The sequence below is a fragment of the Prinia subflava genome, chromosome 4 (assembly GCF_021018805.1).
Source record: "Prinia subflava isolate CZ2003 ecotype Zambia chromosome 4, Cam_Psub_1.2, whole genome shotgun sequence".
In the NCBI taxonomy this organism is placed as follows: domain Eukaryota; kingdom Metazoa; phylum Chordata; class Aves; order Passeriformes; family Cisticolidae; genus Prinia; species Prinia subflava.
In genome coordinates this window covers 66,706,026-66,775,519 of record NC_086250.1, presented here as the reverse complement: position 1 = coordinate 66,775,519, position 69,494 = coordinate 66,706,026, and the positions used below count along the sequence as shown (strand labels likewise).

At 42.5% G+C, this 69,494-nt stretch overlaps 4 protein-coding genes across 10 annotated transcripts; 3 read left to right on the top strand and 1 right to left on the bottom strand.

Moving 5' to 3' along the window:
- The first annotated feature begins 25,211 nt into the window (after positions 1–25,211).
- On the top strand, positions 25,212–35,775 carry HSPA14 (heat shock protein family A (Hsp70) member 14). Its single transcript, XM_063397006.1, has 14 exons — positions 25,212–25,352; positions 25,448–25,528; positions 25,629–25,711; positions 26,693–26,741; positions 27,367–27,460; positions 27,584–27,674; positions 28,817–28,921; positions 29,495–29,656; positions 30,048–30,203; positions 31,408–31,510; positions 32,310–32,522; positions 32,901–33,074; positions 33,939–34,006; positions 35,260–35,775. Exons 1-14 carry the CDS (start codon positions 25,296–25,298, stop codon positions 35,336–35,338), a joined length of 1,515 nt encoding a protein of 504 aa, XP_063253076.1. The 5' UTR covers positions 25,212–25,295; the 3' UTR covers positions 35,339–35,775.
- Positions 35,776–36,157: 382 nt separating this feature from the next.
- SUV39H2 (SUV39H2 histone lysine methyltransferase) lies at positions 36,158–49,057 on the top strand. 5 transcript variants are annotated; one of them, XM_063397009.1, is made up of 7 exons: positions 36,158–36,826; positions 37,864–38,009; positions 38,974–39,645; positions 41,463–41,609; positions 43,139–43,268; positions 44,641–44,756; positions 48,109–49,057. In XM_063397009.1, exons 1-6 carry the CDS (start codon positions 36,631–36,633, stop codon positions 44,748–44,750), a joined length of 1,401 nt encoding a protein of 466 aa, XP_063253079.1. In that variant the 5' UTR covers positions 36,158–36,630; the 3' UTR covers positions 44,751–44,756; positions 48,109–49,057. The 5 variants fall into 5 exon arrangements, 3 of the variants coding, with proteins under 3 accessions (XP_063253079.1, XP_063253078.1, XP_063253077.1); XR_010080318.1 differs by having other exon boundaries at positions 36,160–36,826; positions 44,641–47,169; XR_010080317.1 differs by having other exon boundaries at positions 36,160–36,826; positions 44,641–47,169; positions 48,028–49,057.
- A 133-nt stretch (positions 49,058–49,190) lies between these two features.
- Positions 49,191–60,699, bottom strand: DCLRE1C (DNA cross-link repair 1C). The gene is made up of 14 exons (XM_063397004.1): positions 60,544–60,699; positions 60,328–60,379; positions 58,938–59,022; positions 57,850–57,909; positions 57,126–57,181; positions 56,946–57,047; positions 56,624–56,696; positions 56,319–56,459; positions 55,689–55,790; positions 54,943–55,079; positions 54,725–54,779; positions 53,033–53,121; positions 52,139–52,239; positions 49,191–51,667 (listed from the first exon to the last, which is right to left on the bottom strand). The coding sequence occupies exons 1-14, from the start codon at positions 60,650–60,652 to the stop codon at positions 50,709–50,711; spliced, it is 2,121 nt and encodes a 706-aa protein (XP_063253074.1). The 5' UTR covers positions 60,653–60,699; the 3' UTR covers positions 49,191–50,708.
- A 211-nt stretch (positions 60,700–60,910) lies between these two features.
- On the top strand, positions 60,911–68,358 carry MEIG1 (meiosis/spermiogenesis associated 1). 3 transcript variants are annotated; one of them, XM_063397010.1, is made up of 4 exons: positions 60,911–61,080; positions 62,492–62,624; positions 64,456–64,618; positions 66,648–68,356. In XM_063397010.1, exons 2-4 carry the CDS (start codon positions 62,521–62,523, stop codon positions 66,774–66,776), a joined length of 396 nt encoding a protein of 131 aa, XP_063253080.1. In that variant the 5' UTR covers positions 60,911–61,080; positions 62,492–62,520; the 3' UTR covers positions 66,777–68,356. The 3 variants fall into 3 exon arrangements, with proteins under 3 accessions (XP_063253080.1, XP_063253082.1, XP_063253081.1); XM_063397012.1 differs by lacking the exon at positions 60,911–61,080 and having other exon boundaries at positions 62,490–62,624; positions 64,445–64,618; positions 66,648–68,358; XM_063397011.1 differs by lacking the exon at positions 60,911–61,080 and having other exon boundaries at positions 66,648–68,358.
- Positions 68,359–69,494: the final 1,136 nt, after the last annotated feature.

Genomic DNA, 69,494 nt, shown 5'->3' with positions numbered 1-69,494 from the left:
AAATGCAGTGTTCCCCCAGGTCAGGGGGGGAAAATGATGCCTGTTCATTTCAAGGGATTTTGGATGAGATCCAAAATAAGTGAAGATCAACAAAAGATGGGAAGGCAAGTGATCGAAACATACTGTAAAAGTGCCTGGTATTATTACAAACATCCCCTAAGGCTTCTGATAACAATGCAGGAAAGCTACAGCTGTCATACTGTATTATTTTAGTAAGAACAGCCATTAGTCCCTTCCTGACTGCATGCCAATCAATACAAGGTAAATGCTCCCACGGATTTTTTTTCCCTACCCTTTTTACACTCTGTAAAAGCCAGCCAGTTCTCTTACCTTGCTGCACAAGGACTTCTAGAGCACTCACCTTTGGCACGTGGATGATGGACGGCCTGGGGATGTGGGTGCAGAGGGCAATAACTTCCTGGCTCAGCTCTTTAGCAGCAAACACTGATGGCTCGGTGGCGGCAGGCGCTGCCTGAGCAGCGGGGTGACTGCTGGAGCTGCTGCTTGCACGGCTCTGTTTGTCAGAGCGTCTGCTGGCTTTGAACATCTCCTCGCTGTCCCTGTCTCCCCCGTGCTCGGTGCTGCTGGCTGCTGCTGTGGATGGCTGCAGGCACACTGCTGAGGCTGCCTCGGTGCTCTCTTCCTCCATGGACACAGGAGCTGTGCTGGGCTGCTCGAACGGAGAGTTTTCGTGCGTGTTTCCGAAGCAGGTGAGCAGGGCTGAGCAAGGGAAAGGATGCATCTTGGATGACAGGTTATCGGATCCACTTAGCCTGCTTTCCACATCTGCATAATCAACAGGCTGCACTCACATCCACAAGAGTGCCCAAAATGAAAGGCCTGGCATGGTGGCATTCCAGCCTTCCCAGGAGAGAGCACCCCCTTTCCTGCTGTCAGGAGCATTCAGAACTGGGGTCCTTCACCTCCTGCTCTGTCCTCCACCAAAGGCAGCCTGCTATCTCCTCACTGCCGCCCACTCCTGCTGTCTACAAGGCAAGGAGGTGCAGGCACAATGAAAATGTTTGCAACCCTTGCCTGCTCTTGCTGGGAGCTGTCAGCAGCTGAACAAAGCCCTCACAATAGCCCCATAGCCCCGCTGGGGTACGGTTACAGCAGCGGGCGCTCCAGCACCCGCCGGCCCTCAATCAATAGTGCCACGGCCTCAAATTACCTGGCAAAGGAGGCAAAAAGATAATGTAGCCCGGGCTCTGCGGCCATAACAGCATCAACACTGTATCAGTGTCATCATAACAATAGAAAAACTGGCTCTGGTTACGCTGCTCGGGTGTTTATTAGCGATAAACCCCCAAATCTTTCACCTGTCACTGACTTGGATCAAAAATGTGCATCCAAGCTCTGGCTGGGCTGCTTGTCTTTAAGATGGGGAAATGAGCTTTGGTCAGGAAGGGGAAGATGGGGTCCTGTGTGGGCACCCCGAGTCCAGCACACCCTTCTACAGCACAGGCAGGATCCATCCCCACTGCTCCTCCTCCAGCCATGAAGCGTCGCATCTCCCAGCTCCTCTCAAAGTCACCCACTGCTCCTCCTGGCCCTCTCCATTCCCCAGAGAAAACCAGAGAAGAATCCTACTAAAATTCAACTGCTGTTGGGTGGTTGTAAAGGGAGACATTTCCTTTTTCAATGTGCAGTGGCTCGAGGCTGGCTATTAAAATAAAAATATGAGAGAAGTGAGGGAAGAAGGGAGTTTGTGGTTAGAGCATCTGCTTCCAGAAAATCCCAGTTCCTTCTGTTTTGTGCTGCCACAGGCTTCCTGTGTGATAGTGGAGATGTTATTTGATCTCTATCTCCATCTGTAAAAAGGAGGAGAGTAATCACTTCTTTTTTTCCACCCACTATACATATCCTGTCTCTTTGTAAAAGGTTATAAACTCTTGAGGGCAGCAGCTTGTTCTTATTTGCCTTTAAGCTGCTGGTACAAAAGGTCTCTGAATACAAACATGGCATTTACCTGCTAATATCTTCTAAAGAGAAATTTGGGGTTCAGTCTTTCCCAACAAGGTCATAGTCTTCCATTTATTTTTCTAGCCTGGTTTGCTGTTAGATGTTTCCAGATGTTTGTCAGACCCTCCCTGTAATTGTTTCTTTCATATTCCTGTAAGGTGTAACACTGAGCAAAAATGTGATATATTACAAGAAACTCATGTTTCCAGTAGTGGTAGCTCATCAGGAACAGAAGTGCAGAATGTTGAGGGTTAAATTCCTGATGTGTAAATTTTTCATGCAAGTCCCTCATCCCCAATAACCTTAAAGTTCTCCTTGCACCCTTTTCTAACTGAGTCTGGCACATCTGCACATCTCAGTGGCTGGTTTTGGGCTTTAGAAAGGTCCAAAGTGGCCTCCAGCTTGCACAGCAAGACATTTTGGCCTGCAGGGGCTCTTGCTGTCCTGTATCATTCCCCCATTTGTGAATGCTGCCAGGGTGAGGTGAAGACCATACGGCTCTTGGAGTGAGAACCAGGTACCTGCTGACCCAAAAAGGCTTGGAAAAAGTTAGGAGAGGATCTAATAATGGGGAAAGCAAACTCAGAGGTGAAAAATATACTGCAAAGCTGGAAACTCTTGAAGTGAAAAGCATTCGTTTTATTATAGTCATGGAAGAGGTCGATTGTGATTCAGGTTTGGTTTGGTTCCACCTTGCTTTACTTGAGGTGAAAGGATCAGCACCAATGTCAGCATCCAGCAAGAGCCAGGAGACAAAAGGCTGGCTGTGCTGGTATGCAGCAACTTCCTCTCACTTTGCACCCACTGGGATGCACATGGATTCCTTTGGAATAGGAATTTCTTTGCCAATAGATAGTTTTGCACCCACCTGGGTGCCCTGCTCCTCTGCACAGCTCTGTGGCTGTGAGAGGTCAGATGGAGAGGCAGGACCAAAGAACTGTTTTTATGTGGGAACAGCTTTTGGTGCTCAGATAAGAACAATAATTTCAAAGTGATGCACAGCTAAGACTTCAACGATCTGACATTTCTTTAATTAAACAGTAAGCTGTCCTTGGAATTAAAAGAATTATTTCAGCAAGACAGCCAGCCAACAACCTACATTCATTTCCAGGTCTTCAGCTGGCCATGCAGCTTTTTTTTCAACTCTTTCTGAGAACCTAGTGAGTTTATAGGGACACTAGTCTACACAAAGACTAGTGCATGAGTGAGTCATGACCACTTAAACTCACCACATGGCACACATGCATGTCTGACTGAAGAGTGGTTGTTCTAAAAATCAGGTGGGTGCTTGTATTACCTCTGAGGAGGGAGGATGTTCAGTGCCTGCTTGCTGTGAGAGGCACAGAGATACTTTTCCAGCCAACAAAAAGAGCTAAATGCTCCATTGTACCTGTAAGAGAAGTGATCAGGACAAGAGTAATTAACCCGTGAGTGTTGTCCTGAGTTCAGACAATATGAGAAATCTCACAAGCTGAGAATGTCCAAAATGAACTTGCTGGTGACATCTAAGAAGTGGCAGCCATGAGCCCCAGCAGTCAGACATGAACTCCATCTCCTCACATCTTGGGGCTATTGAGTTTTGGTTAAAGCCCATCACTCTTGCTAACACTGAAGTCATGATTCAAGGTTTATTCCATTCAAGGAGATCTCCTTGCACCAATCAATCAAGTGTCCTAACCATTTTTTATGTGTGACGAGATATTATTAGGACAAGAAACAAGACTCACTTTATTTTTCCTGAATTTGCTCATAAATTAATGATGAGCTGAAATGTTCTGGCTGAACAGCTCGGGGAGCTGGACATGTCAAGTAAATGGAGAAGGTGAATTGCAGCCAACTCTTGACCTGTCTTCAGTATTATTCCTTCATGAGATATTTTTCCTTCACGTGGCTGATATTATACTCACTTCTCAGCAGGAGATATCAGGTCAGTTTTAGCTCAGATGCTCCAGGCTTGCAGCAGGAACTAAGCCTAGCTGTGTCTCTCACTTCACAGGAGCCAGTTTTGCACCATTTTTTTTACATCTTTTGTTTGTCTGAATTGTCCCTTCTTTCCTCATCACTCCTACAGTAGCACTGACTCTCTAAACATCTCCCCAAACCGTGTCTTTCTGGTGGGTTTGGCCACAGCTCAGCATTCCCCAGCACCTCCCCTTTCTCCTCCTGACAAAAGCCACAATCTGCATCCGCTGTCTCTGTGCTGCCTGCAGAACGAATATGTTTATTGCACAAAAGTAACATTTAGGTTAAATCAGTAGAGTTCCACAGCCTTCAGATTGGGGGATCTGAAACTGTGATCAGAGGATATAAATCCAGTCTCCTGCTGTCTCTTCTATTTCCTTTCAGACTGCCCAAATTTTAGCTGGAAATCGGCTGAGCTTTTATCTCCTCCTGCTTCATATGAAAGATACTAAGGTCTAGATTAGGCATCAGGAAAAAATTCTTTCTTGTGAGGCCCTGGCACAGGTTGCCCAGAGAAGCTGTGGATGCCCCATCCCTGGAAGTGTCCAAGGACAGGCTGAATGGGGATTAGAGGAACCTGGTCTGGTGGAAGGTGTCCCTGCCTGTGCCAGGGGGTTGGAGCTATTGCTTTTGTGATGCTTTCTATACACATACAGCATATCCATTCTATAGAAGGTGAGTAGGATGTGAAGAGAGTATAGCTAAACCATGAAATCATGAAATCAGCTGGAAGCAACTTGGCACTACTTGGATGGATCTTAATAGAAGATAGTTCAAAGAGCACTGCAGATACCAGAGGGAGCAGCTCATAAGGGAAGGTTTGGAAGAGTTCAGCTGGAGATGCAGCAGGAAACCAGTAAGGTAAGCAATGAGATAAGATGGCCTGTGTTTATCTGACACACATAGAGATGGAGGTTAAAAATAAAATTATTATGGTAGCCAAAACACTCCCTGATAATTTCAGAGTTTCTTTCATCTTCTGTTATACCTATTAGGCATCACTGAGGGTAGGTGACTGGCTGAGAGAAACTATTAGTCTTATCCAGCTATGGCAGAGTCTGTTTTTCTAGACAGGAAAAATTTAAACTTTTAAAGTTTTTTTTCAATTACTTTTCTGAAATTTATACATGTTTTGACACTTGCAACACCAAACAAACAAACAAATAACCCCCCTCTTCCCCCATATTCCATTGCTAATGTGGTTTTTGAAGGTCTTGAGCATGTCTGTCAAAATCTTGCTCCTCCTGAGAGCTACAAAAACCTCCTGTCTTGGAATGCCAAAAAACTGACAGGTTAACTGATCTGCTGGAGGCAGACTCTGAGTAAACCCCTCTGTCTTCCCAGGAAAAGCTGTAATTTTGAGGGACTGTGAAAATGCTTATTCCCTAAGGGATTCCTACTGAGTGGCTGGGGAAAAAACACAACTAAAAAGTGAACCCATGTGGTGAGATTACAGAAAACTGGAAATGAAGAGCTAAACTAAAGTCCTTTGCAACAAATTGTGCCATTCTACTGTAGAATTAATACCAGAAGCTGGATGATTCCTGAAGCTGGATGAATGCACACATGCACTCTTTATATTAATGAAAATCATTGTTTAAATTTTCCATTTTTGGCCATGCAAATATTCATACCAAGCCAAAGTCCTGGGCCTTGGAGCCAGAAGCTTTTGTAGAAATCAGTAGATTGTAGAATCAGTCTTGATTGTGCTGTTGAAATGAGTACAACAGAGATGATGATATTTGCTTTGCTATTTTCTAGCCAGGCAGGTTGCTTCCATCAGTGAAAATCTGAAAAAAATCGGAAGGCTGCTTAATAAATTAGTTCTTTCATAACAAGTACTACTAGTTTCTGAGATGGATTTAGAGCCTTGCTCCCACAGCTGGATTAATAACAACTGAAATAAAACTTCTGTCCGAGCACAAGTTGTCCTTGAGGCAGCAGTAGAATCTCTTCCTTTTGTAGCTTAGAGCATTCAAGATTAAACCGCATACTTTTGTTTTAAATGGCCTTTCATGCACCAATGTCACTTCAAGCCTCTGAGCCAGAACAGTTTCAAATAATTGACACTTTGTAAATGATCAGCTTCATTTACTTTCTGCTCTTTTCTCAATTACACATCCAACCTTCACAACTTTATACATTTATAGCAATTTTACGGTTTTCACTCTCACCCCCTGATATTAACATGGCGTGACTGCAAGCATTAAGTAAAACAAAAGAGCAATGACAAAATATTTCTTTGAGTTTCAATGATTTTACTTCACAGAAAGATTTCCTTTGAATTTACAAATGTTCATTCTACTCTCGTTGCGGCCCTTTTAAAATAACGCAGACTTGCCTGATGGCTGATTCTTAGCAATCATTCCAAAAGACAGGTAATTTTCAAGGAATTAAAAAAACAGGGTAATTATCTCGTTTGGAACTTAGAATCACAGAATGATTTGGGTTGGAAGGGGCCTTTAAATCTAGTTCAGTCCCTTGCAAGGAGCAGGGACACCTTCCACTAGACCAGGTTGTTAGTGCCAGGGCATTCCCTGTCCAGTCTGGCCTTGACTGGACCAATCCACCACCTCTCTGGGCAACCTCTTCCACTGTTTCATCATACTCATTGCAAAAACATCTTCCATGTATCTAGTCTGGATCTGTCCTCTTTTAGTTTAAAACCATTACCTCTTGGCCTACCAGAACAGGCCCTGCTAAAAAAGTCTGTCCCCATCTGGAACAGGCTGCCCAGGGAAGTGGTGGAGTCACCATCCCAGTAGGTGTTTAAAAGACACACAGATGGTTGAACTCAATGACCTCAAAGGTCTTTTCCAATCTAAATGGTGCTATGATATTTCTTATAACCCCTCTCTAAGTACTGGAAGGCAGCAATAAGTTCTTCCTAGATCCTTCTCTTCTCTAGGCTGAACAACACCAGCTATCTCAGCCTGTCCTCACATAAAGGTGCTCCAGCCCCTGGACCATCTTCACAGCCTTCCTCTGGACCCACTCCAACAGGCCCATGTCTGTCTTGTACTGGGGCTCATGCAGTACCCCTGAAGAGGAGAGGAGAAGAGGGGAAGAGGTCCCCCTTGACCTGCTGGCCACACTTCCTTGGACTGGACACATCTTGCAGACACATCTGTGGACCATGCTGGCTTGATCCACTGTCCTGAAGCCATTCTCCATATTCCAGACAGTTGCTTTGCTCACACGTGTTGGCATATGGATGGAGCAGACTGCCAGATGCCCTTTTGGAAAGGGATGGGCTGAAGGCCTCTCTCCCAGAGGGGATTTTCTCAAACAGCTCTGATTTTTCCAGTTTTTGTCCTTGGAAAGCAGGGGGTCTCAGCCCTTCCTTCGCTGGTCTGCAGCTGTGTCACTGCTCCCGGCAGCACTGGGCAGCTCCACTCCTGTGTACAGAGAAATTCCAGCCCAGCCTGGACTGGGGGAATCATTCCCTGTCTGCCCCTTCCCTGCTCTGCCTGCTGAGCAGAGCCCTTCTGCAGTTGCACACCACAGATGGCTAATTAGGATCATGGAGAGAGGAAATCTGCTCTGTGGCCTTCTGTGCTGGGAATGGGCTCCCTGCTATGCAGATGAGCTCCATGGCTGTGTAATTCAGCTGCCTGCTGCAGCTGGGCCATGGCACAGCACCCAAGGCTACAGTCCTGCCCTCGGGGACAGGGAATCTGGTTTTGGGCATGGATGGGCAAGCAGAGAAATGGGGCATGCAAACGAAGGGAGCAATGTCTGGGAGCAGAAAAGGTGGATTTTAAGGTTCTTTTCATTCCCACTGACTTCTTCTTTGAACCCTCCCCATATCCATCTAAAAGATATTGCCTGTGCCATTTAATGTCAAGGTGCTGTCATCATCTCTCACCCTTAAAATCGCTTTTTCATTCTTGACTATGCTAATTACAATGCAACAATTGCCTCCCAGAAAAAAATCACCCAATTCCTTTGACTCTGTGAGCCCTTAAGTGAGCAAGTCCCCGTGGCAAACAGAGTCACGAGGAACCATGCCAGGTACCCTGTGTCACAGATAGACCACAAAGTCTCACTCTGAAATTTCTGACATGAAGAAAAGCACTCTATTTCCTTCTTCCCTCACATTGAAATGTATTGAAAATACATCATCATTGAGGACTTCAGGCATATATTGTAATTTGTGTTCTGAGCGCTAGCTGAATAAAACCTGCTCTTCAACTCAGCACAGCAGTGATTTGTGAGTATTAAAACCAGAATCAATATTAAGGGGCAACATAGTGAGAGATTTTAAAATTATATAATTGGTTTGTAGTTGTAAATACAAACGCCCTGTAAACCTCCAGGTGCTTTATAAAAACACTTCAAGAAAACATATTATTTAGAGGAAAAGAAACCCCTCTTTCTTGTTTGTATGAACAAGTCATCTTTCTTGATAAAAACATTTTTGTAAAGAAGAAAAAAAAGGAACAAAATCTACCAAAGCAATTATCATTTCAGGAAATGGTATTTTCTGATATGATCTTTCTGGTTTGGAAGCCTATTCTTGAAAACTCTAAATAAAGCCTGCACTTACCGTGGCTTTGACCAGAGATAGGTGATTAAACCAAACAGGATCCTCAGTCATTTCACTCTGTTCAATTTAATTTTGGCCATGTCTGCACATCACTTGGCTCTGTTTACTTTGCAACATTCTTGCTTGATGCTTGGGAAAATGAACAGACATGCCTGTGGCCAAGATTCTGTGTTTAATCAAGAGACAAGATCACAGAATTGCAGAAAGGTTGAGGCTGAAAGGGACTTCTAGAGGTCATCTTGTCCAAGCCCCCTGCTCAACTAGTTCCACCTAGAGAAATTGTCTACCTAGAGCTGTGTCCAGACAGCTTTTGAATATCTCTAAGGATGGAGGCAACATCCTTGGGCAACCTGTGCCAGTGCTCAGCCACCCTCATAGCTGAAAAATGTTTCCTGGTGTTCAGAGGGAATCTGCAGTGTTTCAGTTTGTGCCCATTGCCTGTGGCGCTGTCACTGGGCACCACTGAACAGAGCCTGGCTCCATCCTCCTTGCACCCTCCCCTCAGGTTTTCACATACATTGATAAGATCCTCTGAGCCTTCTCTGCCCCGGGCTGAGCAGTCCCAGCTCTCTCAGCCTCTCCTCATAGGACAGATGATCCAGACTCTTCACTGTCTTCATGATCTTTTGCTGGACTCTCTCCAGTATGTCCATGTTGCTCTTGTATTGGAGAGCCCAGAACTAAACAAAATACTCCAGGTGAGGTCTCAAGAAAGCAGAGTAGAGGGGAAATATCACTTCCCTCCAACTTCTAGTAAAAGTGTAATGCAGCCCAGGATGCCATTTGCCTTTTTGCTGCAGGGGCACTGTGCTGGCTCATGTTCAGCTTGGTGTCCACCAAGGCCCTTTTCTGACAAGCTGCTTTCCAGCTGGATGGCCTCCAGCACATGTTGGTGCCTGGGGTTGTTCTTCCCCTGGCACAGGACTTTGCACTTCTCCTTGTTAAGTTTCATGAAGTTCCTGCTGGCCCATTTCTCCAGCTTACTGAGATTTGGATGGAAGTGTAATCCATCAGTGTATCAGACACTCTCCTTCCAGTCTAGTGTCATCCAGTTCATGACCACATAAAATCCATATCAGATAGAAGTGGGTGACTTGAACATCCTTCACCAAGTCCAGGAACCACAGCAATCAGCCAGCTCAGGTCTGACAGTAAGAGCTCTGCACTGACTGCCTGACCTGGATCTGTGTGGGCAGCTGGTGAGGGGCTGCCCTTCAGCTTCATGCTGCCTCCTGCCCACATGTGCAACAGGGGCAATTCCCAACCAACAGGCTGAAATACGTGTGTGTTAATGCAATGTGCTTGTTCCATGTTTGCTTACAGTGCCTGAGCAAAGCACAGATGGCTGGGTTTGCTACTGTCTCTGCATCAGGGCTCTGCGGGCATTTCACTGCCACACTCCTCACTGAGACATCACAGGCAACAGCCCAAAGGCATCCGTGTGGTGTCCTTAAGACTGGTTATCCAGAACTTCAGGCACTGGGAATGGTAACCCAGCTACACAAGTGTCAACAGAGGATTGCTGCTTTTGCAGACATTTGCAGAATTTCCCAAGCAGATATGACTCCTCACCACGATGCACTGAGTCCTCTCTCAGCCAAGCCTGCAAGATGAATCCATGACGGTGCTATCACTTTTTAACCTCTGTACAGCTTCCACACTTCAGGTTTCATTTGATCCAGTCTTTAGATTTCTCTTTTTTCCTTCCCAACCCCCCAATAGGCGCATACGCAGCTCGCAGGCACAGCTTTCCATCGCTTGACTTGTCGGGGTGGGTTTTGCTGGCTGCAGCTGGCTGCCTGATTAAACAGGCAGGAATTCCCATCTCAGTGCCCACAATGCATCTAGCAGCTGTCTTGCTCCCACAGACTGCTCTGATTTTGAGGAAAATGATTTTAAATAGCTGCTTCCCCCTCACACCCACCCTTTGAGTTCAATGCAATACAATCAGGTCGTGATAAACCACAGCACGGGTCTGTTTGACTCTGCCTTCAAGAGGAAATATTTGGCAAGAACAAAACTTGTGGAGTCTTTCAAGGTGCTTCAGGCTAGGAAAATCTGGCCATTTCATTCACATGCTGCAAATGTGAAATTAGCCACGAAATTTAAGGAGCAGCTTTGAAAATCTCATTGCAGCAAATGTCTTCTGAAAAGATGGGCCCAGTGTGTGATTTAGATGGAGCTGAGCCAAGAAGTTGTAGCAGTGTTTAAGGCTTGAGAAGGAGTCAGGTAAAGCTCCTGGCTCCCAGAGGCAGGTGAAACGCCAGTACCCACATTTAAATGCAGATTCCACGTTTAAAGTATGTTTCTGAGCCCTTGGGCTTGTAACAGAGAGTCTGGAGTTTACCCTGGGAGGAGTCAGTAACACACTGATGTGTCCCTATGGCCCTGGGCAGCTTCCAGCTCCAGGGAGGAGACAGGAAGGCCCTTCAGCAGGGAGAGAAGAGATCCTTCATCAGCACACAGCACTGGGACAGTGTCCCACACTGCACCCCTCTTCTGCTCTGCAGCCCCCAGAGCAGATGCAGAGGATCAGTGTACCACCCAATTTAGATGCCTCTGCAGGGCAGAGGAGCAGAACAGGGGGTACCTGGGGACACCAATCCAACACATCTCCTGTGCCCAAAGGCACCTCATCCTGCTGCTTGGTCACTCTGGAGCTGATGCTGCACAGAGAGGGCAGACACAGGCAAGGCCTATTACGAAGGCAGATTTTAGCAAATATAAAAGATGCCAAATTTGGCCTGAAAGCTGCTCAGTGCCATCCTCCAGGATATTATTTAATTTGGCATAGCTACCAATTTCATAGCTGTGTTTTGAGATCCATGGCAGGTGCCCAGCTGGCAGAAATCTCTCAGTGGCAAGACTGAGGGGAAGCACTGTCCGTGCTCCAACTGGACCCAGCCCTGTGCCCCAGCATTAACAATGCAATTAACTGCAGGGAGCTCTTGGCTCAGCTCAGCTCAGCCCCTTCCAGTGCTCCCCTCAGGAGATGGCTTCACCTATCCCCACTGGCTGTGAGCACAGTCAGGGAGGTCACATCCCAGCCCGTGTCCTTCATGGCTCACTTGCCAGCAACAGTAGTTAGTGTTTCACAGCTTCCTGCTCTGCCACGGCCCCTGTTGTGGGTGGACAAAAGGCTTTCTCTTGGCATGACATGCTGGGAGACAGAAGGCACCTCCTCTGCCAGAGTCTATGGAATGGTGGTCTCAGCAGTAGAGAAAAAAATAGCTTTTCAGGCTGCTGAGTTTGCTGCCATCAGCAAATGTCAATTCACAGACAGCTCCAGAACACTGATGGCAGCTATTTCTGCACAGTTCAGTGGATGAGGGAGCCCCACCTGGTACACAAAACATTCCCACCTCCATGTTTTGTTCACAGAGAATATTTTCCTTCCTCATTTCAAAATTTTAAAACTGCTGCTTAAACGCTGTGTGTGAGTTGAGTGCCTTTCCTGCTAAATAATTTTGCACAGGAACCCAACCAAGCCATGGGCTGGTGGGAATTGTCTGAGCTCATTTGACTCCTGGCCACTCTGAGTCTATCCTTAGGTGCACACCTGACTGCCTATTCCACAGGGAAATAAGTCATAGCTGAGCAGACAAGAGGTCTTGAACAGGACCTACATATCAATCTATATTTTTATATGTGTGTGTATATATATTCTTGACCACAAGAAAAAGTTTGCAAACTTTAGGCAACACAATTAAATCTATTTATTGAAATAGATTTGGCTTTGAATGAAATTTGCTTTGACAATGAAATTCAGATTTATGTACTTTGTACACAGTTTTACACCTCACTGCAAAAAGAGTTGGTGGTTTTGGATAGGAAATGCAGACTGTCTTATTCAGATGTACCTGGAGGGAAATAGAGGCAAGGTATGTTTGGCCACATCTCCAAAGTTAGTACTCTGCTCTTTTATGAAGTTACAGAAAATTTTAAAGTGGTGGAAGGGATGGACTTAACTTCTGTCACAGAGCATATCTGAAAGACAAATAACATTAAGAGTAAAGCAAGTCCTTAGTTCATTACTGATGGAGAAGGGGCAATTCCTCTTCCACTTCCTTTTTTAAAGCAGATGTACTCAAATAACTTAGAAAGAGATAGAGATAGAGATAGAGATAGAGATAGAGATAGAGATAGAGATAGAGATAGAGATAGAGATAGAGATAGAGATAGAGATAGAGATAGAGATAGAGATAGAGATAGAGATAGAGATAGAGATAGAGATAGAGGTAGAGGTAGAGGTAGAGATAGAGAGATAGATAGATTAGATAGATAGATAGATAGATTAGATAGATAGATAGATAGATAGATAGATAGATAGATAGATAGATAGATAGATAGATAGATAGAGATATGTACCTCTGTGTCTATTTCTGTGACAGGAGATACTGAAAATTCACTGCAAACCCACACAAGACAGGCTCTTTTCAGCGACCTCAACACATTTCACACCCTCTTTGCTGAGACACCAAGTGTGGGCAGGTGTGACATGGGACTTCCAGGAGATGCACATCCTTCCAGCCCAGCTGGGCCTCCCCAATGGCCCTAGAGATGTCTGCTCAGTCAAGAGATTCAAATCCAGGACTTCCAGACAAGACAAGGCTGCCAAGGTTCAGATGTGAATTTTTAGGCATTTATTAATTTGCAACATATTAGAATCCTGCTTTTTACTAGTTTTACTATTGCATTTAACCAGCTGCAATCAGAATCCTTTTTCCACTGGGTTTGATTGCGAAATAAAAAACTGTCCAAAGGGCTGCCAATGCATGAACTAGTTTCTTTCCTAAGTACTGCATCTTGTTATGTTCTGCTTCTCCAGCTACTAGAAAGTAGGTCTCACTTTTTCCAGGATGGGTCAAGTTACCAGAGGAAGGTTTCTTCCTGCTGTTAAGGGAGCTGCTGCCAGTCTCAGACTTTAGGACCAGCTCAGATCCTGCCCATCAGGGCTTGAGCTGTTTGCTCAGGACTCATGTCACAAGCTGTCTTGCTGCCTCCCACACCTTTCACAGTAGGAGGGTGCCTGGGCAGAGCAGCCCAGGATGAGAGGTACCACATTTCCATCTGGTGGAATTGGAAGGGATTCTGCTCATTCCCACAGGAACTTTCAAGGTAGAAACATCATGGACAAGCCTTCTGCTTTCCTTTTATGATCTGTACCATTATCTTCTGCTGATCTTCCTTCACCTACATTTTCTGTACTTAAACCCACAGGCCCTACCTGTATACATATCCATAACCCCTTTAAACCAGCAGAATGTCCTGGAGTAGTAGAATTTTCTGGTTGTGTTGCCATCTGTTGTATCAATCCCTGATTGGAAGGGATTTGAAGAGCACCAAAACAATAAGAGAGTTGAGAGCTCAAAATCTATTGAAAACCTCTGGAAAGTTCAGTTTAGTAAAGTGAGGTGGCAAAGCCCTTGGATATCTAAAGATGGTGACAAAACCCTTGAATATCTATGAATTTTGGCAAAGTAGAATGCAATGTGAAAAGAGATGTATTTAGAGTAGGTTTAAAAAGCTTGAGTTTTCATTTATAATAGCTTTAAGTGGATTTGGCTGTGTATTTGTGGCAAACTGCTTCAGAGACAACAGGCAAAGAAAAACACAAGCTTGTTCAAGAATCATTCCCAAGCAGCAAAGATCTAGGGATTGGGGAATAATCTTCTCAAGGGAACATGTATGTATATTGATGCCACACTGACTCTCCCATCCATTACAAGATTACAGATGCAAGGTGAAACACTCATTTTGTCCTTTGTGCACTGCAATCAGATTTTTGGGAAAAAAAGGCTTTTTTCCCCCTAGGATTTCGCCTTATTCTGTAATGTGCAATGGACAGGGTCATACACAGGAACCCTGCCTCCTTCCTTCACTGCTAAGATAAAAGGCCTTCCAGGACAGCCAAGATGGATTTGTGGCCAAGGAGCTGCCTGTGGAAGCTGCAGCCAGTGCCAAATGCCTCTGTATGGGATGATAAGATGATGTGATTGCTGGCTGCTGCTGCTCTGTGAGAGCTGAGAGTGCTCTGACAGTGACTTCTGCTGCTCTGTGCTGTCCTTGCCCTGCCATGGCACTCCCAGGCTGCTGCTGGCACTGCAGGCAGAGCCCTTTCCTAATCCTGACAGCATCATGACATGCTTTAAATGAACTCACCTGAAAACACGCTGAAACAAAAGCCAAAGCCATGATTCTTGCTAGACTCCAATTTTCTGGTAGAGCTGCACTGGGAAGCAGTGACACACCATGTGTTATCAGGAGAATTTATTTATCAGCAACCATGGGCAGACTGGGAATGCACCACTGGAAATCCCCTCCAGCTCCCAGCCCAAATCTTAGCAGAGCTGGTGTAACATGGCCAGAGAGATTTAAAGCTGCCTCACACCAATAAATCCTGTGCTTGTAAATAGCAAACTCTACCGGTGTCACACACACTTAAAATCAATGGTGAACCTAATCTCCGCTGCAGCTGGATATTGATTTACCTACACTGACTTAAATTCTAATATAGTAAATCAAGAGCTCCCCAGAACTGATATAAAAATGTAGGTTAAAGGTACTTGTTCTAAGAAAAATAATTTTAGCAGTATTAATTATTTTTGCCTGGGTTTCCCTCTGGGTATAATTGGACAATCAAAAGCAGGCAGGTTAGTTCCTCAAGGCATGTGAGAGTCAACAGCAACACTGAAAGGAAGAAACCTCCAGGACAGGCTGGAAAAGCAGAAGGCAGCACATGCCACTGTGTCCTGCAAAGCTCAGCTGTCCCTGTTTTCATATGGCCACATGCATGTGGGCAAGTGAATTCTGTAACTCTCCTGCCAGCCTAAAATTAAGTCACTGAAGCCACTTGCATCAGCAGTCTGAGGTTAAATTAAACCATTGGGGGACCTGGAAAGGACTGGATTCTGTGTCAGCTTGTAGTGGAAATTTCTTAAGAGTGTCTGAGGTGAGGAATATTAATAAGAAAATCAGAAGAGTGGCTGCATGCAAATGGCAATGATGCATAGTAAGAGGCAGATTGTTTCCTAGCAACACAGGCTTTAGGCTGGTTAGTTTTGGTTAGCATTTTCTGACTAACAGCTGCAATTTGTATCTGTTTTGCTGCTCACTTGCCTACCTATGCTGAAAGAGAGAAAAAACAATAAAGAACACAGGGTATGTGCCAGGCTGTGTTTGCAGGAGAGAACTCTCTGTGTGGGGAACCTGCCAGCTGTCCAAAAACTGATGAGTTGGAAGTGTCCCTTCAGATGCCCATTTCTGCCACGTGTGAACTGGCTCTGACCTGGACCTTGTGCCTCAGGCAGCTGAGCCAGGGCTCATGAGTTTCAACCCACTGCATTTTGGCATTTCCCTCCTCCCCTGTCTCTATTCCATGGTACCATGTGCTCCAGGAATACCCTATGGCTAATTCTGCTTTCAGTATCATCAGTGAGAGACCTGTGACTTCACTGGTAACAGGGCAGAGCCCTTTTATTTATTTATGGATTCTGTCTGTGGCTTTATTTACACCATATCCTCAGAGAATAGCGTAGAAAAACAGCTCCTCTGTGTGTGTGTGTGTGTTGATGTGTGTGTTATGTATAGGTCTTGGCATACTGAGACCTCTGCTCACCTATTGCAAGGTAAATAATTAATGATTGCATGTCTGTTAGGAACCTTTTCTGAAGGTGTTTGACAAATGCCTTGCACTGCTAGCATGCAACAAAAGCAACTCCTAAAAAAACCCCAACCATCCCTTTAAGACAGTGTTTGTGACCAACACAGGCTTGATACCAGTGTCAGCTCAAGGTGTGATCTGGGCTTTCCACACAGACACTTTGGAACAAGCTCTGCTTTCTGCATGCAGACCCTGCTGACTTCTCCCCAGCCTGTTATTACTTCCAGCACTCAGCCTCCCTCATCCTCCTGGAGAGCTCTGCGTGTTTTAAATCCAGTTTCCACAAGAGGAAAGAATGTGAGAGATGCTTTAGAGAGCATGTGAGTTTTCACGTTGTCCTTAACTCCTCTGTGCTGTGGAGAGGAATAAACTCATCCAGTTTATGTAAATGCTGTGGGGCAGTTGCTGTAACAGAGGGCAGCACAGTAAGGGAGACCAGTTCTTGCATCCCAAATGAAATGGGCTTGTAGTCCTGTATCCTCCACTGATCTGTCTGCTGCTCCAAGTGTCTAAAGCCAAGGACCAAGGCTTTACCAGTCCATGACGTCTCTAGAGGGGATGGCACCAGCTCCTCTGTCTCATTTCTTTCCTCAAGAGGAAGGCTTTAGATTAAGTCTCATTAGCCACCAGAAAAATCACACAGGAGGATGAGTCTGAGAAGTGCCCTGCCATGAGAAAAGCTCATGCCAACCCCTGCACTTTACTAGGAAAAATGTAGCAGATCCAAAAGTCATTAAGCCTCTGGAAATGAGGTTTCATTCAGTCCATGGGACTGGTTGTTTATGTCCTATATTCAGTTTTTGTCTGCCATGAAAAACTGTCTGGGTAAGAGGAACACAGGTTTTTGATGTACAAAGAAAGCAAGAAGAGGGAAAAGAGACTTCACTTATTTGAGTTACTTAAAACTCGGCAGTCTTTGTGCACAGCTGTTCAACTTGAATAAGAAACCTCTCTCTGAAGGAGTCAGCATTGCTCCTCCTTCAGTGCAGAGCTGGGAAAGTGCCCATCCACATCCATGAGTCATCCAGACAGGCCTCCAACAAAGGCTGCTCTGGCAAGCAGGAAAGTGTAAGCCTCAAACTTTTCCTGGCCTAAGCTGTAAGAAGATGAGAAAAGGGAGGAAGGGACTACAGAACTATTTATTTCCCTTTCTGTTTGGGTTTAGACAGGCTGAAGAACAGAAAAAGTCTGTAGGAAGTTACCCAAAGGTAGAAGTGAGACCCCAAAACTCAGCAATTTGCTTTAAAATCTCGACCTACCTTATCCAAGCTCACCAAAATATCTGCCACCCTTATACTTTTCACAGATCTTTGGCAGGAGATGCTGCAAAGCTGGGAAAGCTTGCACACTCCTAGAAACCTATGGAAGTACAAGGCACAATTATGCCAGGGGTGTTGATTGCCACTGGCTAAAATCACAGGACTCCCTCTTCCTTTGGGTAAAACACATGGCAAAGCAAAGGGCACAGCAGTGCCAGACCTGCTCATAATGGATGTTGTAAATGTGCAAATAATGGATTTTCACGGAGGTATTGAATGGTGTTGTTTCTATTTGGCAATATTTTGTTTAACTTTGCACCTATAATAAATCCTGAAGCTAAGTCTTGGATTGTGTCAGTCTGTCACATGAGCAAACATGATGAATGTACAATTAAATGAATTAATGAGTAATGTGATACAGCAAGGAAGCTCTCCTCTTCATGGTAGAATGCATCCCATAAAAGCAGCAGGAGTTTTCTACTAGCTTTTACAGCACAGAGAAGGCAAAAAGACCACCTGTGGTTCTAAATCAAGAATGAGACTCTTGCAGCTCTACCCACCTAGCAGGACCCAGAGTGGATAAGCACTACTCAGCACAGGGGCAGGAGGCTGGACCACAGAAACCTCTGCTTATCTCCTGGCCAGACTGCATCACTGTTTCTCTGCACCCCAGGAAATTCCTCTTGGTTTGACTGTAATTTCTTCCAGTAGATTTTGTCTTTTTGCTCTGTGGTTGAACGGTGCTCAGAGGAATAACCTCTGGGCATGAGAACAGGCCAGGAAAATCTCCAAAAGGCAACCTGGGAAAATCCAGAGCTGAAAATTCAGCATAGACCCATGCAATTGATTGGTGCTGCAGATGTCTCTGCTGAAGTTGGCCTAAAACCCCTGTTTGGTGGAGTGGGATTTGTCCCCTGTGAGCTGCCAAAAAGCAGTGTGTCTCCTGGGGCAGCTCTTCTGTGAAGAATTTGGGGATTCCCCACTTCCAAACAAGTGAGGAGCCCCTGCAGCACAACTGATTAACATCAGGGCATGGAGAGATTTTACAACAAACAGCCTGACTGCACAGCCCCCCTGAGGCTCAGGGGGTAGGATCGGTGGGTGTAATGAGTCCCAACTGCCTGGGTCCCAGGTCTGCCCAAACAAGAAGTGGTTTTGTCTCTATAAAAACGTGTAGTTTTCCACAGAAGTGCCAGCTGTTATTTCAGAGGCAGCTCTCTGGGTCCAGGTCATTAAAACCAGAGCATCACACAGTAAAATCAGTGGGTGTCTGAAACTCCTCGGAAGCCCTGAAGCTGTCGCTAAGGAAAAGTGCAGCTGTTGGTTCAGCAGCACAGCAGCTCCCTCCTCTGCACCCTTGGCCTTTCCCAGCTTCCTCTGGAAAGGTGGAAAGGAATTTCAGTGTATCAATTCGCCCATCAGCTGATGAGCTGCCAACAGCTCTGTTAATTCTCTCCTGCTGTAATAGGCAGTTTAGGGCCCCAGCCAATGACCAGGGAAGCTGCTGGAAAGAGTCCCACTGATTTCAATGGCTGTCCAACAACACACAGCCATATATGCTGAAAATCAAGCACAAATCCCGCAAATCTGCTTCTCACAGGCCACAGGACTGTCCTCTGTTATTCATAATTATCATTATTATTATTGTCATTACTAGATTTGAATTAATGCCCGTGAGTGCAGATGGACAGAGATTTTTACTGAGCACAACTTCTGTCATTTAACCAGGGCTTTCTCAGAACTTGAAACAAAGAAGAACGGTTCCAGATGCCATTATTTTCCTTTGATCCCCACAGCTGCTGACCAGCTATGATGTCCACAGCAAGAACTAGATTTTTCTAAGTGAATTGTAAAATCTGTCAAAAAATTTGTTACGTACAACAACAATAAAAACCTTAAGCTGAACAGCAGAGATTGCCAAAGGAATATTAACAAGTTAGCTAAAGACAGGGATCATTAACACTTAAAAAAATATGACTGCTCTGTAGTTTAAAGAAGAACTGTAATTTCATCTTTGAGCTTTATAGATAACAGTAGGATTGAGGGAAAGGAAGTAGTTCTGTCAGCTCTGCATGAATCCTATTAACACTATTTTTTTTAATAAAAGGAGCTCAAAATCTATCACCACTTTGATCTCAGTTCAGTAAAGCTAATCTTAGTGTTGGTTTTAACATGGACATTTAATTGCGTTTAATCACCTTCTGCAAAAATCAATTTAGTTGACATGATACTGACCAGAACTGGTCAGCAGAGATAAGAGCTGTGTTCTAGCTACTCCATCCTATTACACTCACCTCTAAGCAGGCAACTAATTAATGTGGTTATCCTCAGAACACCCTTGGGAGGAAGGAAAATGCTGGTCCTGTTTATTTGTTGGTTTGAGTTGGGGTTTTTTTGTTGTTGTTGTTGTTGTTGTTGTTTTCCAAATGAAGGACTCAGGAAACAGCAAAATTAAATGATTTCCACAAGATGACATGGTAAATCTCTGACAGTGCACAGAATGAACCCCTTGTTTCTAGCTCGCACTCTCATGCCTAAATCCTTTCTTTGCTTACATTAATCACTATTTAATCTGATGCTGATCATAACTTGTTGTGGTAATCCTCCCTTCTTAAACTGCTGGTTTAAACACTATTCAGTTTTCATAGAATCATGGAAGTGTTCAGGTTGGAAAAGGCCTCTAAGAACATTGAGTCCAATCTTTACCCCAGCACCACGGTGTTCACCACGACCCCAAGTGCCACAGTGAAAACTTCCAGGGATGGTGATTCCAATGCCTGACCTCCCTTTCAGCAAATCATTTGTTCCTAATATCTAATTCTAATCTAAACCTTCCCTGACACAACTTGAGGCCATTTCCTCTCATCCTTTTGTAGTGACCTTGCCCTGCAGATTATGAGCATGGCAGTGCTCAATGAACACAAGGTTTTCCTCTGAGAGCACAAAAGTGAATTTCAGGCATATTTTATCATGAAGTTTGCTTGGAAAGCTCTGAGCTTGCCTCATGGCACCCTTTGTAATTCATGTCACAACTTAGATCTGCATTATTAACCATAACATTTTTCATTTACAGAGCATCCTCCAGCAAAGGGTCTCAGCACATTTCCTATCTATTATTAAAACCTTTCAGCATTCCTGCAGAGTGAACTTGACATCATTTAAGAGATGGAAAAACTGGAACACAGAGAGGAAAAAGGACAAAAATATGCAGATTTGTGCTTTTACTGGGGGGGGAAAAAGTGATATGTATGTTTGAAAGTTCTCAGGCTTGACAAGAGTAATGAAATTGTTTAGCCAACTTTGGTCCTCACAGACATGCCCAAAGATGATACTGCCTGACACAGTCAATAGCAATTCCCCAAACAGCAATGAGAATATTACATATTTTTTGTTTTATTACCACCAAGTGTACATGCAATTATCTGTGGCATGTGCTTATATTTACTTTACAGTAATTCATACAAATTTGATTTCCCTAATAGCCAAATTTCAACAAAGCCTTGTCAAAGGTGACTGGTGCCAGTTCTCCATTCTAGCCTTGGAGTGTGTTTGCTGTGTTTAATTGGCCTTCAGTACCTCCTTTCTCCTGTCAACAATAATTCACAATTGGCTGAGTGGCAGCACAGAACAAATGTCCTGGAGTGACCTGAAAGAACTTCCTATTTTCAGGCCAACATTATTTTTGGTGGAGTCATTGGCAGATTCCCTTGGGATGCTTCAGTGTGGGTGAGCAGCTTATTCAAGGAGCACTCATTAATGCTCCAGGTACAGTTTGCTTGTTTCAGGTTGTAAAAAAAGCAAATTTTTCCTACTTTGTGACTCAAGTTTGTGATGTGGAGTGCAAAAAATGGGTGATTTATTTTGAATGCACTCTAAGATTTTTCAAGAAAAGAAAGAAAACTACCATTCTTGATTTACAATCTAAATGAGAGATGTTTAATATACTCTATGTCCTTTAAAATATAAACCAATCTTGGGATACTCTCTAATAAGCACTCTGGTGTGAGTAAAAGAAGATTAATCTGGCTTCAACTTTGCTGCCAACCTACCGAGCTGCCAAACAGAAGGAATGCTGCAGGTAAGTTGTAGCACTGCGATTTCATGCGGCAGTTCTGCCACCTACAGGCACTGAGAGTAGCTCTGCAATGGGTTTGCCTGCCAAGCTTTCTATGTATTCTTTATTTTGGTCTGCTGAGGGAAGATTCCTCAGCTGTCAGCCCCAACTTTCGACCCGTAAAAATATTTTGTTCCACTTATTAAATATTAAGACAAATATTTAACTAATCTGACCACTAACTGAGCTTGCATCTTCCCTCTCATTTATATACGGGGGTTAGAAAGAGGGGATACTGAAATCAATTTTATTAAATTACTTTTGTAATGCGTGGCAAGTGTTAGAGCAAAGCCAGAAACAGCTACAGCCTCCACTAAAGGCCAGCAACTTTGGAGGTGAAATACAGACAGAACACTATGTGTGCCCAAAATAAGCACTGCAATGAATAATGATGGTGTGTTCCTTTGGGGAATTTAGACACTGAGCTTGAAAAGCCCCTTTTTATACAAAGTGAGGGAAATGGAAGTTTTCTAACAGAGATGACAGGACCTCCAGTAAGCCTGTGTAGTCTTACACCTCTGTCTTGAGGAAGGAGATGTTTTCAAAGCTGGGGCTAAGTGCCACACAGAGGATTGCTGTCCAAGCTCTTGCAAAGCTCTCCTGAGAATTCTGTCCACTGCACTGGCTCTGTTCACATCCTCTGGCCAGAGATGATCACAGGCCACAGTCTTGGAGCTGTCATCTTGTCTCCTTGAAGCTTAACTTTCTGAGAATTAAGCCAGAACACACATAAAGTGATTAAAAGAAGTTCTCCCATCCCTCTTTCCTTACCCCAAGGGACATTTTAGAGTATATACTATTCACCAGCTGCAAAACAATCTTTGTTTGATAGAGACACTTGCTTCCACCTTAAAGGCATTAAAGGGGACCTGTGAGAAGGATGGGGACAGAGTTTTTAGCAGGGCCTGTTGCAAGGGGTGATGGTTTTAAATTGAAAGAGGGCTGATTTGTATTAGATATGAGGATATAAGGCTGGTCTGAGTTCTGGATGGCTGAGAGATGTGACACAGCCTGGAGGAGAAGGGACAGCTCTGACACTGTAAAAGGTTTGTGCTACTGCTTTTTCAGCTGGAATATAATACTAAGGGGTTTCATCAGAGTACCTGTCCAATTCTGAGCTCAGTTTGGTGCATGGTGAGTGTTTGTTGGATGTAGGTGCCTGGAGATGTGCAGGACTCCAGTCAGACTGTGGCTGGGTGTTTCTCCTCTTCCCAGGTCAGAGAAATAGCTCTTGCAGAGGTGTGCAAGATCAAATTCCAAAGCCAGGCTGCCGCTTCCACTTTTTATTTATAGGTGGGTTGTTGCCCCATCTATCAGCTCACTCAAGCTCAGTGCAGCTTCTGAACTTCCCATTAGATAGAATAATTCCTAAAAACATAGGAAGGGCACAGACGGACAAGGGCTTTTTACTCCTCAGCAAACACCACTTGCCACCACAAAATTCTGACGAGGAATTTCTTGCTTGCCACCACTCAAATTTGCTTATACCTGGCAGGAACATTAACTGCCTTGGTTAATGTGATAAATGGATTTGTAGAAGATTCTCAAACCTGACTGAAAGCCCACATAGATTTGTACATCTGTATGCAAACTCTGAGATAACGTGTGCTGACAGAAAGGCCATGGAATAGAGAAGACATTGAGAGAGAAATTAAACTGGAAACAAGTTTCAAATGATGGCCTTGCAAACACACAAGATATTTTGGAGAACTAGAGCTGTGAAAGATGCATTGTAGCAAGACCACGTGGGGTAAAAGAATAGGTGATTGGTGTTAGAAGTATTAGCAGCATTGTGTGGCAAAAGCTAATAGGCTGAAAAACATTCATGTGGTATTGTAACAAAGAAATACTTTGGCTTCGGAGAGAATGGCATTGAGTTTTACATCTCTGGTGTCTCACCCTTCTACGAGACTGATAATGGAATAAAATTTTTTAAAAATGCCTTCCAGTTGCCCCTTCTCTGTAGAGCTGGGTTTTCCCAGCAGGTCAAGATAAGCAGAACTTCTTGTCCATATGGACATGTGAATGGCATAACAACTGGAAAATAACTGTGGGTGTGCTTAGCAGTGTAGGAGTTACCAGTGTGGCCACGAGCACTTTGTAATGCACAGATTACACACTCTGGCTTGGGTTCTAAATACCAGTATATTGACATAAATGGTATTAGGATTTGGAGGAAAGTACAGGAAAAATATTTTTGGTTTCTGCATTGGGGTCTATGTTCTCCTTTACCCTCACATCTTCAATGTCTCTTCTCAGACTCCCTTCCCTTTTCTTTGCTAAAAGCATCACAGGGAGCCCCTTCCCCCCCACTTCCCCAATTACACAATACCTTTTTCCAGTCTGCACAGCTCTCTCCTTCCCACTTCGACCCTTTTTTCATTCCTCCATTTACAAGAGAAGACAGAAAGCAGCTCCAGTTTGGACATACTCCAAAGGTTTTGTTTCCAGTTGTAAAAGCTTTTCCTTTGTCACGCTGCCGTCATCTCTGGAGCACGGATGGCTGGCATCTGAGCTCCAGCCCTTGGGCACCTTCAGCCACCTCAGTTACCCAAAGGAAGATTGTCACGTTACTCAAGAACCTGGGATCTGTTCTGGGACAGAAAATTCCTTTGCAACTCCAACTAACACCTTTCACCTCTATGTGATCTTGGTCCATCCCTTTGATCTTCAACATATATAATATATATAATAATATACAATATTATATAATAATATATAATATATATAATAATATATAAAGCAGGATAAGGACAATCTTTGTTTCAGAGTAACGCAGTGAGATGGCCCAGAGGGGCATTTAGACTCCCTATGGAAATGAGATATAAATAAGGACCCAAACCTACACAAGTGCTGTCACCTGGAGAGTGTGAGGTTGCAAATGTGTGGTGGCCTGTCCTATGACAACTTTGCCGTTCCTTTTATCAGGCCACACAAAATGTGAGGAGCTGTTGGCACACAGGATGAAGTTCCGTGTGAATGATGCTGATTTCCCCAGAAATGATTACAGATAATTTTTTTTCTTCTCTGTCCTGTGGCATTGAGAACGAATTTCTCCAACAGCACTGTAGCATTAGGGACACTGAGCTTTGCTCTCAGGCTTTGTTCATGTCTTTAGATGATGGAAAACCAGCACTCCAACTCAACCTGCAGCATTAGATACAGAGATATTTCTGTAATACAGGAAGATTGGACATTAGGAGGAATTTCTTCACAGAAAAGATCATTAGACAGTGGAACAGTAGGCTGCCCAGGGAGGTGGTGGAGTCACCATCCCAGGAAATGTTTAAGGAAAGGCTGGATCTGGCAGTCAGTGCCATGGTCTGGCTCACAGGGCGGTGTACAGTTATAGGTTAGATTCGGTGATCTCAGAGGTCTTTTCCAACCTAATAGAAAAGGTTGGAAAAGATTCTGTGATTTACAAAGTCTCCCTCCATGTGCTTCACTGGCAGCAATTAAACCACGAGAGGCGCCACGGACATGAACCACAAGCACAGTTGCTATTTTCTCCAGTTCGCTCTCGATTTCCTATTTTAATTCCTCTATTTTTTAATTCCCACACTTTAACTCCTGTTTTCTCTCTGCCCGGGTTAAACAAACCCTCACGGACCCGCCTCTTCCCGCCAAAACCGCGCGCCCCGCGCGCACAGTCTGCCCCCGTTGCTATGCGCGATGACGTCACTCACTCTGCTTTTTCTCATTGGCCGCTCCTCCGGTGACGGCGCAGCGCGGCGCGGGATTGGCTGGGCGCGGCCCCGCGCGGGGCACGGCGGGGCGGGCGGGCCGATGGCGGCCATCGGGGTGCACCTGGGCGCCACCTGTGCGTGCGCCGCCGTGTACAAGGTGAGGCCGCGGGCGCCTCTGCCGCGGCGCGCTCCCCTGGGCCGGGCGGCTCCCTCAGGCTCACGGCCCTGCCTCTTCTGTCTCTCTCTTCCCAGGATGGCCGCGCCGATGTGGTCGCCAACGACGCCGGGGACAGGGTCACTCCCGCGGTCGTGGCGTTCTCAGAGAGCGAGGAGGTGAGGCCGCCCCTCCGCGGGACGTGTGGGGAGGAGGAAGGGAGCGAGGCTGTCTGCTACTCAGCTTGTCCTTTTTTGTTTTCCTTTGTTTTCCATTCAGGTTGTTGGCTTAGCCGCGAAGCAAAGCAGGATAAGAAATATTTCAAACGCTGTCGTGAAGGTAAAGCAGATCCTTGGGCGAAGGTAAGAGAAGGGGGGGTGAGAAATTTTTCCTATTTAAAGCTGGTTTAACGTCTTAGCACTAATACTGAAGGCATCTCTTTAAAAACAATTCTGTTATCATAGAGTTACTGAATGGTTTTGTGTGGAAGGGATTTTAATGATCACCTTCCAACCCCCCTGCCGTGAGCAGGGACACCTTCCCCTAGGCCAGGTTGGTACTATGAGCTTCTTTTGCCTATGTTTTCTTCCAGCAGCAAAGAGATGCTTCTGAAAATAGAAAAGTGGAGAAGAAAAGTTGTATTTTAGATCTGAACTTGGCTGTGAAAATGAGGTTGTGAAATACAGTAACAAGTTGCATATATGCTTTTCATACATACTTAAGTTTCTTAACTATGATTTCTTGTCACCTGATTGGTTTTCTGTGTGTAAAAGCCACTGTGGTTTTGTTTGCATGTAACTTTGTGTTGCTTTTATTGCAATAGTGAAACTATTGATTAGTGCCTGTTGTGATTCCTGGAGTGCTAATTTGCACTGGCAATTATAGTGACAGTAGAACTAAACATTTGGGGTTGGAGTTAACATCAGAGATGTGACAAAACTTTCTAGTGATGACCCAGCTGTGTGTTACAGCTGTTTCATTGGCAGGAGCCAACAAGATGTTGCTCATTCTCAGCACTTTTAAGATGCAGAACTTCACTGAAATCTTTTATAATGTTCATGGGGCAAGGTAAAACAATGTAGGGTTTTGGTTTTCCTTTTCTGTAAGTAGTAGGTGTTTTTTCAGTCATAAATTTTGGGAAAGGTGAATGAAAGATGCCACCAGTCAGAATTGCTGGGGTTTTTTTCTACTCTATAAATGGATCTGTAGAATGAAAACAGGAATTTTTGGTTCAAGAATAGCTTGATGTGTTGGAGATGTTAAAAGGAATATCAGCAAGATGCATTTGTGCAGTTAACCTTGAACATGTGATTTATTCTGTTATTTTGAATTTTTATGGACAGCTCTGATGACCCTCAGGCAAAGAAATACATTGCAGAAAGCAAATGCTCTGTGAGTATGATGATTTGTATAATTTAATGCTTTTCTTGTCATTGTTTGGGGCACACCATGTCCATGTTCTGAAGTGATCAGCTCTCATCATATGATGTCCCTTTGCTGCTATGTGAAATGTTTCTGGTTTTATCCCATAGATAACCATGTTCTGGGGTCTGCCAGCATAATATAGTTAGTTCCAGAAGAATTCTTTTTCTCTTGGCCATTCTCCAGAGGAATGAATCTTAATATATTTAGGTAGTAGCATTGTGGTTTTTCTTAGAGCTGGTAGAAGATACTCGAATTTCAGCACCTTGTGATTAACATCTTTAACTAGTTGATTTAATCTCGGTATTTAATTAACATAATACCATCCTTGTTACTAGAAAATTTTGCAAAACAGGAGAAAAATTATGCTGGAAAATACATTCATACATCCATCCCTGTTGTGTCTGTCATATGCTACAGGTCTTTTTGTGCTCTTTGATAAGTGTCTTGAAAGTATTTATTCTCTTGTAGTAGAAAACTAATGCAGAGAGTGTTTACACACTCCAGTGTTTTTTAAAAAGAGTATAAATTAAACATTACTTTCTGTTATTAATCAAATTACTGTCTAACAAAGTTATGTTGGTTTTCCTTACAGATGATTGAGAAGAATGGAAAACTTCAGTATGAAATAGACAACAAACTTATTAACCCAGAAGATGTGGCAAAACTAATTTTCAGTAAAATGAAAGGTATATAAGAATTAAATTCATAACATGTTTTAGCTTTTTAAGCTGTCCTCTTGTTTTTAAGATGTCATATATTTTTTTCCATTTTGCTTTTACTCACCACACTCTGCCTGTGTTTCTAAACAGAGACTGCCCAGTCTGCCTTGGGTTCTGATGTGAATGACGTTGTTGTCACTGTACCATTTGATTTTGGAGAGAATCAGAAAAATGCCCTTGGGTAAGAGCATTGAGGTTTTTATGTCATTTTTGTGCCTAAAGCAGGTGGCCTGGAAGATCAGCAGTGGGGATTCTGCTGCTGGACTTCAGCTTGTGACAGTCAGTGAAGATATTGGGAAATATACCGGGATATTTTCCAGTTTTTAAACTGGGATAATATGAAAGTGAGAGATTAAATCCTGAATTGAGAAACTTCTAATGGAATTTGCTGATGTGACCAAAGGAAATTCTGAATCCCTGAAGTGAGAGGAAATTTCCATTTCATCGAGGACAGAACCTCGTTTCAGATCAGGCTCTTCAGTGACCCCTTTGAAATGCAAATAGTTTCTCACCCTCCTCATTTATTTCCAATCCCTGTCCTTCATACTCCCCAGAGTGGTGCTGCTTGAGGTCTGCTTTGTCAGGGTGCAGGTATGGAATACATGCCAGTTTTCTACTTGGAAACTCTGTTTGGAAACACTTTTTCTCTAACAGTTCCTCAGTAGGAAAACATAAGCATGCTTAAAGCTGAGCATAAATGGCAGCATCTGTTCCTGCTTTTTGATATGTGGAAGTTTTCACATTCAGCTGTTGTGAAAGAAATAAAGAAAGTTGGTTAAATAACTAAAAGTTGGTCAGAAAACAGCGAGCTGGGGATGTGCAGTGCCTATAATGAAACCTTCCATCTGTCTGGTATAACTTCCAAGTGGAGAAAACGAGTTGTGGGGTATTCCCACAACTACTGAAGTTCCCACAACTAGTCAAGTTAGGTTACTGAAGTTTCAAGAAAACATGGAAATTAAGTGTTGCAAGTGAGGCAGAAAGAAGTAATTTTGTTACATATTGAAATAATGTATCAAGGAGTTTTACTACCACACCTGAAGATAAGTTACCAAGGTTGATTTAGGGTATTTTGCAGTTTTCATGGGCTATGTGGTCTGATGGACCAGTGTTTTCTTTGACAATGAACACACAGCAGATCCAATTATTTGTGGAACACAGTAGCAACTGACTTTCGTGGTTCTTTCCCAGTCACTCAGTTTCTTTAATACCGTGCTATAAACTAGGTCTGATTTGGTGGCACATGTAGTTCAGGTGAAATCTTAGTAGTGTGTGACTGTAGTGAGATCATTAAAGTAAAATGAAATGCTGTTCTCATTGCAGGGAAGCAGCTGCTGCTGCTGGGTTCAATGTTATGAGATTAATCCATGAACCATCTGCAGCCCTCCTCGCTTATGGAATTGGCCAAGATTCACCCACTGGAAAAAGGTAAAATCCTTTTATTAATTAATTAGTTAATATTTTACTTCAAGCTGCTGTGCTTAAATCCTGGAAATCTTAAATGAGTGAATTGCTGTGTTGCCTTCGCATAAAGCTTGTTTTGCTTTTTTTTTCTCAATCAAGATAATGAACATTTAGAAGTTGTAATTTTGTAGTGTATTAAATTCCTTTGGTTTGGTATTTATATTGTGAGAACTGTTTTTAAAGATTTATCCCAAATTTCCAACTTTCTGCTTAATAACCTGATAGGCTTGAAAAAAATTACATTCATTTTTAAACATATTTTAGCACAGCTAGTTGTAGGAGATGGGATCATTTTACATGGGCTTGAAGAACTAAAGCAGAGTTCAGTAGGTGCTTCTGGTTGTCTTTATGAATATACAGATAATTCACTTTCAAAACAGGAAAAACTGCTGTCAGTTTGAACTTTTTTGTTGTTCTTGTTTGGTGTTTCTTTACCATTCTCATATACTTGTCTGATTGAAACCTTCAATATGTGGTGGTAATTTTTTACAGTGTGTCAAAATTAATGCTACTTTTAATATTTTTTTAACGTGGCAGCAACGTGTTGGTTTATAAGCTGGGTGGGACATCACTTTCTATCACAGTCATCGAAGTAAACAGTGGAATATATCGTGTGCTTGCTACAAACACAGATGACAGCATTGGTGGGGTTTGCTTCACAGAAGCTCTAGCACAACACCTAGCTTCTGAATTTCAGAGGTAAGATTTGAATTCCAAGCATGTTGCTGTTAGGACAGGATCTTCATTGTGTGGTGCTTGCTTAAAAAATAATCTAGCAGTCTCTGAGTGAAATGGTTTGAGTAAAGATGATACTGAAGGAGCAGTCAGTTGTTTGGGGCTGAGGAGGAATACTGGGAAAAGCGTGAGTTTGGGTGAATGCTGCCTGAAGCTGGTGTTGAACTATAAGGGCTCAGCTGTGGACTCTGCTGTGTCCAGATGTGTGCAAACTTTCAGTAATGGCATTGTAGTTAGTACTAAAATGTCTACAAAAAACAGTTCAAGAGCTCTAACCTGTTTTTCCTTTCAGAAAGAGTTACCAGTCAAATTCCTAAGTCTTTGAACTGGAATAATCTTTTTTGTTTTAATACAGGTCTTGTAAACATGATATTAGAGGAAATCCTAGAGCCATGATGAAATTAATGAACAGTGCTGATATTGCAAAACACTCTTTATCAACCCTGGGAAGTGCAAACTGTTTTGTAGATTCATTGTATGATGGATTGGATTTTGATTGCAATGTGTCCAGGTAAGGCAGATCTTGAAGCTTCTGAAATCTTTCCAGGTGGTATTATGGATGTTCATTCAGTAAGCTTTGATTTCTGATGGTGTTTATTTTAGAGGAGTAAGATTGAAGGCAAATTTGGTGTTTCATATTGATGGTTCTGTTATGCTGCAATCTGTAGTGGTCTGGGCAGTCACACTGACAGTGTTGCCCTGATAGAAAATGAAGTACAAAAAGGCCCAAGGATATTCCATTTTCAGAGTCTGGTTGTTCATGAGAAGGGGGTAGATACTGTAATGAATCAAGGTGGCTGTTTCCTTCCCCTTATTGTTTTTGTTGTTGGACTTTCCTTAAAGAAAAGATAGCTTGTGGACTCTTCATCTAAATGAGAATGGTAGGAATTCTGGAAATCCCGATGTTGCTTCTCAGTGAGAGCTGGAGTAGAAAGATATTTTCTGTCTCTTTGTTCCTACTGCTGTGTCCTACCCAGTCTCTTTTCCCTTGGGATGATCTCTTACTGAGATTTTTATCTCACTTTGTTTGATTGCTGTTCCAGGCAGCAGCAGCTTTAGTAAAATGAAGCAGACTTTTCCATTCCAGAACTCCAGGAGCTGGAGCTGCTCAAATAAGGCACAGCATGTTTGAAAGTGTGAGAAGCAATACTGTAACTGGCGTCAGCTGCTTTTGGAACAGGATGCCAGTCCTGAGGATCAGTGTTGCAGACTTCCATTTGCTGTATTTGTGCAGAGTAGAACTTTGTTTCTACTTGAAAGAGACAAAAGCAAGCAAAGTTTGTTTTTTAATTATCTTAAACTACTCCCTATGTGAAAATCAGGACACAGCTTGATTTGCCTCTAAAAATTGAGTCCTTATATCCATTTTAAAGATCGTGTTGCAGTTCCAGGATTTCTCTTTATTTTTTTGGCATGAGTCAAGACAGCAGTACTGGTGTTGTCAAGACAACAATACTGTTTTTACCTCTAGAGTACTCTGAGGAAGAATGAACGTGCATTCATGTAGGTGTTGTTGATGGAACTAATAGCACAGATATTTCCACAACAACAAAATCACTTGAAGATTAATAATGGGAAGAGATGATTTTTTAAAAGTCCCTTAGTGCCAGCTAGAGAACTAAAGTATATTCTAAAAATTACTGTTCTTCCATTTCAGGTATTTGTCTCTAATGGATGACATGATCCTTTTTGAATGTTTTGTTTTTCTCTTTTAGGGCCAGGTTTGAACTTATCTGTTCTTCACTTTTTAGTAAATGTGTAGAAGCAATTAAAAAGCTCTTGCAGCAAGTTGGATTTACAGCAGACGATATTAATAAGGTAATAATAGAAATAATTTGTCTGTAGGACACTTCCACAAGAACAATGCTTATGGGGCCTGTTTTCCTTGCAGACTGAGATTATTTCATGATATATTTAAGCAATTTTTGTCTGGGATCCAGCAAAGTCTATAGATTCAGGATCTTTAGAACTTCTCTATTTGCTTTTATTTCAGGTATTTGAAGTTAAGTAGAAGGTAGAGTCACATTCAGTTGTGTGTTTTTGCTGCTGCATATTGAGTAGGTGGGGAGGATGCATTTGTGTAACTCTGCCCAAATCCAGGCTGAGGAGTACCTTCCTTGAGCTCAGTCTGTGGGGTTTGTTCTGTCTTCATTCAACTTTGGTCAGGGTTTGCTGACACTTCTGAAGAAAATAAAAGTTTTGACTTAAAGCTGAACAAATCACTGAAGTATCCACTTGGTGCCTGTTCTCCTCCTTGCTGGCTCAAAAGACACATGAGGTCCCAAACCAGAGAGTGCTTTAATCTCAAAGATGATGAGCAAGGCAGCAGACACTAGAAGTTGTCTCTTGCCTTGGTGTAAGAGAGGAAATTCATCTCAGCCCTTTTTACCTGTGCTTGGCAAGAGGTGCTGCATTCACTGCTGGCAGAATTGGCTCATCAGGTCTGCAGCTAAAGCTGCCTGGTGCTTTCAATGGCACTTGATGTTGTTTCAATTTTTATTTCCACAATTGCAGATGATAAAATATCCCAGAGTTTGCATTTCTGCACTGCAGGGTGTGACCTGTCTCTTTTATTTCACATACTTAAGATCTGAAATGATGATGATGTGTTTTCCAGGTAGTTCTTTGTGGTGGGTCTGCTCGAATCCCAAAGCTACAGCAGCTGATCAAAGATATTTTTCCAACTGTGGAATTACTGAATTCAATTCCTCCAGATGAAGTTATTCCAATTGGTGCAGCCATAGAGGCAGGAATTCTGCTAGGGAAAGAGAATACCTTGTTAGAAGAAGATGCACTCATTGAGTGTTCTGCCAAAGATATTCTTCTTAAGGTAAGGCTAAATTTAGAATATTAAAAAAAATTACTGCTGCAGTGAATATACAGCATTAGTTATGTCTGATGTTAGAGCAACCACACTGTTTTATTATTACTTCTGCAGATTTGCTATAGATCATCCATACATGGTAACTTCGGTTTATTGACAAAAAATTGACAGAAAAAAAATGATTTTAAGGGGAGATGGATTGTATCTTTGCCATGTTGTAGTAACTGGACTTCTCATTTATAGGGATGTCAGGGTTTTTTACTTTCTGTGATGGAGGGAATGAAGCTTTGATTTCTTTTCTTGTGGAGCATTGTTGTAACGCTTCCACCTCAGTGAAGCACTTGAAGAAAAACCTGAACTATCTTCTTTTTTTTCTTTTTTAAGGGAGTAGACGAGTCAGGGGCTGACAAATTCACAGTGCTGTTTCCATCAGGGACACCGCTGCCAGCTCGAAGGCAGCACACCCTGCACGCTCCTGGAAATATTTCCTCTGTGTGCCTTGAGCTGTACGAGTCCCTGGGGAAGAGTCCCATGAACGAAGAAGAGAAATTTGCACAGGTGAGAATGTGCAAAAGTGCACCCTCCTGTGCACTGCTAACAGAGCCACCTGGAAACCAGGTGAACCTGGGGGAAAAATTGAAACCAATTCCACCAGTGCCAAAACTTGTTGTTAGAAAATTACAATGACGTGCATGTCTTTGGTATTGGTCTTTTAATTATTCTGGATATGCAAAATATTGAACTAATTTGTAAAGAAACTGAAGTTTCCCTTTTGAATTTAGCCTAAATGGCTGACAGCGTTTGACACTTGGCACTACTCTAATAGATCACCCAAGATGAGAGAACTTTACCAGTCATTCCTGTAGTGTAGAGATCCTTGAAAATTTTAAAAATAAAAGAAAATGGCATAGCTAACCTGTTGATTACTTTTTGATCTTCCTAGATTGGACAGGATCTTGGTATTAAATATTGAATTTGATTTATCACAGTGGTAAGATTAAATTATTCTGTCAAGTGAGAGTTTAAAGTTGTTTGTTAGGAGTCAAGCTACAGAGAGAAAACAACTTTTTTGAAACAGTTATGATGTACTTTACTTGGAAAGCATCAGGAAAGGGGCAGGTGTGTCTGAAACTGATGAAGTATTTAAGAAGATTGTTATTTTACCTTGATTATGCCCAAATATCTTTAAAGGGGATAGGGAAGGGATGTTAACTAATAATTACAGTGCTGATTCTAAGGGACACTGGGAGTGATAGCTACTTCAGTTATCTCAGGGATAGAGCCTGAACCAAACCACAAAAACAAGAGTGCAAATTACCAAAATGCATGAATTTTCACATCTTAGCTCTTGTGTCACTTCTCTTGAACTGCTGCATAAGAACTTGAATGACCTGTTATAATCAAAGTTTTTTTTTTCAATAGATTGTACTCCAGGATTTAGATAAAAAGGACGGCCTACATGATATACTGACTGTTCTCACTATGAAAAGGTACCCAAAACATTTGTTGTTCTGCTGTTTACCCTGCTATGTCACACTTCTGATAAGCAGTCTTTGCTCCTGTTACAGAGTATTTATTGTTTTTTAGAAATTTCAGCATTTCATTGGTCACAGGGCTGTACAGTCCTAGCAGGGGTAAATCCTGTAGAAATGTGGTTTTTCTGTGGTACCTTTTGGTGCTTCATTATTTGATTCTTGAAGAAACAAAGCTTAATACAATTGTGTAGATTATTTTTAGCAACTTCTGAAGCATTGATCAGTTTAACCATGCTTGAGAGCAGTCAGGATCTCAGACTTCCTGTGGAAGTAGGTTGGGTTGTTCTGCTGAATGCCCACTCTCTTGGGAGAAACTGAAGGAGATTTTGTCTTTTTTAGTTATGAAGGACTCTAGAATTTACAATGGCACTGTTCTTTCAGAGGCAGGGTTGTTAAGCAGAGAAACAGTGCCACAGGAAATTTCTACTTGCTGTTTAGGTTTCAAAATACTTCATTTTCTTATGTCAGCTGTCATGTGTATTAATGGCTGTTAATAGACCTTACCTAAAATGCCTTGTTTGTCATACAGAGATTTATACTGAGCACTGATAAGGAAAACATTTTGGAGATTACAGATGCAACTCTGTCATGCAGAAAAACAGTATTATTTGGAAGGAGGTTTAAGTAATGTTTAGGTGAAAAAGGGAGAGGAAGTTTAGTAGAGAACATCTATTTTGTACCTACATTTTGTATGTCTAGCTGAAGTATGGCTCAATATTGTTTCTTAATTCTTGGATTTTGACAATTAGGGTTTTTCTTGTTGAAGGAGATCCTTGGAATTTAAAGAGTACTTATGCTTCAAAAATCAAGTTCTCGTGCTATGACAAGACACATTTATCAATCCATTGCTGTTACTCAATTCTCACAGTGAATATTTTGAATAGTTTTACCACATATGCTGTTTACAAACCTGTACAAAATAAATTCAATTGCAATATTTAAATGTGTTCCTAGATCTATTCCAGCATATATAGAGAAGATAGATGCTTTAAGGGCAAGAAGTGCATATAAAAACACTGACTAAATTAAACTTAATTTCATAAACCAGTTTCATCTGTGTTGAAGCATGTTTGTCCCTGGATATTTTGATACTGATCTGTCATCTTTTCATCTGTGTGAAAACTGTTGGTTATCCTCTCTGGCACATGCAGTAGCATAGTAAATGTTGTGTTGAGATAATCCTAAACATAACTCTCTCTTTTACCTAGGGATGGGTCCTTGCACGTTACCTGCACGGATCAAGATACTGGAAAGTGTGAAATCATCACTGTTGAAGTGGCATCGTAGTCCATCTTGGAAGACAATATTTTTCTAACTCAATTTTTGTTTCTTACTAGCTTTTCTGCCAAAGCAGTGACTTTCTGTGATATCTCTCATGATTCTTAGAGGACTGTAATAAACTAAAGTAAAATCCTACCAAGTTAATTTGCCAGCAAGTCTGTTAAGAGTGTGTTGCGAAACATTAGTCAAGGCATATGAACAGCAGATTGTTGAACAATCAGCTCTTGATTTAGAAAATGCAACTACACTGGAATCATGTGTGATCTTGATATTGCCCAAAACCATGAAGGCGGAGCCTATTTGTACTGGCCTTGTTTGAATTTACAGGTGAAATTTTTTTTCAGTTTTTTTTCTGTAAAATGGTTTTGTGATATTACCTGAGAAATGTAAGAGTTAAGTGTCCTTATTTATATGTTATTAAAAAATACATTTTTTTATGCAGATCCTGGCAATCTCTGTTTTGTGTGGCACTGTTTTAAATCTTTATTGTCATACATTTGTCTGGGTATAAACTGGCAGGTCTTCTCAATAACGAGATTGAGCAGGCAAGTGTGGTTATGGAATACGAGGGTCTCAGCCTAAAGTGCAGTTAAGGGACAACAGTTCAGTTCTTACAAGGTGTGTTACCTTGTAAAATACTGAAAGGCACTGAAGAGCCTCAAAAATTAGAGAGCACAGAGCAAGGGATACCTGTCTGAGTTTGAAGAAAGTTGTATTCCAGTAACTTAGGTTTGAAGTGAACTTAAAAACTTCAACAACCGCCTGAAAGGAGCCTTCCTGTCAGTGCCTGCCTGGGAGAAAGCATGACAGGATGAGAGGTTGCTGACTCAAGCTGTGAGAGGGGGGATTTGGGTTGGACAGTGGCAGGAATTGCTTCACATTGAAGGTAATGAGGCATTGGAATGGGCTGTCAAAGGGGAGTGGAGAAGTCACCGTCCCTGGAGGTGTTTAAGGAAAGCCTGGAGGCGGCCCTCAGTGCCGTGGGCTGGCTGACAGGGATGTGTTTGGCCACAGGATGGACTTGATCATCTCAGAGGCCTTTCCTAAACTAATCGACTCTGTGATTCTGTCAAAGCTACATTAATAGTGACCACCTCACCTGAGGAGTGAGGTGGGATGGCGGTATAACTTTTTTTCTTTTTAAATTTTTTTTCATTTTTTTTTTTCTCCAAAAAGTGCCGGAACCATTTCTCCGAGGTTCTTTTCAGTTCTGTAGCTGAGGGGCCCGGGAAGAAAGCTGCCTCGCGCTTCCCCCGCCTGGCCCAGGCACTGCGGAGCTCTGTACGAACAAAAGCGAAATGGTTTTAAATCCGCCCCGTTCCCGCCGGCCGGGCCCGTCCCGCCGGGGCCCCTCACGCCAGAGGCGGGAAAGGCCCGAGCGGGCGGAGCCGCGCGCGCGCCGGGCAGCCCTCCGCGCCCCGCCCCCTTCCGGCGGGGGGCGGAGCCGGCGCGGCCCGAGCGCGGCCTCCCCCAACATGGAGGGCTGGCGAGGAGGTGAGGGGGGAGCGGGCTGGGGATGGGGCCCCCCGGGGCTCTGCTGCCCGCCGGGTTCTGCCCGCCCTGCTCTGGGCCTTGGGGGACCGGGACGGACTGGTAGGAAGGACGGGTGGGGAGGCTCCCGCTGGCTCTCGGCGGTGGGAGCCGCTACCGGTCCCTGTCGCTCGCTCTGTCGGGACCGTGCCCACCGCCCCTGCCCGCAGACCCCCGGCGGGGCGGGAGGGAAGGGCTGCGGGTCCTGCCCGCTCCCCTGAGGGTCCTGCCCGCTGCCCCAGGGGAGCTGTGGGAGGAGGGCGGGAGGTGCGGGGGGTAAACCTGGAACGGGGGCGGGACGCGGGGACAGGCGCTGGATCCCGGTGCGGCCGCGGGAAAGGCACCGCCGCCCGCTCCCGAACTCTGTGAAAGGCGCCGAGCCCGGGCCGGGAGAGCCCCGCGGAGCCCCGGGGGGAGGCGGGCACGGCCCCGCAGCCGGCGGTGCCGCTCTGGACTTCATCCAGCCCCTTGATCCCGGTGTTTCCCGGGCTCTGGCGCCCTGCGGAGCGTCTCGTCCCTCTAAATCCGCCTGGCTGACAGGCATTCGCGATCCTGCTGGATGAGGGCTGTGGGTCTCTATCTCCTCGTCCAGTCACCATGGTTGCATCGCAAGTGCTCGGTTGCGCTTGACTACAGAAATTTGGCGGTCTTGTTAAAGAATGGAGGTTTCCTGCTTGCCGTAGATCAGTTATGCGATGCTGTAATTGTAGAGAAATTCCCCGATGCTTAGTGTATCTTTCACCTGTGAAACTCTCTGCCCTCCAAAATATTTGTTGTTCTTTTAAGTGTACTGTACAGAATAAAGGTGCAGGGAGTAAATCATTAACGTGTTTCACTTGACTCTGCTGTTAGAGGAGGGTTGAGTTGGAGATGCTGCAGTTGTACAAGAGACTCGTGGATTGCTGTCACAAATGGTAATGTGGGGACTCTGGGAGGAGGCATAATGATTTCAATTTAGCTGAGACATTAAATAGGATTCTTTACCAATTTTCTTATTGTAGCCTGGTATGTGCCATGTCTAGCTTCACTTGAGACCCTCCAAGAATTATGTAGGAAGGAAAATCTCACATGTAAATCCATTGGAATCACCAACAGGAGTCTAAAGAGTTATGAGGTGGAATATTTGTGTGACTACAAGGTAGAAGAGGTAAGATAAACACAGACCAATTTGATCACTTTTTCAGCTGAAATTTGGAAGCAAGCCAAAGGTAGTTTTGCTCATAATATAAAGCAGTGGGCAATGAGGACAAAGCTTTTGCTGGCATCAAATTAAATATATTTTGAACTTTGAACTGTAAACAGAAAGTGGTGTAAACTGCTACTTTCAATATGTGGAAGGAAGATCTTTTCCTGAAATTACAAGACATGTTAGAATATAAAATGTTTCACCTTTGTGTGTCTGATGCTGATGCTTTAGGGTGGTAGCTCAGTATGAATTATGATTTCTTTCCCTTTTTTGCAGACAACCATGTGCATTTCTCTCTCTGTTCTCTTAGTCTGATGAAGAATTAGGGCCATGTGCTGCAAATGGATTCCTGTGAAATTCAGTCTCAGGATTTGTCCTTGTTACAGCTATTTGTCCTTTTTAAATAAGTGCAAAATGTATGCTGCTTCATTTTAAATACAATATTACATGTATCAAATTAATTACTGTTCTGGGAGTATGGTTGATGTTACCAGTAGTGGGTTTTAGCCTTTTTTTCGCTAAATTTTGGATTTATTTTTTTTGTTCTGTATGTGATACGACTGCATTCTGCTTGTGCATACGAGTCATACAGCGAGTTAGCATAACTTACCACCTGCCTTGACAAACTAGCCTCCTCCTCCTCCAGGTATGCCGTCAGCAATCAGAGTTCATCCCAACTTTTGATTTCTTTGCCCCTAGAGATGATTTGTAAAATATGCAAAGTTGTGCTATAAGTTATTTGCAAACAAAAAAATCTGATTTTTCTCCTTTTCCCCAGTTGTAATTTTTATGGGGACATCAAGGCCTTCTGCCCTGTGTGCTGATCCTTAACTCCAGAGCTCTTGTGTTTGTCTGTGTGCTCTGTGGTGCTGGATTTCAGCAGCATGAACTCTGGCTAAATCTGTACATGTTTCTGTATTTTAAGGGCAAAGCTTACTATCTTGTGAAATGGAAAGGATGGCCGGAATCTTCAAATACTTGGGAACCTCGGAAACATCTAAACTGCCCTCTGCTTATTCAGAACTTTCTTAGAGACAGGAATGAATACTTGTCTCGGGGGAGAGAAGGCAAAGCAATGAAAGTGAGGAACCATGTTAAAACTTTGAAGCCTGCAATTGCAGATTATATTGTAAAGAAGGCTAAACAAAGAATAGCTCTGCAGAGGTGGAAAGAAGAACTCAACAGGAAAAAGAATCACAAAGCAATGATTCTGGTAGAAAACACTGTGGATCTTGAAGGCCCTCCTTTAGACTTCTACTACATCAATGAGTATAAACCTGCTCCAGGAATAAATGTGCTCAATGGAATAACAACAGGCTGCGAATGTGCTGACTGCCCTGCTGAGAAGTGCTGTCCAAAGGAGGCTGGGTTTATTTTGGCTTACAATAAACGTAAGAAACTGAAAATCCAGCCTGGCTTGCCCATCTATGAGTGCAATTCGTATTGTAGGTGTGGGCCTGACTGCCCAAATAGGATTGTACAGAAAGGGACCCCCTATTCCCTCTGCATCTTCAGGACCAACAATGGCCGTGGCTGGGGAGTAAAAACCCTCCAGAAAATCAAAACCAACAGTTTTGTGATGGAGTATGTTGGAGAGGTAGGTATGTATTTATCTCGTGTAGGTGAATTAGATAAAATCAAGGAAATGTTAGATAAAATCTTAATGAGCTTTCTCTCAGTTTTAACACTTCTTGACTTCATCACCCAGAGGGTGGTCAGACACTGGAACAGGCTCTCCAGGGAGGTGATCACAGCAACACGCCTGACAGAGTTCAAGGAGTGTTTGGATAATGCTCTCAGACACATGGTGTGATTCCTGGGGATGAGCTGGGCAGGGCCAGGACTTGGTGATCCTTTTGGGACTCTTCCAACTCAGGATATTCTGCAATTATATAATAGATCAGTCTGCTTTTCAGTAGAGAGATAAAGGGACATTCAAGTTGACAGCAAAATTATGTTGTCTAGGACATTCCTTCATTTCAGAGCAGTTGTAAAAGGTCAGAAGTAAAGAGAATATTTATCTCATATGGCTCTAAAGAATTATTTTAGATACATGCCCTAATAGTATTTCTAAAGGCAAGTCCTTAATTTCTTTCATGGCAATCATATTCTTCATTCTTTCCTGATCATCCTTTTTGTAGTTTTTGCCATTTCCAAAGCACAGTTGGTAGGAAACTCCCTGCACAGTCTTTCAGTCCCTTTTCTGTCTGAACTTCTAAGGTAATATTTCTAAGCATATTTATTACTTTTAATTAACAGCAAGAATAAGACTCATAGTATGGACTTTGAGTTACTCTTGAGATTTTGTATTGCCCTGTGTTTATGTGGTTGAGCCTCTGCTCTGTTCCGGGGCTCTTCACATCAGCAGTTCCTGGCAGCCTCTCTGTTACAGTGTGTCTACCACAAATCTGCCTTGCTATTATATTGACTCAAAGTATTTCCTTCTGTCCCTTTGTGCAAGGTTTATGGTCTTAAGTAGATTTCCTCCATGCTTCCTGCCACAAAGCTTCTAACTTCTCATGTTTATCCATTTCCTTTAAATATACAAAAGGTCAGACATTTCAAATATTGCTGTTAATGCAGAAAGGTGATTATGTAATTTTGTTGCTTAAAGGAAAGTATTTACCATTTCACCTGAAACTACTTAATATCTACAGATTACTTCTCAAATCTCATCTGTCAGATTTTAGAGGTATTTGTTGTCCAATTCCATCACATTTTTTATATCTCTTCCTGCCAAATTATGATTTCTTTGCTGAGTCTGCACAGCAGAGTGTGTTTAATGTGACAGGCTGCAGATGAAGTTGTTTAATCTGAATGAAGCTGTTTCATCTGTTGACAGTGACACACTCACCTAGTTGAATAGATTGAGCTCTGTGAAGTGATGCCTGTCTGAGCTGCCATGAATAGAATCTTTCATTGCAGTCAAAAAGAGCAGGAAGAGAGGAAATGAATATCAGGCTGTAAATGTGGCTGAGTTTTAAAGAGGGATACCTGTTGATCATCTGTGCAAAGGGAAAAGGTTGAATCTTGGTTTTATGTGAAGTAAACAAGGCTTTCTGGGTCTAATGGAAAAAGTCTGTATATAGAAACTTCAGGTAAAAACTGTTGATTGTATTGTCATAATCAAAACTATTAATAGAGGGTGCTGATATTTTTTTTCAGAGACAAGGTAGTGCTGTGCATCAGCTGTAGACAAATTGCATCCAGAGAACCCCCAGTCAATAATTAGTTGAGCTGTATGTACTCTAGTGTATTCTTCATTCACTAGATGGAATGCAATTTCAACATCAAAAACTTATTGTGGTATTTTTTACTAAGTATTTTTTCAAACTTCATTGTGATTTTTGTTTTGATTTAGTAATAGTTAATAATCTGATGCAGGTTTCTTTTTCCTTTTGGTTTTTTTTTTAGGTGATTACAAGTGAGGAAGCAGAGAGGCGAGGCCAGCTCTATGACAACCAGGGAAATACATACTTGTTTGATTTGGACTATGACTCGGATGAATTTACAGTAGATGCAGCTCGATATGGAAATGTGTCCCACTTTGTGAACCACAGTGTAAGACCTTGTTTTGTATACTAAGAATTTGGAGAATTATCCTAATTGTGCTAGAAATGTCTTCTACTGTAAACATTTCTTTATTGTATCACAGTTTTTCTGGAGTAGTTTGCTTCATGCCAGCACAGTTCAGTTAATCAGATGATGTAATAAATAGAACAGAATTCTTGGCCTTGCTTGGATTGAGACTGTCTATAAAAATCTGGTGGAGAGATGTTGCCTGAAGTGGATATCCTATAGAACTGGAGTTTTCACTGAATCAGCTGGTTCCAGACAACCAAAATAGATCTGAGTGTGATTTTTCTGAGTACCTGAAATACTTAACATGTGACAGGTCCTTAATACAATTAGCCCAGAGTCAGAGATGACAGGAATTGATGTGTTATTTTGTAGCCAGGCAGGATGGAACGTTACTCTGAATTTCATCCTGCAAACTTGGTAGAGGAAAAAGAGAAAATTCCTGTGCTTTCTTAGGTATTTACAGGGGAGAAATATAATTTTTCCTCCTAATCTAAACTTGCCAGAGAACTCAAAAATAAATTTTAACAAGCAGTTTTTGCAATGTTTTGTTCAACTGAAGTACCTAAAGCAGGAAGGCAGAGCTGCATTTGTAAGGATTCCTGAACTAAACATTATTATTTCTTACTGATCCAATGTTAGTGAGGTATGCAGTGTTCTACAAATACAGAAGATTGATGTCTTCAGGTTTGTGAGATGATGATACTGTATTTCCTGCAGGCTTGCCAGGGAGAAGGAGGGAGAAAAGTTTGATACAGACAAGTGCTCTTCACTTTCGCAAATGGGAGTGAAGTATTCTCAGTCTTCAGTGTAAAGTTAAATGTCTGTAACTTCACTTGTGATTCTTTCATGTGTGATGTATTTCACTGTTAAAGAACAAAAAAGCATGCAGGGATTAACAGTCTCAAGGACTACTGACTCCTGACACTTCATCCAGAGAAAATGAGGAAGTGGTTTCTAGCTCCAGCTTAGTGACCTTCACCTCCTCCTAGCACCCAGACCATGGCAGGGAATTCAGAAGCCAAGCAGGTTTGGTGTTTACAGTAGAAATTCCTGCATAGGATGAAGATGTTATCTCTGGCCTGGAAGCAATGCTTAAACATCAGTATAGAGTAGTGAGTTTGTGGAGTTTGAAACACTAGGTTGTTTTTAGTTTCCTTTCAACTTTAATTCTTTTTGTGGGTTTTGTTGGTACGTACTAGCATCTGAATGTAGCTCTAATTGTTTTGTCACCGTTTTTGTTGTCACCTTTGAAGGTGCCATTTTTTTAATAGGTTGTTGCATATTAGTGCAGTCTGCACATTGTGCAAAGGTTGCCTTCCTGAAAGGACTTGATTGTGAGCTAGGAATGTTCTCCTGGAACATTATTTCAATTTGTTGATAATTGCAGACTTCTGTCACTGACACAAGAACCTATCCTTTCTTTGCTGCGACCTTGGTTTACTTAAACACTTCAGTGAAATTAAATGTTCATTTTTCTAAACAGAAACTGCATTAATTTTTGCTTACAGTGTGATCCAAATCTTCAAGTCTTCAATGTGTTTATTGATAACCTCGACTTGCGTCTTCCTCGAATAGCGCTGTTCTCTACCCGAACCATCAAGGCTGGAGAAGAGCTAACCTTTGACTATCAGATGAAAGGTCTGCACATTTTGATGTGGTTCTTGTGGGAGTTTTGGGATGCTGCTGGGTTTTACTGCAGCCTGAATGATGGTAGCATTTCAGCTCAGGCAAGGCTTTTATAATACAACTCTGGCTTTCAGAACAGTCATCGCTCATGATGTGTAGTGCAGAGAGGAGCACACCCAGAAGCTTTTGCCTGTATCTCTAGTGCACTGCCTCCCTTGGTGCTCCTAACACATCAGGGGTTGTGGCTGGATTGTCTGGTGAAGCAAAAGATTTCGAAGGTTTGTCCCAGGAATGCTCAAAGGAATGGTCAGGCTGCCCTTAAATAAAGCTTTCCTTTATTCAAATCAGCATTTCAGATAAACTACTCTCTAGGCAGTCTGTTAGTGATAGTTACTAAGATACTAAGGCAGTTGTAACAGCTCAGCAGCATGAGGCACTGTAGGTTTGTCTTTGAGTTCTGATGTCTGTAGGCCTCAGTTGTGGATGTAGGTCCTATAGAAAAGGTGTTTCAGTGGGGATAGTTCATTTCTTCTCAGTAGCTGCTCCAGTGCTGTGTTTTAGATTCAGTATGAGAATAATGTTGATAACTCACTGATGTTTTGGTTGTTGCTTTGTGGTATTTTTCTAAAGTCGAGGACTTTTTTGTGTCTCATGCTTTACCAGTGAGGAGGTACCCAAAAAATGTAAAAAAAAAAGCTGTGAGGGAGCATAGACAGATGAACTGGTCAAAGAGATATTCCATGCCAGAGAATGTCATGCCCAGTGTAGGAACTGGGGAGATTTCCAGAAGGGGATGATCAGAGTTCAGGGATGGCCTCTGGGCATCAATGAGTCATAGGTAAGCAATTGTATGTGCATCACTTGTGTTTGGTTTTTTCTTTTACTTTACTATTACTACTACTAATAGTAATAATCAGCATAATCAGAATATCATCATTATTACAATATTTTACTGTTTCAGTTGTTAAACCTACAACTTTTGGTTCTCCTCTCTGCTCCATGGGGGTGGAAGTGAGCGAGTGTCTGTATGGTGTTTCATTGCCAGCTGGGCTTGAACCACGACACTGCCAAGTTGATCTTGAATCTTAAAACTCCTATTTCTCTCTGTGACACTGGCATTGAAGGCCCTTGAAGGCCAGCTGCACTCTCAGCTGATCCATGTGGATACCTGGGGGGTAAAAAGCTCAGATCTGAGTTCTGGATTCCAGTGTGTACAGGTGTTGTACAAGTAGCTGTAACAGGGGTATCAGTAGAAGCTGAGTACAGCTTCACACACAGCTCTTTGAACTGGGCTGTTAGAAGGGCTTTAGAAGCTATTTGAATGCTGGGCATGATCTTGGTCTGTCTTTTAGAACTTCCTTACTTGTGTTCATCTGTGTTGCAGGTTCAATAGATCTGACTTCAGACTCTGCTGAAGGTCTTAGCCCATCCAAAAAGAGGATCAGAACTGTCTGTAAATGTGGAGCCGTGTGTTGCAGAGGTTATCTCAACTGAGTTCGGGTATCCAAAGTCACAAATATTTTGTTCTTTTTTTAATGTGTTTTAAGAAGACTCTTCTTTCACACATATATTCAAGTATTCTTACATCTAATGTAAATAAGGATGTGCAAACAAGGTATTGTGTTTGTAATTGAAATGGCATTGGCCAAAGAAAGAGATTGTAGTGTTTCAAGCCAATACAAAACTGATAATGGGGATTAAAAATCCATTTTTCTAGAGCAGTTGTTTAGGAAGCCGTAAAATGTATGCAAAGAAAACTCTAAAATGTACCTTGATTTGAATATTCCTAGAATCAGAGAATGAGATGGACTGGAAAGGACCCTCAAGGGTCATCATGTCCAACTCTTAGCCCTGCACAGGACATCCCCAGGAGTCACATCCTGTGCCTGAGAGCATTGTCCAAACTTCTTGAACTCTGTCAGGCTCGGTGCTGGAGCCTGGTCCAGAGCCCAACCACCCTCTGGGTGAAGAAGCTTTTCCTAATATCCAATCTAAACCTCCCATGGCTCAGCTTCAGGCTGTTTCCTCAGTGTCACTGGTCACCAGAGGGAACAGATCGGTACCTGCCCTCTGCTTCCCCTTGTGAGGATGCTGAGGAGCTCAGTGAGGTCTGATCTTCTGCAGGCTGAGCAGACCAAGTGACCTCAGCTGCTCCTCATAAAGTTTCCCCTCAGACCCTTCCCCATCCTTGTGGCCTCCTCTGGATGCTCTCTAATGGTTCAGTGTCTTTTTTTACATTGTGCTGCCCAAAGCTGCCCCCAGCTCTCGAGGTGAGGCTGCCCCAGCTCAGAGCAGAGCAGGACAATCCCCTCCCTTGCCTGGCTGCTGATGCTGGGCCTGATGCACCCCAGGACAGGGCTGGGCCTCCTGCCTGCCACTGCTGGCTCATGTTCATTGTCACTGACATTTGAGTGTGAGCTTTCAGCCACAGGCCTTCAGGAGCTGATTCCAGTGGGATGAAGCAATGCTACGTGTTTTCTCTGCCTTGAGAAGTCAGGAGGCATTTGATTTGAATTCTAAATCTTAGTTGCTTGTTCTTTTGCTTTTTTTTGTTATATAAAGAAAAGCTTGAAGATCTTAGCAATAACATTTATGGCACCAGGCTGAGGGATTAAGGAGAACCAGTGCGTAAATAAAGGTTCACAGGACTGCAAATTGTAAAATGTCCATGGAACTCCATGCAAGGGCAGAAAGAAAATAAGAGAGGCCAAAGCTCAATTAAAACTTAACCTGGCCACTACATTAAAGGATAGTGAAAAATGATTTTATAAATACATTAGTAGCAAAAGGAGGGGAAGGAAAACCTGCATTCTTTATTGGACACGGTGAGGGAATATGGTTTTCAAAGATCAGGAAAAGCTGAGATACTTAACACCTTCTTTGCCTCAGTTTTCAACATTAAGACAGTTGTTCTGTCCTTAGGACAACTGGCCTCCTGAGCTGATAAACGAGGATGGGGAGTAGAATAGTGCCCCTGTAATCCAGGAGGAAGCAGATAGAGACCTGCTGAGTCACTTAGATATTCCTAAGTCCATGGGACCAGATGGGATCCATCCTAGGGTGATAAGGGAGCTGGCAGATAGCTCAGCAAGCCACTCCATCATTTACCTGGAGAAAAGGAGGCTCAGGGCTGACCTTCTCTCTCTCTACAACTCCCTGACAGAAGGGTGTAGGCAGGTGAGGGTCAGTCTCCCAGGGAACTAGTGATAAGACACGGAGACACAGTCTCAAGCTATGCTGGGGGGTGGTGGTTAGGTTGGACATAAGAAAAATTTCTTAACAGAAGGGGTGATTGGACATTGGAATGGGCTGCTCAGAGAGGAGCATCCTGAAGGTGTTTAAAAAAGCGTGGACATGGCACTCAGTGCCATGCTCTGTTTGACAAGGTGGTGATCAGTCATATGTTGATGATCTCAAAAGCCTTTTCCAGCCTAATTGATTCTGTGATTCTGTAACTGGTGTTAACAGATCCCAAGTGTAAAACTTGAACTTCTTAGCTGATGTTATGTAGGATGTTTTCAGTTGTTATGCTCTGATTTTTACTTAGGATTCTATAGGAGGACTGCAGTTCCACAGAGCATTTGTAAATATGGAATTGTTGGAAGTGACATTCACTGTTTGTTTTCATTGTAGAAATTTGGCAGTCGTGGCTGAAACAAGTTGGTGGCTACAGTTTGGAAATAGCAAAAAGGTTAAGGAGAGCAGCCCATTGTCTAACAAAGCCAATGCATTGTGGAGACATGCTCTGTTATCTGTTAGGTGCAAAAGAGCCCTGGGATTGATGTATATTCACAACTGGCTTTGGTTAGATTTTTACATACTGTGTCTTTTTTACCTAGTGACAGAATTCTAAGATACTAGGCCTGTATTTTCTGGTTGCAAAAATGTTAACTTCAGTGAAGTTAGACTAGGGGTGAGTATACCCATTTGCTGTAGACATTTGTAAGATGTTCTTGAATGTAAAGGCTGAGAAATGTGCTGTTCTTCAGCTGCTTGAGTCATCTCTTTTTTTTTCCTGTTCATCTTAAAGTTGTCTCAATCTATTCATAACATATGCTAATTTTTTCTTGGCTTCAGCACCACTGAAGAGCAGCTGAGGTGGGTGATGAGTGGAGTTACAGCCAAGGTCCATGGTCTAGGGTTGATCCACATGCTTTTTTCTCATGGATTCAAAGCTTGTAAAACTTGCATATTGCTTACCAGTCATGTAAATGTTGACAGGGTCAGGCAGGATAATGTTGCTCCATAAATGGATGCTCCATAGCTGGATGCTGGCTATGTATCATAGGTCAGCTAGTTACCTTTATAAGGTGCACAGCTGTTGGCTCAGGTGAATGAAGTCAAGTACCCAGCATGTAACTGTTTACTTAATTTGTTAGAAAATGCCTTAAATTCCATGTTCATTACTAGCACTTCAAAAAGAGCATTTCAAGGTTGTTCCTTAAGAAGCACAGTTGCATTTGTACTGAAGATCTGGCTCTTTGGTAGCAAATGACATTTTATATGCTACTAGCCAAAATCAGTTTTACACTTTTGGTGAAGAGCATGGGCCACTGGAAATGCTGTGTGAGTTTTGTAATCTGCAATACAGAAATACACATTGAAATAAATGTGTATTTCTTTATGTTCTTTAATGAATAGGAAAAAGTTTGCTTAGATTTAAAAGTATTTGATGTGATCAGGCTCCCCTGTATCCACACAGCTGATAAATGCTGAATCTTGTTTGTTTTTATTACGCCCTATCTCTAATGATTTTTTTTTTAATTTAAAGTGGAATGTGGAGCTCTAATGTCAGCAAACTCTAGATGATCTTGCGTCGTTTGGAGTCATTAGTGCTTTCTCTTGCATGTAGCTCAGACGAGCAGTGCATTCCACGTGGATGGAAGCTGCAGTCTCCAGCTGTAACGCGGTGCAGCCCGCGCTGTCCCTGCGGGAGGGAGTGGCTGCGGCAAGAGATGGATTCCTCACTCCAGCCCCGCCCCAGGCTCTTCCTCTCCCCATGCCCAGTTTGATTTAAATATTGCAAGTAGATGCATTTTAGAAGGTAACAGTCGTGGCAGTTGTACTAGAGTGCAGTGTCTGCCTTTTCCAGAGGCAGAGAATGTTATCACCAGCACTGGAATAATGCTGCTGTTTGTTAAGGATATGTGTGTTAACTTCTGCTATAAATAAAAAAAACGTTAATTTATGTTCTGGGAGGTAGCAGTATTTTGTATTTATTTGAAGGAAACCCATGGATTCAGTTTCCAACTTAAGAGCCTTGAACAGTATTTTATATTTACATATTAACAGTGTATTTGAATTGCAGTCAGTGAATTAGCTTAATGGGACACTGTCACTTTTAAAAATCCTTTTACTGTTTTTTTGAGTTTAGCAGAAAATTGCCAAACTGGAAATGGAGAAAAAACTGTTTTCAATTTCTTAGGGAAGCTACACCATCGCAGCTTCTGCCTTTGTTTTTTGCTTTGTGGTCTGTTGGCATTGTCATGGTCACCAGTCGTGTGTATGCACTTCTTGGGGGCTGGTGACCTATGACCTGTCCTCCAGCTCTTCTTTTTTGATTGGTTTGATTTTTATTTTTGGTAGCGGAACTAAAGCTGCAAGATCACCTGTAAGAAAAGCTATTGCCTATTTATTTAATCTCCAAGTTAAGTTAATCTTGGTTATTATTAATGTATGTTTTAGGAACTGTATTAGAATATGCAGTTTGTAAGCTCAGGAACATTTTCTTTTCATATTGTGTCATCTCTAGTATTGCTATCTTCCTATAGTTTTTGATAAATAAATTAAATTTAGTTTTTCTCTTGTTGTTGTCATTTTTACAAAGAATTAGCCTGTCAAAACTAGTTGTAGCAGTAGAATTTGCTTTAAGACTGCAACCTCTTCATTCCTGGCCTGTACCCAAATTTTCTAGGACTGTAAGGACTGCAGCAGAGGGACCACGAGGAAATGATGTGTTTTCAGTTTAGGTGAGAACTGGTATAAATTTACACTTGCCTGAACAGACTGGGCTCTTGTATATTTGAACATCCTGTTAAAGGCAGCCCTAAACTTACATGCATAGTTTTCAGATATGAAGTGAGCCAAGAGAAGAGGTTCTGTTTTCTGACTTTATTCACAGAGGTAGTTCCAACAGCAGTTCCACTCACTCAGGCTTGCTAAAAAAACCCCAACAAATCCCACAAACAGCAGGAAACGTAGCAGTGGAGAAACACATGAATGCTGAATATCCTTAAAATCATACATAGATTATGGCAATGCTTAGTCCCTCCTGCCTCTGTTCCCTGTGGCAGAATGCTGGTTGGTTTAACATTCACATGTCACTAAACATGGCACAACAACTGAAGGCACACTCAGAGGGCAGAGATGTTGTGCTAAAGTATATTTAATTCTTTGGGACTTAAGACCATGGATGGAAAACCTCAGGGATTTTTAGATGACTTCTGCGGTTTGGATATTTCATAGGCACTCCAGTTTAGGAAAAACCTGAATTACATTTCTATGTTAGAAGCTAAGAATTTTGGCAGTTATGATGGCACACATGCATGGAGAATATATTGTCTTGATTTAAAACAGTGAAGTCTGCAGAATGTTGCAGAGGAGGTGAAGTTTTACAGTACAAGAGCCTGTGGTATTCACAGTTACCTTCTGTGGCTGAGTTACCTGTCACAGCAGGACAGGGCTGCTAACTTTGGAACCACAGGATTTAAGTTTTTCTGAAGAACAATTCAGAACAAACCAGAACACAGAGGAAGTGATGACAAGTTGTTTGCAGTGAGCTGGAGGTAAAGCATAGACAGCAATCTGCAGTACCTAACTCAGGAGTTAAAGCTCAGTGTAAAGAGAGACTTTTTTGAAATGAGCAATTTGATTTAAAACAAATTTAAACTCCCTTCACAACCTCAGTAATTCTCTAATCTGTTCTGCAGTTATTTTTAAAAATAACTATTAATGAAGTTAAATAAAGTTTAAATTGTTATAATAATGATAAGCAATGGTGATCGTGATTAAAGCCAAATTACAGCTGCTTTGTTTGCATGGTCATTCTTAGGTGTTCCTCCCCACTGTTAAAAGTGTGCTATTTTATTAAAACCTGAGATCACATTAAAAAGGCAAACTCTTAGAGCTCATGATAAATACTAAATTTCATTTAGTGACCTACCCTTAGTTTTGTTTGGTCCATATTTTTTCTTCTTACAGTCCTGGAGAATTGAACCTTGGGAGGTAGCAGGCTTTTACTGTCCCTCCTGGGAATACTTTCTGAATACTTCCTTTTCAGTATTTCATGGAAGGAACAATAAAGGTACACAAGCTGCAAATTCCTAGTTCTGACAGTAAGATATTTCTGAATAAAGCATGACTCAGCAAAGCTGCAGACAGGAAAGAGAAAAAGAATTCAGGTATTAATGGACATGCTGGGTATTACCACAGGGTAATTGGTTATACCTGTTCTCAGGAGCCTTTTTTCTCACTGATTATGCTTTCACCTGCTGCGAGCTTCTTGTATAAATAGTGCAGTTTATCTGGCTGAGGTGCTTCAGCATCAGGGGTCAAGGGAATTTCAAAGTCAGAGGAGCTCTGGGAGTCCCTCCTCAGCTCCAGATCAGGAGTCCTGGAGCTGTCACTTATTTCCACCAGCACATCCTGAACGTGGGCAGTGCCACTTTCTGCAGCTTTCTCACAGCCTTTGCTTTTCAAGCCACAGGCACCATCGTGGGCACAGGGTCTGTTCTGACCTGGTGGCTTCCCCCTGCTGCTGTCCAGCTGAGTGTCCCTGGGGCTCTCCTGCAGCACAGGAGCCACTGCTCTGCTCCCACCATTGCAGTCCAGGGCGCTTCTCTCCTGGGAGGTGATGAGCACTGTGTCCATTTGGCTATCCCAGCCCTGGCTCCCCTGCTCTGATATGTGTGTTGACTGAGAAGAATTTTGGGAGGAGATGTGTGTTGAGTCACTTACTCCATCTGAATCGCTGAAGAGTGACTGGGACCCACCAGCATCTGCTGAGGATGGGATGTTGTCCTCATTTTCAGAGCTTTCCTCTAGTTTGTTACCTGTAAAAAATTCATCCCAGCAAGGGACACTGGCATTAGACTCCTGCTGGTCACTAGTTACTCCATTGAAATTGGCTGTGGAAGTGGCATCTGGCTCATGAGGAAGAAATTGAACTGTATTTTTTTCAGATTCTTCTTCATCATCTTCATCATCATCATCATTTGATTCCTCACAGTCCACGAAGTCTACCTTGAGGGAGGTGTAAGTTGTGGTCCCTTTGTAACTTTCTGTGCTCTCATTAATGTTTTCTTTAGAATTTCCAGACTGTCCTGTGCTGGAGGGCCTGTTCTCTCCTCTCTGCTGTTTTGGAATTTTAGGCCTTGTAAAAATTAATTCTGAATCAAAGAGATCATCTTCATCTGGCAAGAAACAAACAAAAAATCACGAAGAAAAGTTCACATCTCTGCTAAAATCTTACTGAGAGCAAAGTTTTAAATAAAAATTCATTTAGTATAAATTGAGGAGAATGCTCTTTAACCCAACTGGAGATTTTGCAGGATGATATTGACAGCGTTTGCCTTGCCTTGGTTAGCACAGTCCCTCACAGAGACAGAACAAGCTTTCCCAGGGCTTGTCTAGGACTGAGGGAAGGAACTCCATCCAAAAACTTACAGGGCTGTTGAGCATTAAGTACATTTTAAGACTGCAAACAAGTGTGTTTTTACATAATTAGTGCTCTCTCTCCCCCTCCTAATACCTAAGTTCATGTAATTTCTATTTCTGTTGCTTTGAACACACAGACAGACTGTCGTGAACACCAAAGCTTTTGGCACCTATCCTTAGTCTCCAGACTTGCATTTAAGGTGCAGTAGCAGCAGCAGAACCTTTACCTGTATCAGATAATTCTCTCTTGTGGGGTCTCTTCAGTGTTCCTAAGGGCTTGTACCTGGGTTCCATGATTCTTCTGTATGACCTGCATAATGGCTTTAATCTGAAGGGAATGAGAATCCAGTTAATATTTAGAATTCAGCAGATGCTTTCAGGAACAAAAGTAAATCCTTTAGCTTGTTTTAAGTACACTGCTCCATGCCTTTCACTGGCATGGCAGAAAATGTTAGAGCAAAAGCAGCAATATCTAGGACAAAGTCCTTGATTCATTGGCGAGCTTCAGCAGCTGAAAGGTAGAAATCTGTCCTTTCAATATATTTACCTTAAAACATGTACAGTTTTCAGAAACTATCTTGTAGTTCCTTCCTTACAGAAGAGAAGCTGACAGGGTTCAAAATCTGACTACAGTTTTATTCAGTGATTATTAAGTGGAACTCTCCTTTCTTACTAAGGAGGAAAGGAAAAAAGAACAAGAATCTTTGTGCTGCCAGCATCTACAGCAGCACAGGAGAACCGGCCTCTGATGCTGTGCAGGGGAGGAGTTCAAGAGAAACTATTTAAAAGTTTAAAAGAAACTTCTGAGAAGTAGCAATGACAAACAGAAATGGGTCACAGAACACAGCGAGATGAATCTGTATTCAACTTCCTCCCAGAGTTTACCCGCAGAAAAGTCTCTACACACAGATAGAAGCAGAATACAAACTCTGAGACTCAGCTCAACATACACGTGTGCTTCAGAAAACCCAAGTCTGTGGGAATGAATGTAGAAAAAAAGTCTGACAGACAAATAAAGCAAAAGGCATTGGCCCTCCTCAGAGGCTGGGATTCAGGAGGGGAATTGTCCTTACAGGAACAGAGTTTGGATCCCCTCCCTCCAGCAGCCACTTGTCACTTACATTTCCATAACTTTGTCCTCTGTCCCACCCACTGGCAGTACGTTGGGATACACGTTCACAGGACAGATATAGCTCAGGAAATCCTTGATCTGAATTCCAGAGAAGAAAAAGCAATTTAACAAATTACAACAACAGTTAAGAATGTCACTTAAAGGCAGCACTGATACGAGCACATCCAAAAGTACTACCAGTAATCCAGTAATCTTTATGTAAAGACAATGTAGCCCATGACTCTGTCAAAGTGGGTGTCTCTGGAACAAGGAAACAGACCTGAAAGGGTGCTGAGAACTCAGCCTCACCTAACACCTCACTGCAATTATCAATTACTACACAGACATCAGTGTCTCTGAAAGAAAAGGTTGGGCAGACCTGGAATGTGATCCAGTGCTTCCTTGTCCTTACTGCTGCTGATCTTTTCTAACATGCATTTTTCTTACTGGAGCTCAAGTCTCCAGTTATGCAAATCAGGTATTCCTTTCCTATTCCTAAAGTACCCTGTAAAAGCCCATTATGACAAAACACATGGTTTTTTCCAAGCCTTACTCTGTTGTCTCTTAGATGATCTCCAGTAAATTTCTTGAGGACTTGTGTCCAGTTTGGGGCACTGCTGCTGAGGCTTTTTCAGCGCTGAGCACTGGAAACACTTGCAGGTTGCAGATTACACTGATATTTGTACACTATCACCCTGCTATCAGACAGCAGGAGTGTCCTGGGGTGGCCCATAATGTAACTGTAATTTTGTATCTAGCAGTTATTTACTGTTATTTTTTGCCTGTTGTTGTTGCACTTGTTAGGAAACTTACTTTTTCACTTCTATCTACTCTTGTTCCTCCCTCATTGGTGGAAAGGGATTAGTTGAACCTGTAAAGGAAGACAATTCCTTCCAGAGTGTTCTCCTTTCAATTGTCTCAAACCAAGACAAGGACCCATCTGTTTTTGCATGTGGAGGTAGGAGTGTTAGTTACACTACCCCCCATATTCTGCCAGCAAATTCCACACTGGGACCTCCATCTAAAATCCCACATGGCAGAGCAAATTTAAACTTAATCACAATCTTAAAAACAGTACTGCCTGCCTGCCTGCCTCCATTTTGTAGTGCAAGACTTTGTGACAGATCACTGTTAGCACTGATCCACTTTCAGTTCCTTAGGAGAAAGTAGAGTTTTTAGAGCTGTATTGAATCATGTTAAATGAAAATGTGTGATTGTGGGGAGGATGCTGCCATGACCAATTTCCTTTTAGTCTTTTAACACAGAAAAAGGGGCAAGAGCAGCAGTCAAGATGTGAGAAAATTTGGTTTAAATGTGTGGGCTAAGAAAAGAAGGCAAATGCACCCAAATCTGAGTAACAATAGATAAACAACATATTGAAAACTAAAACTCCATGCTTTAAGCATTGCATAGTTACACAATAATCAAAAATAGAAAGGCAGTCAAACAATTGTAGAAGTGACCTATACATTGAGAACAGAGAACAGGAAATAGGCTTGTTATCCTGCCCTAACAAGTTCCTCTGCAGCTATAATAAAACAAATTTCTCTGTCTTCAGCATTCAGAACTTCCTATCTCCTTACATCTTATTACTGACAGCATTTTTCTTATTATGACAAGTCATGTCATCCACTCTAGAATAATCAAAACTCTTTTACATTTTTTTAATCAATGTATACTCAAGTACTAGAAGTATACAAACCTCGCTGTATGAAGAATGGAAAGAGAAACAAGCTCTGTACATTCTCTCCCCAGTCCTAGAAAAACAGAAGAGACACAGAAATTAGGTAACTGCTCTTAAACTGAGGTCAACAGACCAGCATAACCTGCTCTTGAAGTCCATTCTGAGATACAATTATACACCTAACAGGCAAGATACAAACCTGAAACAACAGGTTTCTGTGTGGTTCAAATGCTCACCTCACTATTACATTGGTTTTCTTTTTCCTTTCCCCAAACCACATTGTGGAGGGTTTGATGCTGATTATGTGCAGGGGAGTTCCATTGAGGCAGGTCATCCCACAGGGCAGTCTGTTCCCTCGGAAGCAGTCTTCATCCTGTCCAGTGGATATAAAATTCAGTTCAACAGTGACCTTTTTTACCCAGAAATTAAGCAGCATAGTATCTAGCCAAACCAAGTTCCTCTCTCACTTCTAATTCTCTTGAAAGACCCTGTCACACCTTGGTTCTTTAGTGCAGCTAGCAAAGCAAATCAGTCAGAGAGACCAATGCCCCAGTGTGGATCTCAGGTTCTACCTGTGTTCCTCCAAGCTGGAGCCTCCAGCCTGACAGACATCCCAGAAATGGATGGCTACATGCTAAAACCAAACAGTGCATGGCTGCAGCAGGCACCACCTGAACTGCTTTTGATACTGAAATGGGTAATACCTGATTGATCTACTCTGCTGCTTTTCTCACTTCACTTAAAACCACCATTGTTAGGCTTCAAATACAATTAAATTACTTCTAGCATAAGTGAATATATTCTCACTTAAAAAAAAAAAAAAAAACTAACAAAAACAACTTCAACCCACCAACTAAGGTTTTCACTCTCCTCTACATTAAGTCACCATTTCACCAGTCTTCATTAACCCAACAGGCCCCAAATATCAACCCCTATATCCACACTCTCACAGCAAAGGTAGGGGAGGCTTTGCAGAACCCACCCGAGGATGTCGACAGGCGTGAATCTGCGTGTGTTGGTCTGTGGTAACGTGGCACAGGATCTCTGGCATGTTCCTGAACATATCAAGTTTGTTCATGTGCACCTAGAGAAAGCCAGAATTTATTCTTTATTAGTTCAATGTGTTTGCCAGACTGCAGCTGGAGCAGCTATATACATGTGATTCTGCTCTTCCCAAATGCTGGCAGGCATTTAAATTATTACTCCCAATGATGTCCAAGCAGAGATGTGTCAGCCAAAACTTGGACATCTAGAACAAGTAGAACTTACCACCTATACTGAAGAAGGATGAATACTCATGGGAAAAATCAGAATATATATGCTAACTATTAATGTTGTATGCAAATGACTTTCATCATTCACAAAATAAAAGGGAGCGAGGTAAACACTGAGCTTGAAAACTGGGAATTAGCTTTCCTTTGGAAAGTCCAGATGTTCCAGACTGAAGTCAACTCATTAGCTCATTTTGAGCACAACTGCACTTTTTAAGGGAAGTTAATGAAACAGGCATAACTGTGACCTAGAGCAGCCCTCTGAACAGCCATTGGCAGCTCAGTGTTGGCCACAATCATTATGAGGATCTGTTCCAAAGCATCAATTAGAGAAACGTTACCTTGATTCCGAGTTCCTCGCTGAGGTTTATGAATAAATACTCATATCCATAAGCAGCTTTGCAGTTCAGCCACACAACATGATTACGAGACAGCGAGGTCCAGCCTCGCACTAACTCCAGGATCCCATTTAAACATTCCTCCTGAAAAGTGTAGAAAATGCTGTCAATCATCTTGGAAGATGCTTCCAAAGTGCTGTGATTCAGTAATGCAAAATGGCATTTCCTAGCAAGACTTTCCTAACAAAGGGGTAGTTAATTAATTAATGGTTTTAAGGGCCTTTCTTCTCACAATTTATTAGACTTACCCGGCTTGGTATGTGATAAAATTTGGGATCACAAAAAGTAGTGTCCAAATACACACTCTGGATGTCTTTTACCCTGGAGGATAGAGATGTGATATCAGAGTAAACATTGCATCACAGTGCTAAGATACACCACTTCCTCTCTCTTCAAAAGGAGGTAATTCTACCCCTTGGTTACAAAGAATACATCAAATGGAGCTTGTAACTGCAGTACTCAATTATATTTAATCCAGAATAAAAAATGAGGAAAAAAATAATGAATACTTAGACAAATTGTCCATGCCATATGATCTTCTGTTTTTTCTATATCCCAGAAATAGCTTACCTGGTCCCTGAATGCAAAAGCTCCATTCTGGCTGCTTCTCCTTTTGCAAGCCTGAAATCTCCTGTGTACAACACAGTGCCATTCTCGCCTTCAAACAGAAACCTGCAGACAGCAACACTTGGGTCAAACTCCTCATTAAATGCCAGGTGGTGACACATTGAAAGTATTGAAAGGACATACATGACTGAACCTGGACAGTGACCAGCTGGCAGGAGTGTCACCACTACATCTTCTTTCTGGAAGAGAGGAGTTAGTGTTATTTTCAGACTGTAGTAAATACTCCCAGTACTTTTGTCAGCACAGTCAGAGCAATGTATTACTCCCCACAGCCTCCTGCAGCATTTAGCATTGCTTTTAAAACCAGAGAGTCTCTTCACACTGCAACAAACACTAAAGAGCAACCACCATCCTGTCATGGCAGAAGAGATGACCAAGTATTGTATGGGGCTTATAAAGCAAGTTGGACAGGACAGTTCTACTTCCTTGGTTCCTGGTGGGCAAGTACAGAATCACAGAATAGTTTGTGTTGGAAGGGACCTTTAAAGTTCATCCAGTCCAACTCCCCTGCAATAAGCAGGGACATCTTCAACTAGACCAGACTGCTCAGAGCCTCCTCCTGACCTTGAATATTTCCAGAGATGGGGCATTCACCACCTCTCTGGGCAACCTGTTCCAGTGTTTCACCGTGGTTGTTGCAAAATGCTTCTTCCTTATATCTAGTCTGAATCAACCCTTTTTTAGTTTAAAACTATCACCCCTTTTTCTGTCACTAGAGGAGAGGAAGGGCACATGTGTTTTAAAAATAGCTTGTGCACTTCAATGCTGTGGCTGTGTTTCCTGTACTTGTGTAAAACAGCATTACTGCCCATGACTGACATATGAACCTTTTTTGCCTGTAACTTACCTCACCAGATGTTTCATCTACTAAAGAAATCTGAGTTGGAGTTTCAACTTCCAATGCAACCTGTAACAAAATGATTAACTGCATTATAGGATTTACTGAACATTCTCTTTCATGTTTATGTCATGGTATTCATTATGCAGACATCTCTAGCACTCACTGTGGCTAATGCTAAGCCTGTAAAATTAAACTCATTTTCCCATAGTAAGTCATAAATTTCCATTTCCAGTGGAATAAATTTTCCTAAAAGTTATCTAAAAATTAAGTGGAGATACCTCAACCAAGGTGTGCATGCCTAAAAAAGTTAGAGCATGTTGGACTTCTATCAGCAACAGCTCTTGTTCCTCTGGATGGATCACTTGTCTTATTTTTGGATGACTGCAAAGTCAAAAACATTCGAGTTCCACAGCAGTGGATTTTGCTAGGACAGTTCTGTGCTGCAACACTTCCCACTGCCCCCTATTACCAGAAGCAGAGCCCACAAATCACCAGGAGCACATATTTGTGTGTTTGTGCTGAGATAATTGTTTTTATTTCTGTAAAAAACCTCATGTTCAATTTCATAATGCCTGCATCTGCAAAGGGAAAGACATATCTTCAAGTCACACCTGTACATAAAACTGATCCCTTGCAGTCTGGCTCCAAACACTGGAAATAATGTAAATTTATTAATTTTTTCAATGATTTTATACTAAAACTTCTTCATTTTATAGTCTGTTTTCCAAAAAGCAAAAGGAAAATCATATAACTTTAAATTATATACACTCCAAGCAATAAGAGACTTTAAATAAAGTGAAAGAGAAATGAAGGACAGAAGCAGAGAGACATGAGCAAGGTAAGGAAATTAATACAAGTTCAAATGTACAAATGATCAATGTTAAGATGAAGGCCATGCAAAGCTGAAATTGAGAGAAAAAAAAAATTGTGGGGGAGAGAATAGCAAGCAGCAGGAAAGGCACGTTGTTGGAAGTTCTTAAGCCCTGAAACACTGTATCAACACCAATATTTAGACACTCCTGAGGAGCAGAGAGCTGCTTCTTTCTGACAATCACTGTTGGAAAGTGCTATTTTCAAAATAAACACAAACTCACAATATGATTCTCCCAAAACTTGTATTTCCAGTTAGTCAACAACAATTCCTTAGTTACTGGTGAGCAGTAAAGTTTAACTTTCAAGCTGTGAGGAGACAAAAAAACACAGATAACTTTTTTTTAAAGTAGACATGAGGAACAATCTAACAACACATCAGCACCTGGCACCCAGTACATCAAAACCCTGCACTCAGAAACCTCTCATGTGAGGAGATCTGCAGATCTGGAGGCCTGCAGGCTTCTCTTCAGCACAGCAAATCCAAACCTTCTCCTGTGTGCCCCTGCCTGCAGGGTTTTGTGCAGACACAAATGCAGTGTGTGGTACCTAGTTATGCTTCTTTTATACCCTTGCACACACTCCTGGAACAGGCGTTTGGGACAGTAAGCACACAGCAGAACACAGAATACTCCTTATGAAACTTGAGCTTATGCACAGAGACCTGATGAGCAAAGAGATTCTCTGCTTACATCAGAGGAGATGCAATATTTACTCTAATAAATCAAAGAGAGCCTAGGAACTGGTCCACAACCTCCCTGGGCCCACTGCCACATTTGATCATCCTTATGGTGAAAAAGGTGTTCCTTGCCCTTTCTTTATGCACTTCCATGAAAAGTCTGGCTTCATCTTCTCTACCCCTACCTGCAAAGAGTGCTACATGATTGTCTCCTACTCCTACTCCAGCTCTCTCAGCCTCTCCTCACATAGCACATGGTCCTGGTCCCAGACCAGTATGGTGATGCTGACCAAAACACCGATCAATTTATCATCCAGGAGAGCCTGGGCTGGACACAGCACCCCAGAAAAGTCTCACAGATACTGGCCAGAGGGGGATAACTCTCCCTCAAACTGCTTATACACTTCAGAGAGTACAGCTGGCCCCTTCACTGAACAGACACAGCACTGTCTGTGTGTACCAACACCTCCAGAGAATGAGAGAGAGCCTCATCAAGCTCATGAATGTCATGGAGTTCAACAAGGCCAAGTGTACCTGAGTCTGGGCAACCCCTGCTATCAAAACAGACGGATAGATAAAAGGGTTAACAGCAGCCCTGCAGAAGATTTTGGGGTACTGGTGGATGAGAGGCTGGACTTGAGCCAGCAGTGTGCATTAGCAGTCCAGAAAGTCAGTATTTATTTATTTATATATTTATATAAAAAATATATAAATATATATAGGCAGGGGATTCCACCCCTCTCCAGTGGTGAGGCACTGGAACAAATTGTCCAGAGAAGTTGTGGGTGCCCCATCCCTGGAAGAGTTCGCAGCCAGGCAGGACGGGATCTTGGAGTAACCTGGTCTAGTGGGAGGTGTCCCTGTCCCATTCCCAGCCTGGGACTTATGACCCCTGGCAGCTCCTCCCCTGAGGCCGCCCCGCCGCCAGCCCGTACCTGCCCTCCAGCCTCCTCTTCAGGGCGGTCGCCCGCAGCCCCTTCATGTGATCTGGGGAGAGAAGCCCGGGGTCAGCCGGGGGACACACGGGGCGGGGACGGCGCACGGGGGGTGGGGCACACGGGGGAGGGGAGGGACACACGGGGAGGGGGAGGGACACACAGGGGAGGGACACACACGGGAGGGACACACGGGGGAGCCTGGCGGGCCCTCACCCTTGTGGCAGTGCGACAGGAAGAAGGCGCGCGCGCGCAGGTTGTCGCGGTCGAAGCGGTCGATGGACACGGCCGGGTACTCGCGCGTGCGGCCCCCGAACCGGCTCATGGCGGGCGGCGCGCGCTTCCGCCCGCCCCGCCCCCAGCCAATCCCGAGGCGGCCCCGCCCCGCGCCGGCCTATCAGCGGCGGGCACGGCCTTTTAAAGGGGCCGCGGCCGGCGGTTGCCTGGTGACCGTTGGCGTCGTGAGGGGACGGCCGTGAGGGGACAGCCGTGAGGGATCGGCCGTGAGGGGACAGCCGTGAGGGGACGGCCGTGAGGGATCGGCTGTGAGGGGACGACCGTGAGGGGACGGCCGTGAGGGATCGGCCGTGAGGGATCGGCCGTGAGGGGACAGCCGTGAGGGGACAGCCGTGAGGGATCGGCCGTCAGGGGTTTGGGGTTTGGGAGGAGGCCGTGAGGGGCGCTGCCCTCGCCCCTCGGCCGCCGCTCCGCCCCGAGTGAGAAGAGTCCCCGTTTTGCGTCTCTTGAACCGAGGTGGGCCGCCTTAAGGGCTGGGTGGGCGGGTTGTGGCCGTGGCAGTGGGAGCAGGGTGAAGTTACGGTCGCAGTGCAGTTACGTGTGCAGGCCAGTTCTTCTGCCTGAGCATCTCGGAATATACTAGGAACTGTCGAGTAGAGCAGGTAGAAGTCACTGGAAAGAAGGGAACTTAGATTAGATATTAGGAAGAAGTTTTTTACAGTGCGGGCGGTGAAGCACTAAGACAGTTTTATCAGTGAGGTTGTGCTGCCCCAGCCCTGAGACAGTTCAAAGCCAGGCTGGATGGGGCTTTGACCAACCCGATCTAATGGAAGGTGTCCCTGTTCGTGATAGGGGGTTGGAATGAGATGATCTTTAAGGTCCTTTCCAAACCCTTGACATCCTATGAAATCTCTTACTGGCTCTTCTGGGACCCAAGCAGGTGCTGTGTTTGCTGACTTGGGTTAAGTGATGTAGGAGAGGTACAGCCATCTCCTCCGGGTCCCCTGGTTAAGTCTTACCAGTGCAATGTCCAGGTTGATCTCCTGGGACATCATTCATGTAGTTTCTTGAAAGCCCATCTGTTAGTGCTAGAGTTGAGTTTTTTTTTTTTTTTTTTTTTTTTTTTTTTTTTTTTTTTTTTGTCATGTCCTTATCTCTACATATTTTGTTGGTTTCCCCCTTTCCCCTTTTTCTCAAATTTCAAGGTCCCTGATCAGATAAGCTTGCTGGAATAAACATTTTTACACTCTTCACATGCCACGTGACTGGCCAGATGTGGTTCTCATCACCACCTTCCCCATTTGCTGCTCAGCTTTTAGTGCCCATAGATTGTTTTATGGCTTCCTCCCTTTCCTGTATCCCCGTGTTGCAGTGAAAATGGTCCTTGAGCAGATGCCCTAAGGGAGCAGACACTCTTCCCCACAAACCCTTACAGCTTGTGTAACTGTTCAGGAAAACACCATCAGTGAGTCCAGTTAGGATTCCACAGTAATTGTGTTGTGATTAACATTAAAAATGTGTTCCCGAGGCCAAAGCACTCACTGTTTACCCTAAATTAGGAGCAGGCAAACATTGTCATCTTAGCTAAGTCCACTTCACTGGTCAAAAATTCCCCTTAAATGTAAAGTGTTAATATTAAATGGAATATTTTCATCTTCTTTATTTGCCTTTATCTGTCTGTGGTCTTTCATCTCTCCCCTGAATTCCTGGCTGGAGCACAGCTCTCCTCTGCTATGCTACAATGAAAACAGCTCTGTGCCTGGAGCCTGGACACATAACAGACAAAGAATACACTTTTCAAATAGCAGCCCCCAAATGGGATAATTAATAATATCCCATTAGTGGCTTAGTGATTTTGTATAATGCTTTCATTATACAAAGTCATTAAGCTGGAACTTTCCATATATGATCTTTATTTTTTGGGCAGGAGCTCCTGTGGACAGGCACTGTGGATTGATGGTGACTCACAAAGTGCCAGACCTACCCACATGTCTCGAAGAAAAACATTCATTAGGCGAATCCAGCACGTCCTGTAAAGAAGTACTCAACACTAATGACATGTAAGTTATCACAAAACACTTAATTTCATTATAGCTTAGCATTTGTTAGGATCTAATGTTATTGCTAATCATATTGACTGTCTAAAGTGAATATTGACTGACAACAGTTCTCATCAAACACTGATGAACAAGCACAGAGCTTGAAAAATCCTGTGACAGCTACAAAAGGGCCCTTTGCAGCACGGGAGAAAAAAAACTTCTGTTGAGATAGGCATCTCAAAGACCACCCTGAATTTAGAATAAGGATCTGTTCTTATCCTGGTAATTTGTATTTGATACCTCATAACCAGATGGGAAAATTACTTTTTTATTTTAGTAAATGGCTGCTTTCAATTGTAAAATGCTGCAGTGCCTGGTAAAAGAATGCTTGGAGTACTGAACTGCAAGAAATGGTTTAGTGTTGCCAGAAAAATGCCCTTTTGCATGTTTTTATTGATCTCTAATAAAATATATTCAGTAAGGGATGAAAGGCCCTTTCTTTATTTCCTGATGGCTTTCATACAAACAGATGACAGGTGTGCAGACTTCTTTCTGCTAGTTCCACATTGTGATGGTGATAATTCTTGATATAATTTTCCCAAAGATTTTTATCTTGTGGTGCAAGACCTTTTTTCCAATTTCTGCTTTTCTAAAAGACTAGTGACATTTTGCATTTGATAAGACTTCAGCATTCAACTTTTCAAGTTCTCTGTTGATATAGGAACTTGCCAAGTAAAGAAATTGGGCAAGGTTTGGAGGCAGCATCCTACCCACAGGGAAGGAGACTGTATTCATCCTCTCACTGCAAAATCCAGCAGCTTTCACTCCTTGGAGATACTTTCCTAATTATGAAGCTGAAGCTTGGTGACATTTCAAAACTGGGAAAGGACTCATCTCTGATCATACCTGCTAGGCATGACAGTGATGTGTGTGTTTTGTTGCAGAAGCAACAAAAGTTCCATTTGAGTGGCAAAATAAGATAGGCTTAAGCAAAAAAATGCAATGAAATTCAGATATAAGGCAGAAGTCAAATGATTTATATTTTTTTTCATGTAGTTCTAATCCATCCCTGGTGAGTATCCACTCTCTGCAGGGTTTTTTATTGCTTTTTGTTGCCATTGCTTTTAGGTTGTTTGGTTTTGGCTTTTTTTTTCATTTATCTATTTAATTAGTTTTCAGTTGGAGTTTCAGCTTGTCCCAGTTCTGCTCTTTACAGGTTTAACAGCTGATTAACCTGTTTGCTGTGTCTGAGCAGACAGAACAAATGAGGTTTGTGTGAGGAGTCAGTGGCAGTCAGTTTGACTGGGCAAAGGTGGAAAGGGGTGAATGCTGGAGTGTGCCTTGTCTCCTTACCCAGGTTATCTCTGTCACTGGCACTGGGGCCGTGTCACTCACTGTGCATTCCTCCTTTCCCCTCCTCTCCCATCCTGAGTGTTTGCTGTTCTTCAGTAACAACCCAGGTCTTCATTCTGTGGTTCCCAGTTTGGTGTCACTTCAGGAGCAAGGAAGAAAAACCTGGACATCTGCCTGCCTGCCCCAAGGGGACAGCAACTGCAAAGATGTGAAATTAAAAAATACGGCATTTAATATTTTTTAATGCATCAATATGCACAAATTTTAGGAAGGTTGAGTCAAGATGTATATGGAAGTACAGATGAGTTGGGTTTGTTAGAGGTCAAGTGGTGCATTTAATTTGATTCCAACTGCTTGTAACATTTTCCTTTTTTTAGTCTAAGACTTTGAACTCTGTAATTCCTTTATTTTAAAATGTTGCTCTATCCATTACTCTATGTACCCAACAAAATCACTTGCGTCCCTCTTCTCTATTTAATTTTTTAAAGTCTAATTTCAGGAGTATGTCTGAAGTTTCTAAAGTCATGACTAAAGCTGACATCAAACCAAAATCTATGCATCGTGCCAGAAAATGGTCAGATGATGTGGAGAACTTATACAGATTTCAGCAAGCTGGATACAGAGACGAGGTGGAATATAAACAAGTAAAACAAGTTGATGAGGTAAGATTGAGAACTTTGTAAGAGTTCCTACTTTAAACTTTTGTCTCATGTAAAATGATTGAATAAAAATGGAGGTGCTGCTTATTTCCTTTCATTTGGGCTAGGTTCTGATACAGTGTGTTTCCTCACAAGTCTGATTTAAATTCTTGAGCTGTTGTTAACTGTGTAGAATAACTCATTCACAGAAGTGAAACAGAAACACTACCCAGCCTGTGTTTTGTTCCCCCTCTCTGATGCATTTAGAAGCATCACAGATCTCTTTGAGCAGATGTAGCTGATCTCCAAAGGAATAATTCAGTGTTGAGGGAAGAAATATTTCAAAGTGATTTCTCTGAAACTTCCCCATCAGTCTGTCAATAGACTTGATAGGAAACTCATTGACTGTCCATGGAGTCAGTGCTGTGTCATTGCTACTGCTTCAGTTTGCAGTTGGATTGTGTGGTAGCACAGTCAGGCTTTGTGCACTCTCAGAACTTGGCCTCTATCAAAATGATGTCCACAATGGGAATATTTGATGCCAGCTGTACTAAGGCAGTTGTGGCACAGGCTCTTGTCAGCACCAAGGGCTTGTGCTTCTGCTCACTGCAGTTGGTGGTGATGCTCCCCAGCACATCAAATGAGCTGTTGGGTAGTGCCAAATATCCAGTGGCTACTCAAGGTTCAAAATAGCAACTGGCAGGTTAATACAACAAACAATACATCATTTATATTACAGCTCTGTAATTTATCTTCCAAAGCAGCAAATATAGTATAAAGAACACACTTTTAAAAGATGTTGACCTCCTGTGCACATAAGAAACCACAGAAAGTTCCAAGAAAATCCCTCCCCATCCAGTTAACTCAAAACAGCAAAACACGTTGATGTGCATAATAGGATACAGTTTATTATTTAATCATGGGCTCTGATACCACTGCAAAGGCTGAGGTATAATTTTCAGTAACTGCAGCAGGAAATCACATAATTATTGTGGCAGGATCTGTGTGTGTTTAAGATTTATGGCAAGGCACAACCACTGGCAGTTAAACCCTGATGAAAGATAAAGAATAGCACTGACTCACAGTAATGTGAGTGTGCATTCTGTCCCAGCCAGCCAGGGCCTGGCAGTGATTCTCTTTCAACTTATACATTCCAAAAGGTCTTGTTTAGTCCATATTAGGTTTCTATAATGCAGTCATTACTAGAGGTGCAATTACAATGTAGGTGGAATGAATATTAAGGCTGTTATGTTTAGACAGACAATGCAAATTACACAGCTGTATGCCTGAAGTCATAAGGTAAGTGATGAAACCACTTCTGGGGCTCTCCAATTAGAGAAGCTCCAGTCAGACATCCTGTTGTCGGCTGTGCCTGGAAGAGAAATAAGATGCTTATTACCTGATTTTTAAGGTTTAGTTTAATCAGAATCAGTCATAGATGCTCAAGTTGAAAGAGTTACTAAAGCCATAAAGCTGTTGAATGTGCAAATGCTGAAGCCTTTAATTAAAACTTTACACTGTGGAACAGTGAAGAGCACCAGGGTGATGCTGGGTTTATGTGGGACTGACCCCACTGACTTTGAGACTGATAAAGTCTGCAGGTTACTTTATTTTCATGAAATTGCTAATGAAAATCACATTTCTCATGGTCAGAAGATGTGAAAGAAACCTTTAACCTTTTATGTCAGTCTTACAGAAGCAGACTTTTGCAGCCTCTCCAATTATTGAATCACTGAATACCTTCAATGTTATATTCCTAAACAAGGTGTTTGAAAAACTTGTACAATTTTAAATTAGCCTGTTAAATATCCTTAGATTTCTGTTTCTAGGGTTTTCAGATCACCTAACTTTATACTAAACTTGAAAACTGGTTTCTGTCATCTTGTTCTCAATCTGTGTTTAAAAGTCCAACATGTTAATAGAAAAATAGTATTTAGATGCAAATGAGGGTTTCCTATGGAAGTATACCCCATATTCCTTGCAGTGTTATACACAAACATCATTTAATGTGAGCATATTTGGGTGATTTTGTACCTTTTTGTTCTACTTATAGGTAGAGTGCTGGCCAGAGACTGGATTTGTTAAGAAACTTCAGAGAAGGGACAACACATTCTATTATTACAATAGGCAAAGAGAATGTGAAGACAAAGATGTCCCTAAAGTGAAAGTTTATGTGTATTAGTGTTGGTACTGTTCAGGTTGGTTTGTTTTTATAGATCGTTTCTTAAGAGCTGTCAGTAAACGAATTGTGTAATCTGGCTTACCTTAGGTATCCATGTCATGGTTAGATAGAAAGGGGAGTGCTGGAAATATAGAGAAGCCTGAATTATAGACACAGAAACTTCATTTTCTCCTTCCTATAAGCAAAAGTCTTAGTATTCTTCCTTTTCCTGGTTACAAATGCTTCGACATAAAGCTAAAAAGCTGCTAAATGGGCATCATGTATTTCAGTTACCTGTATAACATCTATGGTCAGTACAGATATCAATCTTTATTGCAAACAATATAATCTTGTTGACACTGGTTAATGTCAGCCACAGTCTCTTGTTGTAGCTAAGGGTTATGAGACTCCAAAGGGCCAAAGTGAGGCCAGAGCACTGACTAACATTGCCTTGCAGCAGAGCAAGAAAAACAAGCAAAGAATTTAAGAGAAGGATGCTGAAGAATCGAGTAACAATGGCCAGTGCGGAGCTGCAGATATAAAGACTGGTTATTGTGATAGAAAGTCACAACAGAAATGTCCTTCTGTCTATCCCCAAAGCATTTTTGTCAGGTGCCAGTATTAATTACTCAAAAAGGAAGTACTAATTGACTTAGAACCATATGCCTTCTCGTGGGGATGGATTGTGGATTCACAGGTGTTGGGAACATGGAGTATAAAACTCCAGGGAGAACATGAAATCCACTCTGGATAATCTTTAGGGGAAAGTGAGGGACACAGATGATATGTGGGATTTCTGGGCAGAAGTCATCTCATCTAACTTCAAATGTCACCTTATCAACAACCACACCTGATCCTGCTGTTTGGACAACTTTTGTTCTGAACAGAGAGAAGCTCTTGTGGGCACAATTGATTTATTTTAAGTGCAGCTATGTAACATTTTCTTTGAATGTGCTGCTGTGACATCAGCTCGGCAGCAGCTGCTGATACCTGGGCTACTCTGAGACACTCAGTGAAGATGAGGGACTGTACTTACCTTCACTCATGAGAGGATTTAATTAAAATACTTTGAGATGCCAAAACTCTTGTTAATTGACCAGTAGAACAGATTGTTGTTATGTAAACCAGCAGGTGTGTTTGTGGTGGCTACAAAAATTTGTCATTACTATTTCCTATCTCTAGTCTGTTGACCAAGAGTATCTAAACTAAGCTTTAGGCATGAATTAGCAATATGCATTTGACCACCTATCTTATGGATATTCTTCATTTATTTGAGCCTAAGATGGAGGCAAACTCAAGATGAGAAATAGAAGACTTACAGCTCCTAGTTAAAATAAGTAGTATGAGTAATAACAATATTTAAAAGACCTCATTGACAGTGATTGGTGATGATCTCATCTTATTTAGACTACTTGGAAACTTTTAGCTTAAATTTGTATGAACTCTGTTAGAGAAATGACTGAAAGATACTCTGAAGCAACTATGAAACTTATATTCTCAGAAAGTTTTAATGGCATATAAAAAGAGAGTTACTGCAATGGAGAGAAATAAAGCATTGCTACAATGAATGTCACTTCAGCCTTTCATTATGATTTCTTTTATGCTTGGGGTGCTCTGGATGTATTTTTAAGACAGGACTTGCTTGCATGCTTTGCAGTTAAGTAGTGGGAACAGAACAATTACCAGATAACCCATCTGTTTTGTCACTTTAGTTTATTGGATTTCACTTTTTAGCTTTATAGATTCCTAAAAACAAAATATTCTAGTGGACATGAAAACAACCTTTAAAGAATTTCACAAAAAATAGATGTGTTGTATAGCCAGCTCAAATTTATTGTCAGAAATTATTGCTATCAGCACACACAGAAAAAGTGAGAACATTTGGTACAGCCATTTTCTCAGTCTATAAAAAAGACATAGTTGGGCATTCAAGAACAGGAATTAAAACTGCAGGTAACTTTTTAGGATTTAATGCGGATTCTTTTCCTCAAGGAAGATTTTTAAAAGTTGAAACACAGGTAGGAGATTTCCTGGGAATCCCTCATTTTACCTGATTACTCCTCAATATTTTTGCAATATTGCTGAATGCTTCTATCTATTTTAAAACCATGAGTGTGCATTTCATGCAGCCCATGGATATTTCCCTTCCAATGAGTAGCATGGGAATTCATGTTCCACTTTATATGAGTTGACAGATCCTCCCCACTTTGAGAGAGTGAATTACCTAGATATTACTTCCTTTTTTCAGCATTGTCAATGCAAAAAACATTGAATGCCACTGTGATATTTAAAAGGTTCACAGGATGAAAAAGAAAGACAAGCCTTGTTATTAGCAAGACCAGTTTACAGAGATGACCTTTGTCAAGACTGTAGTGAATTTAGGATTCTCTCAGTTCTTTGGCGAAACACCAGGTTTCACACTGGCAGTGTTGATCTCAGTTATAATTGTCCTGTGACACCCAGTTCATGCTAAACTTAAGGTAACGTCACCACTCCTCCAGCCTGCCAGAGTTCCTCCTGACCGGGCATTGGTGTTCAGGTGTGCTGGCTGAGCATGCAGCTGATACCTGAGTACCAGCAAGGTTTCCTCTGCTGCCTGTGGGCTGCTGTCAGAAGAACTCAGTGTTTTCTCTTAGCTGAAACATCTGTAACTGAAATATCCCTACCTCAGTTTTAAGCTGTGGAGAACTGTGAGCTCACTTGTCTCTTAAGCTAATTATGAAGGAGTATCAGAAGTAA

What these genes read in the sequence shown, in the direction of transcription:
- HSPA14 (XM_063397006.1), top strand. Translation starts at nt 25,296, where the DNA reads ATGGCGGCCATCGGGGTGCACCTGGGCGCCACCTGTGCGTGCGCCGCC. An exon ending in AATCAGAAAAATGCCCTTGG is followed by an intron (nt 27,675 to 28,816) that starts GTAAGAGCATTG and finishes TTCTCATTGCAG; the next exon opens with GGAAGCAGCTGCTGCTGCTG. An exon ending in GATTCACCCACTGGAAAAAG is followed by an intron (nt 28,922 to 29,494) that starts GTAAAATCCTTT and finishes TTAACGTGGCAG; the next exon opens with CAACGTGTTGGTTTATAAGC.
- SUV39H2 (XM_063397009.1), top strand. Translation starts at nt 36,631, where the DNA reads ATGGTTTTAAATCCGCCCCGTTCCCGCCGGCCGGGCCCGTCCCGCCGG. An exon ending in GTGACTACAAGGTAGAAGAG is followed by an intron (nt 38,010 to 38,973) that starts GTAAGATAAACA and finishes CTGTATTTTAAG; the next exon opens with GGCAAAGCTTACTATCTTGT. An exon ending in CCCACTTTGTGAACCACAGT is followed by an intron (nt 41,610 to 43,138) that starts GTAAGACCTTGT and finishes TTTTGCTTACAG; the next exon opens with TGTGATCCAAATCTTCAAGT.
- DCLRE1C (XM_063397004.1), bottom strand. Translation starts at nt 60,652, where the DNA reads ATGAGCCGGTTCGGGGGCCGCACGCGCGAGTACCCGGCCGTGTCCATC. An exon ending in AAGAGGAGGCTGGAGGGCAG is followed by an intron (nt 59,023 to 60,327) that starts GTACGGGCTGGC and finishes GTCTCCTCACAG; the next exon opens with CTTGAAAGTTAAACTTTACT. An exon ending in CACTGTCCAGGTTCAGTCAT is followed by an intron (nt 57,048 to 57,125) that starts GTATGTCCTTTC and finishes TGCTGTCTGCAG; the next exon opens with GTTTCTGTTTGAAGGCGAGA.
- MEIG1 (XM_063397011.1), top strand. Translation starts at nt 62,521, where the DNA reads ATGGTGACTCACAAAGTGCCAGACCTACCCACATGTCTCGAAGAAAAA. An exon ending in GTACTCAACACTAATGACAT is followed by an intron (nt 62,625 to 64,455) that starts GTAAGTTATCAC and finishes GTCTAATTTCAG; the next exon opens with GAGTATGTCTGAAGTTTCTA. An exon ending in AAGTAAAACAAGTTGATGAG is followed by an intron (nt 64,619 to 66,647) that starts GTAAGATTGAGA and finishes TTCTACTTATAG; the next exon opens with GTAGAGTGCTGGCCAGAGAC.